The sequence below is a fragment of the Chiroxiphia lanceolata genome, chromosome 1 (assembly GCF_009829145.1).
Source record: "Chiroxiphia lanceolata isolate bChiLan1 chromosome 1, bChiLan1.pri, whole genome shotgun sequence".
NCBI classification, from domain to species: domain Eukaryota; kingdom Metazoa; phylum Chordata; class Aves; order Passeriformes; family Pipridae; genus Chiroxiphia; species Chiroxiphia lanceolata.
Window position 1 is genome coordinate 48,083,219 of NC_045637.1, and position 70,859 is coordinate 48,154,077.

Here is a 70,859-nt window from a genome sequence, read left to right on the forward strand (position 1 = left end):
AAATTCATTACTATGAGGCTGGTGAGGTACTGGCACAGGTTGCCCAGAGAAGTTGTGGATGCCCCATCCCTGGAATTGTTCAAGGCCCAGCTGGATGGGGCTTTGAACAACCTAGTCTAGTGGGAGGTCTCCTTGCCCAGGACACGGAGGTTGGGACTAGATAATCTTTAAGGTCCCCTCCCACCCAAACCATAGTATTGATGCTATGATTCTGTGACTCTATGGTCCCATGCCTTTCTCTGCTGCTAATAACTTCTACATAAGAAGAATAAAAAGACTAATCTAGCCCCTCATCTAAACCACCCAATTTTTCTTGCCCACTAGCTTCTTTCTTACTCCCCTACGCTACTAACAATAGCTCAGAAAAACTGACAGAGACAAGACAATTATATTTAAAATTTATTTCCCAGTACAGTTGCAAAGGGTGCCAGAAATGAGCCAGATTTATTCCTGAAATGTCTGCCCATGCCCCTAAAACCAAGTTTGCACCAAAAAGAACTGTCCGGTTAGAGTATTGATTCTGACAACTTTTAACACATCAAGTTAGCCCAAATGGAGAGAACGTTAGTTGTTTCACTGCCCTCAGACGACCTAGGCTTGTATCAACTAAACTCAACTTGCTTTTCCTTGCCTTTGCACAGGGCACTGTCACTGACTTCACAAGGCCTCAGGCAGCTTATAAATAAGTCCCTGTTGATACCAGCATCCAGCTGGTTTTCTGGCCTGTACCAAGGAGCTGTGGCAGAGAGCAGGCTGGTATGAGAAGCAAGCAAAAGACAGAATCACAGAATCAACTAGGTTAGAAAAGACCTCTGAGATCATTGAGTCCAGACTACAAGACATGAGCGAGGAAGAGCAAAAAAAATATAATGTCATAAATAGAAGAGTATGCGTCCTTAGCTACACATGGCAATGGCTAAATTTCAAAAGATATCATTTTAAAAACCTAACCAGAACTAGATATTTGAATCTTCAGAATGAGATATTTGAATCCCTATTGCTAACACTATCAAAAGTATGTCTCATAAACATTAAGGAGCCATTTGTTCTAAAAGCTGGCACAAAAGGATCTGTTTGCACACATTCATCATTACTGACTTTAAAAGCTGTATTTTAAAGGAATGACAATAGCTTTGCAGCGTAAAAGGCTGGTACACACTGCACTTAAGGAAAACAGATGGGTGTATTGGCATTTGTGTTTTATATTCTGATCTGCTTTGGATATATATATCTGCTCACTTTTAGCGGTTATTATAAGCCCAGCTTATTGGCCAAGATCTTAAAATGGGCAGTGCTGTTTAGGCATTCACTAAAAAGATGACATTTAGTCAAAATAACAAGAAAGAAGTCTATTCAAAGAATGCTGGAGAGGAGATAGAAAAACCAATATGCTTTTGTAAACTCAGTTACACCAGAGGCTTCATAAGTTTGCATTTTAGCCTCTGTTAGGTCAAACAGAAATGTAACAGGAAGGAAAAAATAATCAGAGGAAATTATAATAGGCCAAAGTCTTTAGAACTTTTCACCTCAACAGCTGAGTGTGACAGTGGAACAAGACCAGGCTGGGCTGAGTAATCACGTGGTCTGTTTGGAGATGATACCAACATCTTCTTATTGGATCCATCATAATGCAGCTTTTTTAATTAATTAGCGATTACACAGGCAAATAAGGGCTGTGTCTCTGGCTATCATTCTCCTGACATTGAACTCACATTCATGTTTTCACCTGCAGATGTAAGGATGACTCTTCTTCCTCAGCACTTCACGCCTGAATCTTGCACAAGTTTATTCCTAAAAGGCTGACCATCCATCAGTGTTTCCTAGTATTTTAAAAACTTTAAAAATATCAGAATTAAGATTCTTCCCTTTTGGTCTTTTTTTTTTTCAATTATATATTTCTTTCATGCATTCTTTACATTATGTTATTTTCATCTGTTGTATCCCATCTTCAGCTGAGGCCTAATGAACATTTCTCAGATCACAATGTTGCCCATGGGGAAGTGGGGATGCACCACCACACCTTCCTCAGCCAGCAGCAGTGGATTTTAGCCCTCAAGGAGTAAGAACAAATACTATGCTTTCCTATGATCTCTCAAAACTACAGCTGTAGAAGGCTTGTTTCTTGAAGAATAGCTGGACATTCACATAAATGCTTTACACACCTAAATTCTCTACTGCTGCATCTGAGCATATACACAGAGTAATGCTCTTCTACAGGGAACACATACACTCGAGTTTTTGAAAAATGGGCAAAAACCTTTAGTGAAACTAAATAATCCTGCTAGGTGTCTGGCAATAAAACTCATAACTTAACTGGATGTTTGATGTAGGGAAAAATTAGATTCTGAATGCAATACAAATTGTTCAAAAGAAGTAGAACAGAGAAGGTAGAAACTTTAAAATACTGCAGCAAATACCCAATTTCATTGTATTTTTAACTCATACCAAACGTAAACACAAATATAAGTTGTAGTGCAACTGAAGATAGTTATCTTCAGCAACCAGAATTAAGATAGCATGGATAGACTACAAGGCAAAGTCAAACAGAGGTAATAGCCTTGAAGTGGCCATTTGAAATAGCTGGGAAAAGGCCATAAAACTTGGCCATGCGTTTTTTTTCTGAAGGAGGACATTTCACATTTCACAGAAGGCTTATTTAGACTTTCCAACTAGACTAGTCTCTTGGAAAAGCCTAAATCTAATTTCAAACTGTGGCAATTTACATTCCTCATCCAGCTCTTCTTTTTCTTTTTTCCTTCTAAAAGGATCCTGATCTCAATGTGGCAAACTTTTTGGGACTTAATATTTTCAGAAAAGCCATTCGAAATTTAACATGACATAGAGGGTAGAGAAATGGATTCAGAGAGGAATTGATCCATAAAAGCCAAAAAGTTGCTTCATACAGGGCATTATGGACACAAGTTCCCTGGCAGGCCCCGCGAACAATCATCAGTAAAGAGTATGGGGCCCAGCAAATGGCAAACACACAGACAATTATGGCAAGTGACTTCGCGATTTTCTTGTCCTGCTGCAGTTTTGACCTAGTCTTTGAACAGAGGGAAACAGAAAATTCATTTTCTGGAATAACAGAATTCCCTCTTGATGGAGATGAGCAGTCGGTTACCAAAGACTCTTTCTTTGGTCTCATGGAAGAAGAAACACTGTCCTCTACTTCCGAGGAAGGAGAAGATGCCCCTGACCTTGGCAAAGGGCAAAATCTCCAGGACAGGCTGCTGCTCCTTGGAGGCTCACAGTCCTGCACACTGCCTTGCCGCTGGCGCCTCTGGATGCTGTGGAAGATGTGCATATTGAAGTAGATCACCAGGAGCAGTGGCACGAAGAACTCCAGGGTGGATGCACACAGGAGGAAGTACCAGTTGTCGTAGAACTCGGCGTAGCACTGATCTGCCGCTACTGTGCTGTGTCCAACCACGTGCTCCCAAAAGAGGATTGCTGGACAATAGAGGAGAAAGGCTAAGACCCATATGGCCACCATCTTGATGGTAGGGTTGGAGGTTATTCCCTGCTGAGCTCTGTAAGATACCTGCAAGGGAAAAAGAAAGAAAAAGGTCAGATTTTTGAGATACATTTTGGAACCAAGGGAAGTAGCAGAAGAAGTCATCAGAGTGCTTGGTAATTTAGAGCTGTGGCTCTGCTGATCAGCTGAAGCTCACCCAAGCATTTTTAATTCATTGATGTTCACATAGCATAGGGTTGTCTCTCTACAGGTTAGTGTAGCTGTACAAGGATCATGGTCCAGGGTATGAAACATGGTCATCCATCAGTACCTAGTAATTTGGTATGCCTTGTTTGAGACACCTGTGATCTGAAGTTCCAGAGTAATTAGCACCTTCTAGTTGTTCAGAGCATAACTCCCATTCACTGGCAATTGCAGTGCTTTTTGCAGTATTTTGCAAACAAATAATGCTGTATGCATCACAGAAGTCAACAGAAAATGTGGCATATAGATTTAACATCCACCTTTAAGAAAATTGCTTATTGGACACTTCATGAGAATGAAGGAATAAATTCCAGCTCTGCAATGCAGCCCTTATCTGATGAAACTACAAAATCACCCCTTTTCTTCCTTCTCCGACCACTCCAGGGCCAGTACCTATTTTCCACTATATGCTGTAGACAGAGAGGTATATTGCAGTTCACATCCTGTTCCACCCCTTTCCCAGGATGACAGAGTAAACAATTCTGGGAGCTTAGATATCCAAATGAAAACACAAGTTCGAGTTAATGTCATATTCATGCAGGTGCTCTGAATTTTGCATTTTGTAAATCCTGAGTCTTTGGCTTTCCAGTGTAACATTTCTTACATACTAGATGTTTTGGTGTTTGATTTCCCAGACTTTTTCCTTAAAATAAAATAAAATAATAAAACTTAATATAAAGGCAATTATAATAAGTGGAATTAATTACAATTGACAAAAATAAGACTGAAATTCTATTGTATGATGTTATGTTGACAGTCTCACACATCACAAAAGAACCTTTAGTTCTCCCTGACATTCCCTGCCACTTGAGCTAACAGCTAGCTGGTGACAAATGCTGGCCTCCATTTTTAACATTACCCGAGACATAAAGCACACACAAAGTGTGTAGGATGCTATGCAGAAAGCAGAGACAGACTGCATCTGAAGTTTGGGATTCTGCTCCAAGAGGACTTTATTACCACATTTCTACAGGCCATCATTGCAGTCTACCGCTTGCCCCATTCTCTACCTGTTTGCTCTTGCTCCCAGTCTTCTCCAGGATCATTTGTGGCCACATTTCAGGTCTAGACATCCTCCCTGATGTCCTTTATTTCACTGCCTTAGCTTCACTGCCTTTTCCTCCCATTCCTGATTTTACATCCAAAACCAAATCCAGTTTACTCTGAATTTCTTCTTTCCTTGCCTCTTTTTTACTAGTCTCGTGCCTTACCCTTTTTACCTCTGAGCCTGCTTTTCCTCAAGCAGTAGCACAACGTGAAGCAGATATTGTGAGAAAAGTCCTGGTTGACTAGCTCTGTGCTAGAGCATGCTCAATGAGGAATATTCATCCAATCTAGGTGCAAATATCTAATAGTCTCCACGTGTCAGTATATTTTTGAGAGCTATTATCTCAATTAAATTTTGGGCTTATACTCACGAACATAGCAAAGGTTGGTGAATATAATCCTCCAACAAAAAAATCAGAGAAGCTGTAAACAGGGTACTTACGGCTCGAGTAACTGACAGGAAACGGTCATAACTGATAAGAACGATGTTAAATACTGAAGCTGTACACAGGAGATAATCCATAACTAGCCAGAGCTTGCAGATGCCTCTTCCCAAGTGCCATTTTCCCATCAGGCTGTACGGGATGTAGAGAGGTATGCAGAACACACCTATGGAAAGCAACCACAAAGACACCATGCAGTTCATATGGACTGCAAACGGTACTCCTGGAAGCAGAGAGACACATTATTATGGAATTTGGGTAAAAGAAATTAACAAATCTATTAGGGTGGATATATGATTTATATACAGAAATTCATAAATTCTCATGAAATCTGGTGGTGACTTTCTGTGTATTAGATCTTAGTGTGATTTATGTATGCTGATTGTTGGAAACAAGCTCAAAGCAAATCAACAAAGAAGGATCTACTGAAGAAGAAAACTGCAATCTAACCAATTTACACTCTCTAAAGGTACATAATTAGTGCTGCAGCATATATGCGCTGTGGCTGCATTCTGACATGTAACCTCATCGCTGTATTTCCTCTAGTCTTTTGTCTTTTAGAGCTTTCCCTCAGGCATATCTACAGCTGTTGCCAATGGCAGTTTTTATTGTAAGATTGGTTAGCATTTGCAAGCAAAGACAATATATTGGACAGTCTGTGTGGTGTTTGGAAACGTCTTCTAGCAGAGATAGAACAGAGACAGCAGAAGAATGAAACTCCCATTTTTAAGGAGTGTTTTAATCTTGTCCTTGTTCTCCACCTGAGAATAACTCCAGAACCACTTTTTTTTCTGTTAAGTTTGGGGTATTTTGTCCAAAAGGCCTTCAACAGAAGTACTTAATTAAGAAAATCATGTTTGTCTTTCATTTTTAAGCCAGTAACTTCTTCATTTTACCTCTAATATTCTTTCAAAAGTGTGGTGCAACATCTGATACTACATTCCTGGAAATGCTGATCTACCAGAGACAAATAGAAAGTTATATGCAGCTTCAAGATTCATTTTAAACTCTCCAGCTTATTCTTTTCTTGATATGTCCATCAAGACCTTAGAAGCTACTGAACATTACCAGGCTATGTGGCCTACTGACTATAAACCTCTGGGCAATGAGCTGACAGACTGCTATCAACAGGGAAATGTGTACAGCTCTTTTGATAATGATGGCTTGTTTAACACATACCCTAGATACAAGCAGCAACACTTCTGTACAAAATACTAATTTTCCATAGTTCCTGATGACAGCTACTGTTCTCATCGACTTCTATGGGATCAATGTTTGCTTTCGTGTCAAAAAGAAATTACTGGTATTGGCTATAGATATAAATATAGAGGCAATAACCAGGTTTTAAGCATTTCTATTTCAAACTATTCTCACTTTTACTAATTAGTGGATGCAAAAGACATGAGCCACATCCCTGGAAAGATTCCAGACTTTTAATAAATTAAAAAACAAAAACAAAACAACAAACAAACAAACAAAAATGACAAAATGAAACAAAAAAAATTAAAATTAAAAAAAAAAAAAAACACAAAAAAACCACCAAAATAAAAAAAAATTAAAACAAAACAAAACAAACAAAAAACAGCTTCAGAAAATAAAGTATTTCCTGACCAATACCAGACATAAAATCTTAGATTTACATTGTCTATATAGGCTAGTGTAATACTGATACCAATCATTTCCTCTTGGCTGATTTAAGACTACGTGAGGCACCAGCCACAAAGCAAAACTGATGCAGAAGGAAGATGTTTGCATCTCTTGACTACACTATGAGATATGAGGAAAACCAGACTTTTGCAGAAGACCTGAGCTATGAAATAGCAGCTCCAGCTGCCTGGGCAGGAAAACAAAGGCTTCAGCAGATGCATCATTTGTTTTCTGCACCATAGGGCGAGTCCCAGAATAAGGCACCACCGGTTATAAATGGCAGAAATAAAGGAAAACCTTAAAGGCTAGACTAATACACTTCACTACAGAGCACTGACAAAGGAACAGCATTTAGGGAAGACTGTATTGCCAGATGTGCAGTGGGTCAGTGAGGGCTATTTCCTTTTTCATGATTCAGTGAATACTGGTCTCTGTGACTGTCCTGAAGACAAAGTACTTGTATGCAGAAATACCTCTTTGCTAGCCTCAAGTCAAGATGTTTGCTGGCACATCTGCCACAGGACCATGGTTTTGTCAGGCTTTCTCTGCTGCGTGGGCTGTTTCCCTGGCCTGAACCATGGAGGAGTACTGCACAAGACATTCACACCCCCACCTCCTCACTTGGCACCACCAGTCAGGACTGGATCCATGGCACCTCCCATGACCAATTCTTCTGGAGTTCTGCAATGTCACTATGGGAAGAGGGGACCAATAAGGAATACAGATGGGAGATGCCATCACGATATTACTGATATCAAACAACCCATTGGATCAATAGCCTGTGCTAAGTTGAAGCCAGTAAAAAGTCCCGGTGGTAAACTATTTTGTTGTAGTGCAACACATTCAAAAGTCATTAGTATTATGTAGAGAAGTAATTCATTTACCTGGATGTGTCACACATAGCTGTATAAGAAAACAATTACACTGTCAAAAATAAGGATATTCTGAAGTGTGTGATGAACAGTTTTACAGGAGGGGCAAGGGTAAATCACAAACTGTAGCAAAAAAAACATTTTTCCTTCAGTTAGTATTCACATGTAATATTTGGTTCTTTTTCCTGAAGAAACATTAAAATGAAAACATTTCTATGAAAAAGGATGCATTTCTCATTATAACATATTTTGAGGTATAGTTGCCTGCTAAAACACATTCCTTTCCCTTCCCCTACAAACATTTGAAAAATAGTTATCTTAGAAGAAACCACGCAGAAAATAAACCCCATTGCTTCTCCTGAGATTCCCAGGACACAATTAGCACAGGCCTCCACCACTGTCACTTACCCACTGCAAAGTCAGAAACAGCAAGATTGAGAAAGAAATAGTTACTCCGATGCCTGAGGTTTCTGTCCAGGATGAAAGCAAGGATCACCAGGATGTTTCCAAGGATGGTGACCAGACATAGCAACACCATGAGGAAAGCCAGCAGCACCAACACGCCCAGGGAAAACTCAGAGCTCGGTGACTGGGTGGGCAGAGTCTCATTACACACTGCAACCACATGCAGAGTTCCGGCAGTGCTGTTGTGCATGTTGTGTATCCCCGTCAGTTCAGCCTGGGAAGAAAGCTGTATTTGGCAGAGTTATTTAAAAGGTTGAGACAAGTCTATCAACAGGCTGGGCTGAATACTGACACATTCAAAAAAATTCACAATATCAAAATGATGGAACACAAGACTTCAAGACCTGGAGTCTCTAATATTTCTTGATCCAAATGCACCTACTGGTCTGAAAAAAGACACCTGATAAGCAGCAGTAAGTGCACACTTTGAAGTAGATTATCTGTTTCTTTCCTGAATACAGATCCTTATCTACTGAGGTCAAAAAAGCTAGTCTTTTCACAGTCAAGCAGTTTGCATATTAGCATTGTGTAAGCAATTCTGCAGAATTGAATTCTGCAGAAGCTAAAACCAGATCTCATTTTCACTTCCACAGTGGTCAACGGGATTTAAATTATTACAATTCTATTTCTGTTACAGTAAAATGTAGGCACTTTTACACTTGCTGCTACACACCTTATTAAATTTTACAGTTAAGAACAGGGAGATGTTAATGCTGCTGGTTACAGAGCAGTTAAAATGCAGTTATACACAACAGAAGCATCACCAATACCCTTTCAGCTCTTCCTAATCAGAAGCAAACCTAGCCCTGGGCAGGGCAAACCAAGTATCTGGACTTTGCAGGTCTTTAGAAATGTGGCCCACTTCTAAATCTAATCCTCCACTTCCAAGTAATTCCTGGTAAGCTTCCACTCCAAAAACCACCATGGACTTGACCTATAAGAGTCATAGAATCATAGAATCAGCTGGGTTGGAAGGGACCTCCAAGATCATCAAGTTCAACCCTTGATCCACTACCACCATAGTTACTAAACCATGGCACTAAGTGCCACATCCAGTCGCATCTTAAAACCTCCAGGGACAGAGAATCCACCACTTACCTGGGCAGCCCATTCCAATGCCTGATTACCCTTTCTGTAAAGATTTTTTTTGTAATATCCAACCTAAACCTCCCCTGGCACATCTTAAGACCATACCCCCTTGTCTCACTGATAACTGCCTGGGAGAAGAGACCAAACCCACCTGGCTACAACCTCCTTTCAGGGAGTTGTAGAGAGTGAGGAGGTCTCCCCTGAGCCTACCTTCTCCAGACTGAACAATCCCAGTTCCCTCAGCCTCTCCTCATAGGACTTGTGCTCAAGTCCCTTCATCAGCCTTGTTGTTCTTCTCTGGACCTGCTCCAGCACCTCAATATCCTTCCTGAACTGAGGGGCCTGGAACTGGACACAGTACTCCAGATGTGGCCTCACCAGTGCTGAGTACAGGGGGGAGAATCACTTCCCTGGTCCTGTTGGCCACACTATTCCTGATACAGGCCAGGATGCCATTGGCCTTCTTGGCCACCTGGGCACACTGCTGGCTCATGTTCATCTTCCTGTCAATCCAAACTCCCAGGTCCTTCTCTGTCTGACTGCTCTCCAGACACTGTGTGCCCAGCCTGTAGTGCTGCAGGGGGTTTGTTGTGACCAAAGTGCAGGACCCGTCACTTGGCCTTGTTGGACCTCATCCCACTGGAATCAGCTCAACTCTCCAGCCTGTCCAGGTCCCTCTGCAGAGCCCTCCTGCCTTCCAGCTGATCAACACTCCCCCCCAGCTTAGTGTCATCTGCAAATTTGCTGATGGTGGACTCAATCTCCTCACCTAAATCATCAGTAAAGATATTAAACAGGACTGGGCCCAACACTGATCCCTGGGGGACACCACTAGTGACCGGCCACCACCTGAATGCAGCACCATTCACCACCACTCTCTGGGCTCGGCCCTCCAGCCAGTTCCTAACCCAGCACAGAGTGCCCCTGTCCAAGCTGTGGGCTGCCAGCTTTTTCAGGAATATGCTGTGGGAGATGGTGTCAAAGGCTTTGCTGAAGTCCAGCTAGACCACATCCACAGCCTTCCCCTCATCCACCAGGCGGGTCACCTGGTCATAAAAGATCAGGTTGGTCAGACAGGACCTGCCCTTCCTAAATCTGTGCTGGCTGGGTCTGATCCCTTGTCCATCCTATAGGTGCTGTGTAATTGCACTTAGGATGATCTGCTCCATAACCTTGCCAGGCACTGAGGTCAGGCTGATGGGCCTGTAGTTTCCTGGGTCCTCCTTCCAGCCCCTTTTGTGGATGGGCGTGACATTCACCAACTTCCAATCATCTGGGACCTCCCCAGTGAGCCAGGACTGTTGGTAGATGATGGAGAGCGACTTGGTGAGCTCTTCTGCCAACTCCCTCATCACCCTTGGGTGGATCCCATCTGGTCCCATAGACTTGTGGGGATCCAAGTGGCTCAGCAGGTCGCAAAGTGTTTCCTCCTGGATTACAGGAGGGCTGTTCAGATTCTTATCTCTTTCTACAAGCTCCAAAAGCCAGCTGTCCTCAGGACAACCTGTCTTACTGTTGAAAACTGAGGTAAAGAAGGTGTTAAATACCTCAGCCTTTTCCTCATCTTTGATAACTATATTCCTGCCCATGTGCAATAAAGAATGGAGGTTTTCCTTGCTCCTTCTTTTGCTATTGATGTATCTGTAGAAGGACTTTTTGTTATCCTTCACAGAAGTGGTGAGATTAAGTTCAAGTTGTGCCTTCATCTCTCTAATTTTCTTTCTACATGACCTAACTATATTCCTAAACTCTTCCTGAGTAGCCAGCCCTTTTTTCCATAATCAGTAGGCTCTCTTTTTTTACCCTAATTTCCTTCAAAATCTCCCTGTTCAGCCAGGTTGGTCATCTTCCCCGCCGGCTCACCTTTTGGCACACTGGGACAGCCTGCTCCTGTGCTTTCAAGACTTCCTTATTAAAGCATGTCCATCCCTCCTGGACCCCTTTGTTTTCCAGGGCTGTTTCCCAAGATACTCTCTGAACTAGTCTTCTGAATAGACCGAAATCTGCCCTGTGGAAGTTCAGCATAGAGGTTTTATTGATGGCCCTCCTTGCATCCCTGAGTGTTGAAAACTGTATTATAATTCCATGGTCACTGTGCCCCAGATGGCCTCCAACCATCACATCTCCCACCAGCCCCTCTCTGTTTGTGAACAGCAGGTCTAGCGGGGCCCCATCCATGGTAGGCTCATTTACCAGCTGGAGCAGGAAATTATCTTCTATACACTCTAGGAATCTCCTAGACTGTCTCTTCTCCACTGTCTGAAGTTCCCAGCAGACATCCAACTGGTTAAGGTCACCCATGAGAACAAGGGCTGGCGATTTTGAGACATCTGCCAGCTGCTTGTAGAATAATTCATCACCCTCAGCATCCTGGTTGGGTGGTCTGTAACAGACTCCCACCAGGATGTCAGCCTTGTTGGCATTCCCCCTGATTTTGATCCACAGGCACTCAACCGTATTGTTACTGACTTCAAGTTCTACAGAGTCAAGAGACTCTAATGTATAGAGCCACCTCTCCACCTCTCCTACCTTGTCTGCCCCTTCTGAAGAGCTTGTAGCCACCCATGGTAGTACTCCAGTCATGCAAGTCATCCCACCACATTTCCATGATGGCAACTATATCATAGCTTTCCTGCTTCACAATTGCTTCCAGCTCCTCTTGTTTGTTACCCATGCTGCGTGCATTGGTGTACATGCACTTCAGCTGGGCTCCTGATTTCACTCTTAACTCGGGATTTCCACCCTTATACTCCTCTCTGGACCCAATGGGCTACACTCAAGGCTGACAAGAGAACCAGATACCACCCTTGCAAGGCCACTTTCTATCCCCTTTGAATGGTCATGGAGATGAAGGGAGATTCACAACAACTGAAGAAAGACAAATGTTGCAACCATCTTCAAATGCTGCCACAAGGACAAAAGGTCAGATTCTCTTTATTCCCTAGGAAAATAATGGAGCGAGTCCTCTTGGAAGGTGTTTCTGAGAACCTGGGAGTTGAAAAGATGACTGAAAACAGTCAGCATGGACTCACCAAGTGTAAATCATGCCTGAGCAACTTGGTGGTCTTCTTTGACGAAATTACTAGATTAGTGGACAAGGGGAGAGTAGTCGTTTGCTTTTTAAATTAGAGAATAAATCAAATGTTGAAGTTTTAATCATAGTCCTTCATGGGGCTGAGGGAGAAATCTATGTGGTCCTTCCTTTGGAACATAAAGGACATAGACATTAGGAGAATCCTTCAGATTCAATACCTGGTTCAAGAAAAAACCAACCAACTAAAAGATAACACAATTTCTTCCAACATGTATGTTTTATTTGTTGGATGTTTTTTAAAACCTGAGAGGGTTAACTTAGAAAAACAGTGGTGTATTTTGAGTTGAACCTCACAAAGTCATATACCGACTGTAACTATGTATTTACAAGGCCTATTGGACATCTGCAAAGACAGAAGAAAATTCAAGGATGTGAAATGGGTGACTGGATAGAGACTTGGCTCAGAAAACCCTTTGGCAAACAAAGCCCGTTTGAGTCAGGTTATAAGAACAGATGCTGAGTAAATATCATAACTCTGGAAAATGTCCAATAGGGAGAAGACTCACAATGCCACCTTGACTAAGACAGCTTTAATGATGTGAGCAAAACAAACAAGTGCTTGACCTACTCTGTGAGCACTAAGCAAAATTTTCAACAATTAGAAAAATAGAACAAATTCTTCTAGTATACAGGAATGGTGGGACAAAACAGTTTGAACACTGTGTGTAATACAGAAACTAAAGAACAGTGATCTCCAGTAGCTTCCCTACTTTATGTTGTTTCAAATTTGCTGCACATTGTTCTCCCTGGCAAACTCCCTGACAAACTAGTTTCCCAGCACTGCACAATGTGGATTCAATTTACCTAGTCAATAATTTTGTAGGTAATTTTTCCAGAACAAGCAACACATTCTTTAATCACAAAATGCAAACAGAATATTTATATTAAAAGCATAGGGGTAGAAAACCAGGCAACTCAAATACTTTCCCATTTGGGGCCTACCTTCAGTTTATCTGTTTAACAGATGCTTAGAGCACCAGCTATTCTATAAATGTTTTAACTCTGTGTGTGTGTTTGGATTTTTTAAGCCTCACAGAAAAGATTCTGTGATTCTGTGAAAAACTGCACAAAACGTATGCCAGCACCTTAGCTCATGACAGTAAAAACAGCTGGGCTGAATCAATGACCTCCTCCTGAAGCTGTATCTCTGTTAGAAATCAGGCTCACAATCCAGAACACTATCCATGTGAAGCAAGAAAGCATAAAGAGGAAGAATGTTGAAAGATAATCATCCACCAGTGTGAAAACTATCAAGAGAAGTCTTCAGTTCCAGACCTCTGAATAGAATGACATTTCAGCTCTTCAAAGCCATCAACTTTTGTGCTATGATTAAGCTGCTTATATGCATTTGAATTGTGCTTGCAAAGGAGTACTGTGCTGTTGCAATACTTCTACAGCCATTTTCAAATTAATTTAAAAACTATTTAAATGGATTACTGCTCTTCATTGTTCTGTGCATCAGATTTCTCTTCCCATATTTTATACATTTATATCTATGCATATACACACACAAAGAGGAAGAAAATTACATAAAAGGAGAGAAAAAAATTTAACTAGTGACTCTCACTTACCCATCCATGAAAGCCTTCTAGGTGAGTTGCAACACTCAACACAAGGTAAGAAGGTTTGGCACATGGAATGGGTTGTAATCAAGCTCCATTGCCTTCTCCAACACATCTACCCACTCCTTTCAGCACTGCACATTCAACTGCTTTATTTGTTAACAGCTGCTTAAGACACCTCTGTGTCAGCTTTCAGACCTCTGTAAATCCCATTCTCAAGCATTGAATACAGACCCCGCTCACTGATAAAAAAAATCCAGTTTGATACTTGTTCTGTGGCAGAGAAAATCCATTTAATGTCACAGTAATAGGGCACAAAGACTGATCTAGTATAAAAATCACTCTGTCGGATCAAATTTGTTCCAGACATTTTGATGGAATACCTTTGCACTTGCAAAGCTTCACACTGGAGAGGCTATTGTCTATTCTCGCACAGACAGCCAAAATGATAAATCCAGCATGAACTTAGCATTGCTTGCTCTGCTAATTCAACAGGAATGCGATCATGTGCCCAAGCCTGGCCTATCTTTCAGGCCATCAAATACTGCACAGATCTGGCACTAAATATCATTTAAGCATGACCAAAGAGAGTGTCAGGACAAAAGACAGTATGGGTGAAAAGACTAACAACCATTTATGTCTGCGACAATTTTGATAACCAATCTCAAAATTCCATTTCCACGGAAAATTTCATTCTCTGAAAATCATTCAGAATGACTAACTTACATGTACTGTGTCCTGCAACACCAGGCATGAACTATTTTAAATTTAGAAAAGGACAGATACGGTAGATTAGGCAGTCCACTCTCTTGCACATTGCTCACTGTGGGAATTCTAATAACTACAGGGCACTATCTTGTATTCATAACAGCTTATAAAATGAAATTATACTGCTTCTGTATTTATATACTTGCAAAAATGTAGCAGAACTGTTTCTTCTCTGAGAGCTTTAGGCTCACAAATAGGACATAAATTTTACTTCAACACATACAAAAGCTGATATTTCCCTCCAGTGAACTTCTACAGAGATATCTGTAAAGAGTTCTTTCACAGTGCCAGCACTATACATTAAACAAAGCGGAAAAAAAAGTGGAAAAAAAAAATTACCTCACACTCACAAACCAAGAGGACATCTGGAAAATTTTTTACTCTTTTCAGTGCACCAGATGGTGATTAATCTGGTGCCATTCTAGCAAAACCAAAAACAAGATTCTAAAAATTAGCAATATCAGGGCAAATATATAATTCTGCTGCAGTAAACAAATGGGTTTTTTCTCTGTTTATGCTGAAGATACATATAAAAAAATACCACTAAATAACAGAGGAACCTTATTGTTAACACATTTATTTTAACTCTCTAAAGAGAAGGTGTGTTACCTGATCTCAATGTTGCAAACTTTTTGGGACACAATATTTTTATGAAAGCCATTCGAAACTTCATATGACAGAGAGGGTAGAGAAATGGGTTCAAAGAGGAATTGATCCATAAAAGCCAAAAGGCTGCTTCATACAAGGAGTTATGGATGCACTTTCCTTGGCAGGCCCCACGAACAATCATTAATAAAGAGTATGGGGCCCAGCAAACGGCAAACACACAGACAATTATGGCAAGTGACTTTGCGATTTTTTTGTCCCGCTGCAGTTTTGACCCAGTCCTTGAATGGAAAGAAACAGAAAAGTTCCTTTTGAGAGCTGTAGGACTGGTTTCTGTTCTAGATGGACAGTTAGCCATCACTGCTGGTCTCCACGACCTCGTTAGCGATGAAACACTGTCCTCTGCTTCCGAGGAAGAAGATGCCCCTGACCTTGGCAAAGGGCAAAATCTCCAGGACAGGCTGCTGCTCCTTGGAGGCTCACAGTCCTGCACACTGCCTTGCCGCTGGCGCCTCTGGATGCTGTGGAAGATGTGCATATTGAAGTAGATCACCAGGAGCAGTGGCACAAAAAACTCCAGGGTGGATGCACACAGAAGGAAGTACCAGTTGTTGTAGAACTCGGCGTAGCACTGATCTGCCGCTACTGCGCTGTGTCCGGCCACGTGCTCCCAAAAGAGGATTGCTGGACAATAGAGGAGAAAGGCTAAGACCCATATGGCCACCATCTTGATGGCAGGGTTGGAGGTTATTCCCTGCTGGGCTCTGTAAGATATCTATGAGGGAAAAGGACATCACATATTCAGACGACATTTTGGAAAAACTGTCTCCAAGAAACCATAAGCAAGTCAAATATAATATTTGTTCTGTAATTTCCCCAGACACCTAGAACATCTTCATTATGTACAGTCCTGAAAAAACTCTTAGTCTTGTTCTTCATGCACTGTAGCTCTGTGACTTATTTTAACACTTGGGATTGGAGAGGAGCAGAAATTATGATGGCTAAAGTACAATTTGACTTCAAGGTGTGAAAGGACATAGCTTGTTGCCACTGCTCAGTAAAGGAATTAGTACGGAATCAGTTTATGATTCATTAGCCCAGGCTCAGCAGAGACCAAAAGCAGCTGTGGGAATTCCTTCCTGCACAGCAAAAGTAGAAGCTTCCCATATTAGATAGGTTGCCATGTGAGACTGCAAACACTAGATAACATCATTTTTAATACTGTTTCCTCCTGCCATAGCAGAAAAATCTATCCCACACATATGCTTTATTTAAATATTCTATTTTAACATTTGCTTTACCTATTAAAAGCTCATTGCATTACTGAAAATTTTGAGGTTTTCATGTTTACCTAGACAGCATATCAAGAATTAAAATCATGACATTCAAAGTTAGGAAATAGAGGAGTTAAAACCACCCTGTAGTAGCCCAGCCAGTATGTGCAATACATACTTCCAGGTCTCAGTCCCCTGCATCTTTCAGAGCACAAGAAGATTAGTTAATGAAAAGCTGGGCAATTTTATTTCCTCCATTCTGTTCAACATTTGACATCTCAGGCTTTCCTCAAAACTATTATCTTCCTCATCAGCTTCCTATGCCATTCATTAGTGTAGTACTTGCATGCTACACAAATATTAATGTACAGTATCTTCACAGCCTCATATGACACAAAGGGTATTGTCCCTTGATATGGTTTGAAGCTGGCTTCTTGCCAAGTCTCCAAACCTTACAACAAGAAGTCCGTCACCCCCCCCAAACCTCAGGGAGAAGAGGGAGAAGAAAACAACTAAGAAAACCCGAAACGAGAGAGAAACAGCAGCTGAGAGACAGAGTTTTGGGGGTAAGAACTGAACCAGAACCCCCACAAAGACTCCTTGGAAACCCCTCACGTCCTAGAAGGGAGGGATGAAGTGCAACATGCACTGCAGAGAAGAGCTAAGAAGCTCAGTCGTCCTGAGAGCTCAGCCAGGATGAAATGTGTGGGAGGTGGACCTTGGGCCCCCCCTTGCTGCAGCTATAGAGAAGCTAGCAGCTTGGAATCAGAGCCAGAAGTTCTACAAGGGGCTTGAAATCCCCTGAAGATACCAGACTGTCACGGAGACTCCTGTGCTTCGTTGATATGACCGTGGTGGAGCGACCTTTGTCTGGGGTGACCGGAGCCCACGGAAGACCCCTCGCTTGGAAGACAAGTGGCCGAGGGGCTTGGATATCTCCTTGTGTGTGCTGGCAGAGATCCAGCAACAGCTGCTGCATGAGAGAGAGATAGACTACTACTCTGAAGAAGCTGCTGCCCTGAGAGTTGGAAGGGATCTTTCCTTCTTCCCTCCTGGACTTTTATTTGGAGAGGAGATTTGATCCATTATAAATACTTATGTCATGGTAGAGATAATTAATATTGTATATCATGTATTGTAGTATTTATTCATGTGTACGGTCATTGTAATATAACCCTTCCCCCCACTTTGAGTCTGGTGTGATTGTCTGGAAAAACACATCTTAAACTGAGTTGAGATGTGGGAGGGGGGGCTTAGACTAAGGAATTAGATTTTGGGGATCTCAAACCATGACATCCCTATTTCACCAGCAAGTAACAGAGCAGTAGTGTGGTGTTATACACATTATTTTAGATATTTTATTCTACTGTAGCCTGAAGATTCAGTCTCCTCTACATCTCAAAGCAGCATATTGGCTCAGTGAGCAGCTCCAGTTCTGCAGTAATGAATTTGCAAGACCCAAGCATCTCAATTCAGAGGCAGAAAATAGGAAGCTCAGCACAACTTCACAAACTGTTAAGTCTAAAATGACTGGCACCTGGCCATGAGCCAGGTTTGCAGCATAGTCAGAAGTGGATCCCAAGTCTATGAAGAAGCATAGTATCTTTTCTTTGGATAACAGTCCTATGTTACACATTCCTGGACTCACTCCATTCTAATTACCTAAAAGAGAAAACCAGAACGTGATCATGTAAACAAAGACCATCACTAGCTGCATAAGAACATGGATCTCAGTTGGGTTGCAGAGGCCCTTTTAATTTACATTTTTCACATTTTGAGCTCTGCAACTTCATTAATATCTTAAATATAGGTATTTTCATACTTTACTGTTCAACTTTAAAACAAAAAAAAAGAAAGATGGAGAAGGACTTTGTACAAGGGCAAGTAGTGACAGAACAAGAAGGAACTGAAAGAGGGTAGGTTTATGTTAGATATTAGGAAGAAATTCCTTGCTGTCAGGGTGGTGAGGCACTGGAACAGGTTGCCCAAAGAAATTGTGGATGCCCCATCCCTGGAAGTGTCCAAGGCTAGGCCAGATAGGGCTTTGAGCAACCTGGTCTAGTGGGAGGTACACCTGCCCAGGGCAGGAGCATTGGAATAGATTATCTTTAAGGTCCCCTCCAATCCAAACCATTCTAAGATTCTATGACCAAACACCAAATAGAGCTTAGAAATGGTGAATGATAATATTTATTACTGAATACCTTGGGTATCTTCTGTAGCAGAAGAATGACAACACTCAAGAAACACCTCTTACCTCTCCACATATTGTGATTCATTCTTCTTTCTGCTTCAAGGGCTTAGTTTCCACTCAACTGCTTGTTGGCAGCGCATGCCAATCATCCCCTGCGGTAATTCAGATCTTCACCTGATCTTCACCCAGTCCATCCCACATCTCCCTCCATACCTCTTCTTATAAAGCCCAAGCATATCCTTGACTCAATCCAGTTTTCATCACACCTCTTCTAACAGCCAAAGCCCAAGTTTTCCACATGTCTGCTGTCCCTTTCCTACCTTGGCCTTCCCACCTTCTCTGCAGTGTTATTAAATAAACTCTAATGCAAATGGCAGGAGGGTAACATCGAAATTACAGACCAGGCAATGGTCTCTAAGTGCCAATGCAACACTGAAGAATCATCATTTTTCAGAAAAAAATGCTACAATAATGAAGGACTATTTAGCTTCTAGTGTTAATAGTGAATACTCTGAGTTTTATAGAAATTCCAATATATATAAAGCTAAAATTAGAAATGTTATTCTTACAGCTTTTGTAACTGACAGGAAACGGTCGTAGCTGATAAGGACGATGCTAAACACTGAAGCTGTGCACACGAGATAGTCCATAACAAGCCAGACCTTGCACAGGCCTTGTCCCAAGTGCCACGTCCCTGTCAGGGCATAAGGGATGTACAAAGGCATACAGAACACACCTGTGAAAATAAAACAAGCACACATGTCAGTCAGCACTGTAGGGAGTGCTTGTCAAAGCATAGAAACATTTCTGTGGTATCTGATAAAAGTACAATCAATACCGACTGGAATTGCCACATGGAAGGCTTTGTATTATCATGCAACCAATGAAAACTTTACTACAAACTAGGCACTAGTAACATTCTTACAATTCATACCTCTCTGAAAGGTGTATTGTGTTTATTGTGTATCATTATTACTTCTGTTAATATCACCTGCTAAAGGAAGGAGCAGCTGACTTTTTTACCTGCTGAAGTAAACACTATTCTGTATTAATTGCTGAAATTAAAACAAACAAAAACACCTTTTCCCCCAATATAATTCACTAACTGCTTTCTACAATAAATTATCCAACTGCCATGCTTCTATCCTCTTAGAAGCATATGGTGTCCAAAAGTGTTCCAGAAGTAACTTTTTATAGAAATCTGAGTTTCAGATTAATTTTTAAAACTATACAATCAGAAGGCAGACAAAAACTGCACAGTTAATTAAACACACCCAGCCTAACATTTCATTTGATCATAATTCTTGATCATAACCACTTTTCAGTGGTGAGGTGATAGGGTATTATCTATGGGAACACATCAAGACATGGGAACATACATGAGTGACCCACCCGTACCCATGGCTATCTAAATTTAGGCTGTTAAATACAAATGTTGTGAAAGTGACAATATTACCTTATTTTAATGAATTTCGAGGTGATCACCCTCCACAGAGTCACAACGCAGCCTTGGGAGGCTGAAGAGCTAGTGGTGGAGTTTGCTCATAATATGAGAAACAAAAACTTATGGAAATTAGGTAATGCCAAGTAAGCTCTACTTCCTTCTTTGACAGAGTACATTATTTACTTCACACTTCCCAGCTAGATGCTAGTATTTGTACACTGTGGTGCTAGATTGTGAACCAGATGACAGAACACCACTTTATCCACTGAGAGTTTGGGGTTTTTTTCTGCTGACTGTGGTGGTTTTTTCCTGTATAATGCAACTGGACAGCAGGCAACAAGAGCTCTGTGGCACAAGGCAGATGTAAGCTGGAAGAAGAAATCAAGCATATGGGGGAAGCATATGAGATCTGGACATCACAAGGACAGGACTATTAGAATCTGTGCCCCTAACAGAACTTCTGATACTAGCAATAAATTTTAAGTAGAGTTTTTTCTTTTCTTTCAGCATTCTTTTTAAATGTGTGGCTAAAAAATAGTAGAATAAAAACAGTTTAAAAATATTTTTTGTGATATGACAAGTCAGAATATGGATTTCATGAATTACCAAAACCATTCAAAACCATCCTTCTACACACCCAATAATCTAATAAGACTTTTAGCAAAGACACTCAACACTTCACAGAATATTGTAATACATCAATCTTCAACTACACATCATGTTTTAATTGTACTTTTTCTCAGTACATGTTCAAAATTAAATGTGTCCCTATTTACAAATATATACGTGTAAAATCAAACTTCTTAGAGACTGTTATTTTTATTTACCAATACAAACACATTCCTAAGGTATTGCTCTAGACAGAGCATGTATAGAAAAATGTTTAAAAATACTATTCAACACAATTTAATCACAGACTTCAGGTGATTATCTGTATTGTGTGACATCAGACTGAAATAGAAGATATCGACCAGTTATGGAATATCTGCCAGGCAATACATGCTGTAATTGGACTATCTAAACTTCCACCAAAACTCTTCATACACAACTTCCATTATTTGTTATTCCGTAAAATTCACACACAGTAGTATTTTATCCTGAAGTAACATTAAACATTACCTGTTTACCTGACAAAGCATCCATTTTTTTCTGAAAAATCATAGGCTAAAATACACCATGCAACTTCCACCAATTCTTTCCCTTCCCCTACAAACATTTGGGAAATAATTCTCTCAGAAGAAACCACAGAGAAAATAAAACCCACTGCTTCTCCTAAGATTCCCAGGACACAATTAGCACAGGCCTCCACCACTGTCACTTACCCACTGCAAAGTCAGAAACAGCAAGATTGAGAAAGAAATAGTTACTCCGATGCCTGAGGTTTCTGTCCAGGATGAAAGCAAGGATCACCAGGATGTTTCCAAGGATGGTGACCAGACATAGCAACACCATGAGGAAAGCCAGCAGCACCAACACGCCCAGGGAAAACTCAGAGCTCGGTGACTGGGTGGGCAGAGTCTCATTACACACTGCAGCCACATGCAGAGTTCTGGCAGTGCTGTTGTGCATGTTGTGTATCCCCGTCAGTTCAGCCTGGGAAGAAAGTTGTATCTGGCAGAGTTATCCAAAAAGTTGGGATTCACAAGGAGTTAAAACAAGATGGGTCAAAAATCCAATAAACATCAAAACCAAAATTGTCTCAGGACAGGAAAAAAGTAAAAGCTTTTGATGCTAGATAAATCTAATTTTCTTAAGATATTTTAAACCATATAATTCTGGAAGAGTAACTGTTTCAGAAAGATGGGTTTTCTTCAAGCTCGTATTTTAAAATGCAAGTTCTTCTTTAAGCAACCTGATTCTTATCTGTGGAGGTCAGGATGGCTGATTTGAAGTTCTCTCTTGCTTTCCTCCCTCCCTCCCTTCCTCCCTCCCCCCAAGAAGTGTTTTGCTTGCTAGCATTATGGACAATTTTTTCTGAATTTTTTTCTCAATCCTGTGTACATATCTAATGAGAATTTAAGCTATTTTCTAATTTCATCCTTGCTTATCTGGTGTCATTGCAATTCAGCAAGTCTGTGGTTCGTCTCTGTTGTATCTTTTTGTTGACCAAAGACATGCTTGACTTCATTGTTGTTCTTCTTTTTGTGGACTCTAGGGCTGAAAACTGATATGATGTAAATAACCATATACAGAATTACTTACCAGTTAACCAGTAATGGTCCAACCCTCAGAGATCACCTGCAAAACTTCCACTGAATCACTTTCAAAACTCTGAGCATCAACCCCAGCAACACAATATCAGCTGCTGCTGCACCAGAACCCAGGAACTAAATATCAATGCCCTGAATATGAATGAGAGCTTGCAAATTAACAGGATGAGGCTTTTTTTCCCCACACTGGTGGGAAAAATCATGTGTCTTCCACAAATGCTTATAGTTTGTATGAGTAATGAAGCTACTTGCAGAGAGCTGTGAGTATTCCACAGTTGTAAAAATTCAATCACTTTTATTACGGGTTCTAAAAACACTTTGGTGCCTAATTTTAGACACTTAAATTTGAAAAATGCTGGCTGTCATGTCTTTGCTTCTGTTGTGGGAACAAATTCATTAGCATTTGCCAAGTGCTTTTACTAAATGTTTGGACGGCTGTAGTACAAAAAATGCAGAACTTTATTATCCATACAAATATCTTCCCAGCATGCAAGTCCATTATTTCTTTAAGCTTTATTTCATTTCCAGGTAATGCAGAAAACACACCATGGCGTGACTACTAAGTAATACCACTAGCCTTTCTTCTGCTAGCCATACTGAAGCCTCAAGAGTAAACTCAGCAGCTTCACTGTTTTTCATGAGAACCAACTGACCTTGCCAAATGGCTTAAATCTTGAGGTGCTTTCTAAGCGTATATAGCTACCTAATTCTTTTCCATCTCCATCCCTCAACATTTCTTCTTGGAGTTAACTTAGATTTAACTTGGTTTCTTGAAATCTTAAATATCCAGTTCTTCCACACCATGCTTGGAAAGCCTCTGTGTAGCAAGTAATCTACAAATATGCTTAACAGTGGATCCATTAAATGAGCTTTTGGAAGAATTATTGTGTGGCTATAACTATGATTAAATCAGTATAGAACACAGCTCTACACAGAAAAGTATCTAAAGTAGCTAATTAACAGCTGATTTTCATTTTATATTCAAACAGACGTGTTAGGCAATAAATGCATACCACGGGTGAACACACGAAAAGGATCCACAGTAAATGTTCTTTTTCTCTTTTCTTCTTTCCCCCACATTAAAAAAGAACACATATAAAACAGTAGAAGCACCACTCTGAATTACCTGCAATATCAAGAAATTACAAACAGTCCAGAATTGCTATGCTGCACTAAGACAATTATCTTCACTTTTAAAAGTTAAGGGTAGTAGATTTTAGAAACCTCACCTTTTCATATTTCAGCATGGAAGATCTCCAGATACATGTAGAACATTTGTAAGAACTGTTAAGTCTCAGAACCACTTGTAAGCTTGTAAGAATAACAGTTCTGCTCCACTGCTCAACTGTCTTGAATTAATTAAGGCTCTTCTACCTACAGTCTCTGTTTGAAAGAGAAACCACCTACCAGTTCTTCAGAAGGTACTTGGCTAACAAAATAGCCCAATCAGAGAGCAGACACAAAGTCTTGGTCTGGTCACTGAGGTTTGAGACACAAAGAAAAACAAATCATTCTGATACTGCCTTGTCGGAGACTGTGGTACTGTAATGGCTAATCTGTTTTCATCCATATTCCCAATTCACTTCCAGAATAGCAAAGCAAAAACAGTAACATAAAGAGATTAGACAACAGAGTGGCCAAAAAGACAAAATAAGAGCCACAATCCACCTTTTCCTGCTAGTGTTTGATATTTCATTGACATATTTTTATGACAGGCAACTGTACTTTAGGTATAAATTAATTCCATACTCCTTTTCTTCTTTTTTTTTGACAATAATGAAATTTGTTACTCTTCCACAAGTAGGAACTATTTCTTAAACAAATTCACAATATTTGATAACAAAACCAGTTAAAACTGCTGCTTTGGTTTAACATTATTTTTAATTTTCGAACAGAATTTATAAAGTTAAGACTTGTTGCCAGCCATTTTTGTAACCAACCCTTGATGGATCTTCCTCTTAGAATGAAGGAAGTTTAAACTTATGAAATGCTTGCAAACAGAAATACAAAGAGAATTGCTACAATCTCAAAACTCTCAGAAAAGCAATAGAAACTTTGCAATACTTAGGTCAATAAAGTACTTGAAGTGAATGTCAAAATTTTTACTTTAAAAGAGTCCATCTATAAGACAAACTATGAACAAGAAATACTTGTATGACCAAAAAAGTACAAGACATACACAGTGTGGATCTCCTTTTGTGAAAGACATTTTTAGTATCACAAGTACAAATGCTAAGGTTGAACTCAAAAGACCTTTGCTATGCAGACAAGTTAGTGTAACTTCGTAAAACTGTTTTAATAAATCAATGCAGGAATCAGCATGTTTGTTTTGGTTTTTAATCATGTATTTTTGTGGCATTTTTTAAGTTACTGGAATTGCTAAGAAGTATCTCTGTTGTTCTATCAAACTCTGAAAGAGTTACTTTGATTAGATGAAGTCTGCTTTGAGAGAAAGGTTTTCTGGGGTACCTGTGCTGGAGAACTATAATGAACAATCCAGTGTAAGAAGCTATCAGCAAAAAGTTACTTACCAAACTGGTGGTCGAGTAAGACAGTCTTACAATTACACCTTTAAACTATGTAAGTGCCACTGGAGAAAAGTCATGAAAAATAGTCATGGACCTGACATATGAGCAAAATACATAAGGTGCACCTAACCTAAGAAAGTACCTCTGACTAAGAGGTCAGAAAGTTTAGGAAATAACTTGAGAAAACAAAAACAAAAACCAAGTGGAAGATATCAAGGGTACATTAAAAAAAAAATTTCATCTCATCTAAATAGAAATATGACAATTAACTGACAAAACATCCTGGCAGGTTTGTTTTGTTTTGCTATTTTAAAAAGGCATTAAAGCCTGAAAGCCATTAATAAAAGACTAGAAAATTCAAGTCTTTGTGATCATATCAATAACACTTGCTTTTTTTTCCCCACTCTACACCAACAGAAGTCTTCAAAATGTTTATATCTTCATTACTAGATGTAACAGTCCTATTTCAAAATCCCCATGTACTTTGTTGAAACCACTGGTTCCTTTAATTATGCAGCACTTAATTCTCAGCTTTTCAACAGGCTCTCAAAGTCCCGATTGTCTCAGAACAATCCTCAAAGAAATTTTGAGTAATTTCATCACATTTATTAGTTTATTGTCCATGTTTAGCCTTTCAAATGTCATCAAACAGGGCCTATCTAGCATCTGACTGAGAACTGCACAGGCAGGACCAGGCTCTCCAAGGCCATATAGCACTTGGCCACATGCATTCCTTTTACAGAAGAAAATCTGAAACTCAGAAAGTAACCTGGTGTACAAACGACTCTAGTCTCAGCCTTAATACAAAAAACTAGAGAATTCAATTACTAATACAAGACAGATATTTGAATTTGAATCCAGGAATGGAGATGGTGAGAAATCCACATTAGTAATTAGTCTGCTGTTGTTTGTTGGGAGGGGGTGGGATGGGGTAATGGTTCCAGATGCTGTAATGTCCTCATAACAAGGAGCTGAAATGTATAAGAAACAGAGCGGTTGTGTCTTAGCTCTACTTCAGAACAGCAGAAAAAAAATCACAAAACAAGATGAAAATATGAGGAGGAACACCAGAGTGAGTGGGAACGATTTAAAGCCTAGAGGGACTTATATGGAGCCTAAAAGAAGCCAACAATTTGTGGACTTTCATGTTATTCCATAGTCCACCCCATGTTTCATGTATCCTTATACATATATTTTTGTATTAACCCCCTTGGTTTCTATTGTTCAGGGCTTGTCTGGACTTGCCCTCATGTTTTCCCGCTCAAAGTTGTTTACCACCTTGTTCTCCCCTGCTTTCCCGCTCATCCCACACTGATTGGCTGAAAAGTGCCACAGTGCGGAGTGAGCTCTCATTGGTCCCCGCTGCTTAACTCCTCACAAGTTCCTCCCACTTTTCCTCATTCCTCAGTCCTGTGATACTCTGAGATGTCAATCCCATGCTCCACTCTGGTTACCAGACCTCCCCTTACTCGAACCCTATATAAGTCCTTGTTCCAAGTGGCCATTGCACCTTGATCTTCTACCGTGTCAGAACCCTCTGCGCAGTGTCGCGTCCCTATTCCTCTTCCCCATCGGGTCGTGGCAAAAATATATCTATATCTTCACTGAATTCTCTTCTGAATACAACATATCTGTTGTACCAGATAAGGCAATAAGGTCCAGGTTTTCTTTGTATAAATATGTGCAAAGTAATATTTTAAAGTTTTTAAAAAATAAATTAGTGTTCTGTTCTCTTCTTGTTGTCCTTCTTTATCTTTTTGTTCTTTCCTGCTTGTCTAGATGATTCTTCCTGAAATGAAAAACAAGCATTTCAAAATTTAAACAATATTTTTGTAAACCACAACTATTCTCTCAAGGTAATCATTGAGAATTATTTTTATTATGAACAGTGTTCGTAGTTCACTAGGATTTATGAAAATTTTGAGTTGTATAATATTTATCCATTCAGTCTTGCTATTTAGAAATTTCTGCCTTCAGCAATGATAAAATTATAGACGTAGCTATGCCAACAGAATATAACATAAAAATAATCTCAGCCATTTCCACTCAGGGAAGAAGTTACCAGTATAGGAATAATTCTATAGCACTATACTGCAGAACTCCTCTTAGTGCGGATGTGGCCTCATCACAAGATACACCAGGACATTAAAACTGCTTTGCTTCCCTAAGTGAAATAAACCTCCAGCGGGAAAAACAAAATTTGGCCAATCTTGCTGGATCAACACTGTAATGTACAATTTACTCTGACTGCCAATTCTGAAAAACAAGACTTTTCTTTGGTAGGCATTCATTGCAAGCACTCCCCAAAATGGTGAAGGAATCTGACACTACATCTGACAAGAACACAAGACATTTTAATCTATTCCTTTCTATTGCTCACACACAGGAAATGGACTCAAATAGGTTGTTTGAACTCTGATATTTTGAAGAGAGTTAGGTAAAAGAATACTTTCTCCAAGAGCCACATGCATGGCACTAGAATAATCATTAGCCTAAGTTCCATCTGTTATTTTTCTAATGGACACTGGTAACCAAATATGTTTGTTAATACACAGTAAAAAAAACCCCAGTCTGTTTTAAGTTGTTAAAAATAGAAAAATTAGGTATTTTTTGTCAAGAACATGAATCACCAAGTATATATAAGCACGTTTAAAATGGAAAAAGCAAATAACTGAAAAGTGGAGGGGGGGAAATGCCAAAGAATGCTCAGCCTTCAGCCATAGCTACCTGAAATACTTTCATATACAAAAAAACCCCTGACAGCTGCATACTTTTTCAATTATCCATTAGTAATTATTTCCTACTATCTGAAACTCTCTGTCGTTAGCAATTACATACTATAATGCACATAGATATATGTAATATGGTTTTCTGAGGATGAAGAAGTGTTGATTCTGAGGATGAAAAAATGTTGAGAAACAAGAATGTGAGATTACTAAACGACCTGAGTCCTTTAACAAGTAAAATGCCATTCAAAGTCATTTGGAACTTTGTATCCTGAGTTATTTAAGCTCCCTTGGAACATTTTACCATAATCTTTTCTGTACCAGTAATGTTACTTCGCTTGAATTCTTCTAGTCTGGATGTTTTTTTAATTATGTCTGTCATCTATAATTCTGAAAACTTCTTTGAGTCTAACAAAGCTTTCCATTTTGAAAATGCCTACTAGTTACAGATATTCTCAAGCTCAGTCTGCCTGCAGACTAGAACTGGTGGCACGGGGAAGCATCAGAAGTGGCCAGCTTCCAGTTTTCTGAACACAGAAAGAGGCATTTCCTTTTATCATCCTCCCCCAGCTCTCAAATTCGTGTTTTGATCAATGTTCTCTACTGCTTCTACCCTTCTGCTGCACACCTCACCCTTACAAAACAGGTCACTAGCTTCCTTGGAAGTTCTCTGCACTGATCCTGTTAGCGCATCAAAGCAACCCAAGGATGACACAGGTTGTACTACTTTTCTTCTGGCTTCACCTAGCAGGGAAAATTCACACAAGTTCACATGCAAATGCCCTTCTAAGGGGCAGAAACTTACCACTGAAGGCACATAGTCATATTCCACAAGTACGTTTCTTGCACAATTGTTTATATGTTTGAAACGATCTGGTCCCAAGAGAATACCTCCATACCAGCGGGATACCACAACTAACACGTTGTGGACATTCAAAATCTGTGAATAACAGAAAGAAATAGAAGTTGTTTTTTTTTAGTCGAACTAGTTTTACTGTTGGCACCAATTTTAAACATAGAAAAAGTTTACTATCTTGCATTTTTATGAAGGCCTTACAGTCAGGTCTGTGGCCCACATAGGTTATCAGAGAGTAACAAAGAATGACTAGTCAGCAGTTGTGCTTAAGTTTCCCTCTCCAAGCTCCTATCCAAAGTTAAATGCAAAAGTAAAATGAGTCCATGTATCCCTCAGAAAGGGCACAAAGCTATCTCATGCACTACCATTGCTCATCTATGTGCCAAAAGCTTCAGGCATTACTTAAAGGGAAAATTACTGAAAATTACGTTTCTTATTGTTTGATACGACCAATTATTATTTCCAGAGAACCACTGTTATTAAGTAAATTGTCTATCCACATTTTTAGAAGTGTTGATGGATGAGGCTCATAACAGTCAGGGCACAGGCATTATTCATATGGATACCAAAATGTAGCTAGTACTGTTAGCATGTGCATGTTAACAACCATTAATCGTCTTCATTAAGGAGAAAAAAAATAGATATTTCACTAATTTGAACAATACTATTACAAGAGTCTATCATTGTTTGTGAAAAGAGAAATATTCTTAGAATTTTAAAATGAAAAGGATAATGAAAAAAAAAAGAAAAAAGGACTGGGGCATGTGCTGTGACAGGCATTTTCTACTCTTCCTTTAGTATCAGCCACAAAGTCTATATATAGCAACTGTTCAAAGTGAACAGGATGGTATTAATCTAAAATACAGTTTTTTGTAATCAAAAAGAGCTGTCTTAAGTGCTAGGTTTATCTGAAATAGGATTAGATTTCTATTGCAAAAAAAAAAGAGCTACAAGTATAGAAACAATAAATGTTTTAAATCACCTAATCTTCATACCCATATCATATATCATAAGAGCTCATAACAAAAAAACTACAAGATCTATGAACATCTAGAAAACAGCCCATAAACTATTTCAATCTTTTTCTATGGCTGAAAATTGCTCTTTTCTGATCCCTACCTTAGAATTCTACCAAAACTAAAATATTCCCAGTAACTAGGACTACAGATGGAGAGAGATCATCCATATAATTTAGATACATTCACATTTGAAAGGAGATACTTCACATCACTTTCTAAACTGCATTTTTATGGAATATTAAGTGCTTAGAAACTCTAAATCTGACGGCTTTCAAAAGTATATATAACCAAGCTGAGAACAAGCTGATAAGATCAGAACAAACTGAGGTACAGTAACTGCCAAATTCTTTCTTTACATAATTTTCATAACAATAATGTTTTCACTCTTAGCACATATACTTGCATATATCGCGCAACCAAAGTTTTCCTTCCCAAGTCTGGGTTGAGGTTGAAAAAGTTCTAAATTAAAAATGTCAAAATACTTCCATCAATTGTATTTTTTTCAGAAAAAAAAAAATTTTGTGGGGAAAAAAAGCCTCCAGAAATAAGAGCATAACACACTAAGCAACAAAATATTCAAGCAAGAAAAGCATGGGAAAACAAAACTGTTGTGAAGGTGACATCAATCGAAAAATAAAAATCAAAACCAATATTTTATCTGCTCATACTGCTAAGTGTCTTGAGGCACATCATTAAGATGTACCCAGACAAACTCTGTAGTTTATGATATTTTATTTATAGTTCTACTAGGGCTGGCATCATGAACCAAAATTTATCAATCTCAAGTCACATTTAGTAGCACCTTTGGTGAGGGAATATTATTTCAACAGATGAAAACAAGTATGAGAGTTAAGGACACAGAACCGGAAACAGCATAACAAAACAGACTAAATTAGCAAAACAATTTAACTGCTTCACTCCCACTACCTTTTGTTCTTGAAGTTCTACTGTGCAAGTTCATATATATGTTTTTCTATTATGCATACTCGAGGAAACAGCATCAGCTTCTTCCAGTCTTCATTTTCTATATACCTTACACCACACGGTATGTATAGGAATCAAAACTTTATTATCTCTTAAGGCATTCAAACTATTACTACCACCTATGAAACACCACTCGTTCTATAATCTGAGACTTGAAAAAATACTCCAGTCTGTGTTTTTCCCTTCACCTTTAAGAAAGCAAACATCTGTTTGACTGCAGCAGAGCAAGAATTAAAATAATTTTCTATTATTATTATAATTATTTACAATTATTTACAATTATATTACTACAATTATTTACATTGTAGTGATTTTTAAAATCTGTTCAAGATTTCTAGAAGTCAAAGATTAATTTCTAGAACCTGCATGAGATGAAGAAGACGTCCACCTGCTGCTGTCTCTCCATCATCTTCACAATCCTGTAAGAAAGTCTGCTTATCTTCACAGTATATTCTTGGAAAAAAACCCAAACAAAATAGATTAAAAAAAAGTCAATCAACTAACATCTTTACATGATTAATAAAGTCTCAGAGATCTTTCATACATATATGTATCAATTATAATTCTCTACTAACGACATTTACATGAAAACAGGATGAGGCTTAAGGTAAACCACAAATATTTATCTGTACTGTAGAACAAGTTTTGAGAAGCTTTTACACAGACTTTAGCTACTTCAGGTTAACTCCAGAGTCATTACCAGCATAAAGTCCCTAAACAGGAAAATCCTCAGGTTTTTAGACTAATAATTACACCTAGCTGAAGCCAACTATATCAGATACAGGTTCAAATTATGGTACAAACCCATAAGTAGTAACAACTTGGACAAAAACATCACTAATAATTAGTTAGGTCTGTATTTCAGCAGCAACATGAAACTGTTCCTGAAATTCATCTTCAGATTCTCCACATCATCTCCTTTCTCAGGGAGCACTCCAGGAAACTTTTAGATATATTGCTTCATATAAAGGACAGCTGCACAGGTCTAATTTTCCAGAAGTAATGCACAGAGGTCTACTGTTTGTTACCAACTGATTTTATAACTTCTGAACTTACTAATACACAGGTGACACAATGAGAAAGAGGCTTCCAGTACTAGATGACAAATACGAAGCAGTAAGTATATGTCTGTTGCTTTTTTGAAGTGTATGTGTATGAGTGAAAGAAGCCAGATCATCATCTGCAACAACAGAAACCCCCTCTTTACAGAAACCCTTTACTTACTTTTACTTTTTGGTAAAATAAGCTTTCACTTGCTCTCATTTCATGTTTCATTAGGATCACACCAGGACTGGCATGAATGGATCAGCATCTATACTGCTTTTTCAGATGACTGGTTCCTCCAGGAAGGAAAGGGCTCCCTTTTACTGTCACTTACATTCCTCAGAAAACCTGCATCGCTATCTGGACTGAGACCGATTGATTTCACATAAGCTGTGTTCACAAAAGTTGCCAGAGGCAGACTACTGCCAAATTAATTTTTACCTGTTTCTCATTTTCCCTGAAGTTCCTTGTATTTCAGCTGAAACTTCATATGCCAGATGTCTGCATCAGGCTTTCTGTTTCGAGTCTTATTTCAACTGAACATTTTCACCTATTTCTAAATATAAGGTTAGGGGGAAAAAAAAGTTACTTCACCCGAGTAAAAACACATTTAGTTCACGATGATGCAGCATTTCCATGCTTACACATACTATACAAAGTATACCAACGCATGTTCAAATCCACTTTTTTTCTTCTATTTCTAATGCTGCTTTACTATCTTATTTCCTACCGTATGTTCCACTTTCTTGACCTCAAAGTAAAGCCTGCACTACCATTTAAGTAAGAAACCTATTCCCTTAAGGATTTAACAGGAATGAATTTCTTTTTCGTGCCCTGCACTCATTTGTCAAAGAATGCTAAAAAAAAAAAAAAAAAATTAAAAAAAAATCACCATTTGCATCTCACCGGTATGCATATATGTTGTGAGTAGCACTTGCAATCTTCTTGTTCTCATATAATTTTTCAAGAACTCTTTTTACCTTTAAAAAAACAGAAAAACCCTTCCTTTAGTAACACGGATTTCATATACACATCTCAATATTACTGCAAAACAAACATCTCCTTCTTAGTACATATATGAAAAAATTTTACGTTTTGACATAAAATGAATTATATGTTTAGTGTGTTAACTCAAGAAGCTGCTTCTCAGTACCCTCATGTTTGTTTCCAAACGTTTTTCTGGGATGCTGAAAACAGATGCTCCTTGAATTTGTACATTGTATACATTCACGTTATTGATGAAGATATAGAAGTGTCAAACTGATTTACTAAACAGGAAAGACAGTAAATTTCAGAAAATATTTTTAATCAGTATTACGTATAAGTAATTAACCTGATTATTTTTCCAACTATAAGATTAAGCTGGAATAGAACATAACTCGAATATACCACTACACACTGCTTTTACTTATTTTACCAAAAATGTGATGTTTAGAAAACCTTACTATATTTCACTTTGAGTTTTTCCCCAAACATGGGTTTTTTTCAGAGTTTCCATTTCACGGAAAGAATAACAAAAAAAGAAAAGGTTCTATTAGGGGTCTGGAAGTGTCAGTATTTCCCAGGAAATATTTCCATCATGTCCATTTTTCTGCTCTTAAGAAGTACCAAATTCAAAACATTAATCAATATAAGTCCATCTTACGCTTCTAATTAAACAAGCTAGCAATTGTTTCAAGCCTTTCCAACGGTCTAGCAAAAAGGAGAGCTTATGATTAAGGCATCGTTTTAGTACATAATGCAAAACATTACTGAAGTTGAGGAAGTTTGGGAAAACACGTCTAGCAAGTAAATTGCCTTTCATTGCACGGAAAAATGTCTCTGAGGTGGAATCAACAGCCATATTTAATATCTGTCTTAGCTGTACTGTGCTATTTCCAATTTTGCTTGAAGAAATTCAACCAACAAACATCACCTCAAATATAAGATAACTCAATGAAAAAATTGCTATTATTAGCTAAGAACATTTTTTCAGACACCTGTCTTCTCCTTATTTTGAATATTTAAGAAAGACAACTTAATACACTCTCATAAATGTGGACAATACACGGACTAAGGGTACAAATCATATGAAATGATCATCACCTCTGACATTACTTATTTGCCAGCTACCAGGTTCCTAAAAACATATTTTAAAGATTCATTATGTGTCTGTATTAGCAATGAACCTCGAAGACAGACATCTTAAGCCTAAGCAACAATTTATCCTTTTCCATGATGTAGCTCCTGAGTATTTCTTTTCCTCCTGTTCCACTCTCTACTATTCCTGCTTTAGAGAAATAAGGGATGTGATTCTCTACATCAGAATGTGTCAGTGAGGCACATGTTCATAAAAGACACAAGATGTTTAAACAGCAACTCAGTTCTTAGTCCCATTCAATGAAGGAGTTCACACTGTACTCTGGACACTGTCTCAAAATATTGATGAGTATCACTGCATCACACAGATTATGCAGATAAAGTTGATGAAGTCAGCTTTCACTACAGCTGTAGCGGTTACTCCATTCCTCATCAATTTTTACTTTCTTTCAGAAAAATTAGTCCATACCACAGTAAAGCTTCCCTGCAATCTGAAGACCAATCACCTCACACAGCAAGACTTGTGAAACAAGACGGATTTGACACTTTGGGGAATTGCTCTATCTTTATACTAACTATATATCAAAAAGCCTTGACTGGAAATTCCTGGGTTTATTGAGTATTTGTTGTCTTCAAAAAAAAAAAAAAGTCATGAAAGAAGAATGTCAATTAAGAACATCTTTGTATGCAAAAGGCAACTCACTAATCTGCTTTAAGAGAGTCCTACTCCTTGACACAGATCTATCCTTCTGCAAACCGCTGTCCATGGGTACAGACTTCCTCATGTGTAGGAACAATTTTACTCTTAAATCATGATAAAAGAGCAAGAGTATTTTAAATTGAAAAAATTACATTAACCCACTTATTCTGATTTCCTCCTTTTCTAAAGCAACTCTTTGAGTTCAAACATATATTACATATAAAATAACCACTTAAAGCAGATACAGCTGTAGTACAAAAATCTAAATGAATGTACAGTGTATGTGAACTTGAAAGGTCAAAGTGCTCCAGGAAGATACAGGGATTTAAAGACCCAATCTTATATCCATACTGGGCAAATTAATGAAAGAATTAAAAACAACAAAAAACCACCACAGACAGATTAAAAAGCTACACCTTTTGTATAGAGAAATATAACTCAATACCCTGTCACCATTCTTTCACAGTCACTGACCATGTAGTAGACTTAGCTTACCTGGAATTTCCAAAAAGCATTTGACAATATCTCTTACCAAAAATCCTTAAAATAAAACATAAAATTGGATAAAAAGGAAGAGAAAAATCTTCTCAAGGTTTAACTCTCAGTTCATAATAAGAAAAGATAAGTAGCTTCCCCACTGAACAGGGATGATCAAAGGAGGGTGATGACAATAGATGCAAAGTGATGTACAAAGTAACTCAAAACCCCTCTCAAGTAGGTCTCGATGAAGATTGACTTATGCATTATCCAAGCGTGTTTTTGAATAGAATTGCTTTCTGAGGGATGGAAAACATTTATAAATTCACATTAATTAATCTTCCAATTAACACATGATAGACTCGGGAGCTTCCAAATATTTTACGATAAACTTGCCATCACCCAGAAGTCAAATTACAATGTTCTTATTCTCTTACATCTAATGAATGTAATGGTAAAGAATAGCAGGAAGCACTGCAGAGCTGTTATTTAGAGATATTCAGCTGAAAGCAAGAAACTGGTGACTACTCAGACAATGTTAGCACACAAAGATGCAGAGACAGACAGATAGACAGAAAAACATACCTGGCAAATTCAAAGTATTCCAGTAATATTTTGTCAAGCTCAAAATACAGGCAAAAGGAGAAGAACTGATTTCTACTAACTTGTCTGGTTGTCACCACTGGAGCCAGATGTGCCTGGAAAGTACTCCTTCGATCTGTGATTGGGTTTCCGTGATGTATGGGTGGCGGTTCTTCATCTATTGATCACAAACAAGGAAGTGTTTGTTTTCTTTCAGGAGTACAAAACCAATGTATACAGTTATGTAAGTAAAAAATGTCTCGAGTTTTAGAAAGGGATTTGTTAAAATGACGTACATGACACGACAAACAGAACAAGTAAAAATATGTTGGGTTATTTAATGACTGTTATCAAATTTATTACGATTTTATTGTTACTAATTTTTCTCTAAAACTGGGTAGAATAGCAAAATCTTCAAGCCTCTCCTAGATTATTTCAACAGAATTAACATGAGCATACTTTTTACCTTCCTGACTTTCAGATGTCATGTAATTTAACATTTTAATTGGATCTTCCTGAATGGGCTCATAGTCTAGGAGAAAATCTTCTCCATCATCTTCATCAACTTCTTGACTGGTTTTCTTGATATCCGGTTCTATTACAATATAAGTAGTAGAATTTATTACACATTCTTTTGCAAGAAAAGCAAAACAAGGTTTCAAACTCTTTGAGATCTAGAGTTCTGGCATTTAGATTTAGAGACAAGTTAATACATCAAAGTCTGATTCCTATTGAGGGCCTATGATGTGGTGATAATGCAGTTTTTATAATAGGTATTTTCCATAAAAAAGCAGAGGGGTGATAAAGCATGTTCAAAAGGTCTAGAAAATCATTAGATATAATAAGTAGAACCTATAAAGTTGCAGTCAAAATACCAAACTTCCAACACTGTCAGTAAAATTTTCACTTCTCAGTATCCACTCCTTCAGTCACCTCAATGAAAACTAACCTCTTAAATGTCCGTGATGCAGCAACAAAATGCTCAGTTTATTGAAAGACTAAAACCAGACCTTACTGTGAAGCAACACTGAGAACAGAATTTATTTTCCTCTTCAGTCTTTTATTCCTCACAGGACTAAGCTAACATCCATGACACAGAAAAGTACTTCTCTTACTTTTTGCCACATGTGCATGCACACATGTCACTCACACATTTCATAGCAGTTTAGCATTTTAATGCACAAAAACCCCTCCATCATTTTTTGAAAGAACTGTGAATTTACACAAACTAGGTAAGAGTAACAATAGAAAAATCACTGCAATTCTAGTGATCATGTACTTCTCATCCCTATACAGTAAAATACAATTAAGAAGGAATATTTGGTCATTTGTCTGCATATTCCAGTGAAGTTTATCTTCTCCTGAATTCCAATCCTCCAACAGTGCACTCAATACCAGAAATTAATTACTGACATGAATAATTCCTTTGCAAAACAGAGGACAATGCATAATGTACTGTGTGCAGCACTGTCCTTTCATTCCAGGGAACTGAGGACTGTGTTCTAGATCAAAGGCCACATCCTTTTCTCTACTGCTTTTTAAAAAGGGAAGCTATCACTATAAAACAGTAAGCCATGACACTTCAGACTGTTTTCTGATATGTAGATCCAATACAAAATTGGACATAAACTTTAACTTGGACTGAAATTTACTTTGCAGTAGAACACAAAATAAACTGAAAACCCCGATGTTTTCTGAAGTACCTGGCTCTGAAGATTGTGCCTTTTCTATCAGAACTTCTCGTATCTTCTCCACCCATAAATACAGTATACTTTCACCAAGGTTCTGTCTGGAAGTAAAAACCCACAGAAAATGAAGAATCATTTTTGCAGATTTCATTTGGAAAGCACACCAAATAACATACAGATTTCAGACCCACAGAAATAGAACATAATAAGCTAGTGAGACAAACAGCTTAGGCAGGCTTGTGGAAAGTTCTGTTTCAGTACTTCACTGAGCAAAACACAGTATCTGGGTTGTTACATACTCTTTGTGGCTTGTTTTACTTATTTATTAACATTAAAAGCACAAACGATGGAGGGAAACAGGAAAGTGACAGAAACTTTCTGACCACTAAGCAAAGGGAAAGCAACTGTGGGAAGAGCAAGTCAGACAGACCTCAGTATTTTCAAAAGAACACTAAGCTACAATGTCCAGACTTAGAGCTCGCCTTGGATCAGTTTTCTCTACAAAAAGCACTGTACTGCCAGTGGTGAGCTCCTTCAGCTGCTCTGCAGCTGTAGGGGACTCTCTCCTCATCAGTACGGCTGAGGTTGACCTCAGTGGACTGTGATAGGAGGTCAGTGGCAGCAGACACAATGGAACATTGGACTGATATACTACATTTTGGGTAACAAGCAGACCTACAGGACAGAGAGGTAAAGATTTAGGTCTAGGAGTCTTCAATCAGGGGATACAGATATGTATTAAGGTACTGGGGGAGGATGGAACGAACATGTTCTATAAATGCATATTTGGAAGTAAGAAATGCTTCCTTTATGTACAGCAAACAACCCAAAATACATTTCAAATGGTGTCCTGCAAAGCTGTCTTCACAATTTTAGTTTAGTATGTTTATGAATGATGCAGGTTTGTCTCCGAACCAAAATTAAAGATTTAGGGCCATATGTAACTCAAGGTTTCTCATTAATTTTATTCTTACTGCCACCACCTGGGCACCATGTAAATGACAAAATAACATCTTTAAACTCTCACTCAGCTTAACGCATACAGCACTACTGCTGGAAACAATCAAATTCAAATAAACATATTTTAAGAAAAAATATTCAAGCAAAAATAAGGAATTTATAAACTTGTAGCTCTGTCTTCAAAATCTGGACAGACTCCAGAATAATTCAACACCTTGATCTCACACTGCTTATCATAAAGAAGCACTGCCTTAAAACCTGAAGACCTAGATTTTATTTTTTTTTTAGTGATGGAATAAGAGAGATTAGACAACAAAATTTTTCAGTTTTGTAAAGTAAATAGCAATTTCTCCAGCTACAATCCAATTTCAGATTCTGAAGCTGTAAATTACACTTACTCTAAAAAGTTACCTTTCTATGCTGCTATTTTTTTTGTCACTTGTGTCTAAGCCACTAAACAAAGCTTTCTGTTGGATAAAAATCTTACCAGAAGAATATCTGGTTAAACACAGTTATTTGCTATGTTTTTAAGAACTTTTTGTCTCCCAAAACAAACTTGTGATCTATAATTACCCACTCTTTACACATCCTTAAGAAGACGCAGCGATCAATAGTATAGTTCATACTGGTTTAGATTGCAGAACTCTACAACTTAGATCATGAGGGACTAGAGACATGGTCAAACACACAATGCAAATGATGCAGAGTATGTTTATCCAACAACCACTCAGACATTGAATAGATAAAAGGCTTTCACAAATACTGTGAAAGTCAGTGACTACTCCAGGTTTTTAAACAGTCTAAAATGACATATATGGCCTAAAGTACAAACATTCACTTCCTGCTGAACAAACAAAAGTGAGACACCAGCAAGGGCTCTGAAGAGCAGCTGATATAGACAGAAGGGAACCACAAGGGACTGACCTAGCACACTCTAACAGCCTACAAGACTGCAGAGGTGGGGAACAAAAAAAAACAAAGAAAAAAAACTCTTTCACAGCCATGCTCACAGTTCTCAAATGCCAACTTGTGCCAGATGCTCAGGACATTTAAAGAACCACCTACAGCAGCTCTACCTGTGGTACAGACTTCATCAAATCCTTTGAATCTGGATAGCATTAAGGACAATCTCTGTCCTTTTTCCTCCACTGAAAAACTGTGGTGAATATGATCCCATAGAATTTTTGCCTAAAATCCTTGTGCATTTTTAACACTTCAAATTCAATTTTACTTGCTTAAATTATCTGTTGCTTAATTAGCTAAGAAACACAGTTAATCAAAGTAACTGAGTAATTAGATAAAAACCCATTATGCAAGCTAAGTGCTCCCTTCCTTATGGCATTAAAAAAACATTTCTTATGCAAGATGCTCAGATTTCACTATCTGGGGCATGACTGTGCTTCCTTATGATGCATTTTCATTTAATTTATTTTACATTATATTTGGGATCTGAAAGAAATAAATAAACCATAAAAAATAACAACATTTATTACCCCAATTTCACAGCAATTTAAAAATACATAATTTGAGTATTTCTAAATGTTCTGTTTATTCTCATGCATTCACTGTGCCTTGCTGTAAGCTGCACACTGTGATAATAAACAGTCCATGATGATCCAGATTCCAGTTAATAGATTCGGCGTGTGTTTGTTTTAAAACCTAATTATCCCTTAGCTTTTAAGAAAAAATGTGCTCTAAGACACAAACGTTTTCACATCCTGTGCTTTAACATTCAAATGCAGAATAGATGCAGAAATCTCATACTTGATAGCAATAAACAATCTCACAGATTCCAAAGGGCATCTATTCTATTAGGTTTCAAAATGAAAGCTTCTATCCTTATAGAAAATCAGGTCTAAACAACATAAAAGAGATTTCTCAGAGTTTAACACAATTTGTTATTGTAAAATGATTACTAAATACACTGCAAACTGTTAGACTGATAAAAAACTTGCTCTGTCTATTGCAAGCAATCACTTCACAACTACTAGTTAATGCAGGTACTTCAAAAGCATACACTGAGCAGGGCATGGAACTCAAAATACAATGTATCCTTTTACTATATTCCACAGTCTCGAACTTACAGATATATTTCTTCCAAGCTATTTGCTAGTTCCGTATAATCTTGTCCTCGAAGCCAAGGGGCACTAAAATGAAAAGAAATACAATAAAAATTGTGCCATATGCTGCTTCCAACATTCTAAAATAAAAGTGATAAACACCCTGAAAATATAAAACATCAAGATTTCAGCTGTAAACATTTTGGGAATAGCACAATCACTCAGTTCCTCAAGACACCTAACCTGGGCTGCCTTTTCTTACCTTAGTTAAAAAAGCTGGACTCATTGTTCATGGAAGACCATTGTCACTCCAGAGTCACCCTAAGTATTATTAGTTGACCCTTCCAAGTCCTTCAGCACCATAGTATCTACTCTATCTAGAATGACCTTTCAGTTTTGTACCATTGTCCTCCTGGTCTCATGTTAAACTTCAAACTCTGCCTGAAGTTTATTAGCACTACTTTGTATTGCCTTGTCAATACTCCTGACCAAAACTCAGTAGATATGTGTGTGCCACACCCTGCAGGTCCTTCTATCATCCAAATCGGGAACCTGGCTGACACATTCCATTCCCATCTTGTTTACCTGCCAGAAGACAAAGGGAGAGCAGGGAAGGAAAAAAAACCAGGAAGATGGCACATGCCAGGGCTCCATCCTCTGAAAAGCATTCCTTACAATCTGAAACAAGGATCCAGACAAGAGGGGTACACCCAATGACACATCACTGTCTAACACAACAGACAGCTGGCACCTTAACTCTACAATCTCACTGCTGTCTAACCACAAAATAATGCTGCAAGAATTAGAGTTGAGGGAAGAGAGAAAACTTTCATAGGGAGCTCTGTAATTTTAACTTAGGAGAAAGAACAGAATATTCTTGCTGGAAACATCCCTCATCCCCTGTATACTTTAATTCAAAGAGTCATCTTAACTAAACTTCCACTTACATGGTAAACAGCAACAGTGGTAATTCAGAAAATACAAATGTTTGCAAGAAAATTTCACCTACTTGAGTTGATAAATGGGTGGCTCTTCAGTCGGATATCCTGGTGGCAAAATCACCTGAAAGAAATACAGAAAAAGTATTCATTGGACTACTCCTCTCAGCTAGCTGAGCTTTACTGAAGGACTCTGATGTCGAGCACTAGAACTACAACTAGTGTTACAAATGAAGCAAACAGTTGGGTATGTTGATATAGAATTACAAGAACATCTGAATATCTGTATTTAGAATTCCGGAAATGGTAACGCATACAATTATATTTCATGGTGCCATTTTTAAGGATGCAAAATAAAGTATGGAAAAAATTTGAAAGAAGCTGCACACATGGCTACCGGACTTAAAAAAGTGGCACCACATTTCCATAAGTAGACATGTCAGTGTTTCTTGCACTAAGAAACTTATTGCTTTCCGTGCTGAAGACATAAAGTAACGAGTTATTCAATTAAGTTGATCCAAATTTTGTTTTGTGAAGCAACTGCAGCAGATTCGCTGAGGTGCGCTACACGAAGTCAATGTTAAACATTTTTCAGAAATTAGTCTTTGGAGAAGCACACTGAAATGCTTTTGCCAGGTGTGGAATTAGGATATGTAACTACTGCATATATCACAAGCACATCGATGTGTTACAGGAAAACAACCACTGAGAAGTCTTATCACAGATTCCAATTTAAGCTTCTTAATCCACCTTAGTAAATAATGAACCGTATTTAGAATGGTTTCATGCAGCACACATTTTCACCTGCCTCAGTCCAACTGCAAATTTTGTGCTAAACTCTTTACCACTATACCTGCAAACAGAGGGTCCATTTTGGTTGATCCAGACAATCACTAATCTTAATGCAGTAGATTTTTTCATCTTCATCAACAGCACACCAATCTTCACCATAGATGGATGAAAGGGCTTCAATTTCATCAATCTAGAAGAAAAAAACCCAGACCATTATGCAAAAATAAATAACTCCCCCACAAAGCCCACAACTCTGTGTTGCACTCCCAGTATTTTTTAAATCTTGCTCTTCTACAGCTTACTGACAGATGTGACAAGATTCACTTTACTGGAATGCTGTAAGTACTGGGGATTCAGTCCTGATTCACAGTTGCACCTGGGGAGGTTTAGGTTGGATATCAGCAAGAATTTCTTCCCAAAAAGGGTGATCAGACACTGCAATGGACTGCCCAGGGAGGTGGTGGCATCACCGTCCCTGGCTGGAGGTGTTTAAGAAAAGACTGGACATGGCACTCAGTGCCATGGTCTAGCTGACAAGGTGGTGTTGGGTCACAGGTTGGACGATGATCTCGATGATCTCAGAGGTCTTTTACAAACCAGGTGATTCTGTGATTCTCTACGTAACTTCTGCTCAGCTCTCCCAAGCACACACCAGCTTTTGCATTTCAATGGATAATCATTTTCAGCAGTGACAAGGTGAGCAAAGTGACACGGAGCAGCGACAACACATTCCCGCAGCTCCCTATCCGTGCAGCTCCCGGCTGGGTCGGACCCCTGCAGGGGAAAGAACCCCCGAGGGCTCGGCACTAAGCTCTTCCTGAGGAAGAGCGGGTACTCGGCAAATTCCCATAAAAAAACCGGAGAGCCTCCTTCCACACAGAAACCAAACAGCTGGAACGCGTCCTTGGTGCGAACGCGCCACCGCGGGCGCGGAGCCGCTCATGGGGCCGGGGCTCACCAGAATCCCCCAAATCACCGCTCTCCTCGCAGCCCCCTCGCCCCCACCCCGGCTCACCTGCTGCTGGGCCCTTCCCGTGTCACTGGCCGCCATCGGGACACAAGGGAAGGGAGACGAGTAGGAGGGAAAGGGGGAGGGAGCCGCCCGGCGCCGGGCCGTGTGCGCAGCTGTGACCGTGACGCCGCCCGCCCGCCCTTCCGCCGGAGTACTGAGGGCGCGGGTAGGCGGTCGTCTGCCGTCACGGAGCGCCACAGAACCCGCGTTCTACTTCTCTGGTAGACTTTCGCCTTATTCCTTACGCCCCGTTTTGAAAATATACTGTGTGATCGGTTATGTTTCAGTGGCGATTTTACTGATGCAGCCGTTTTCACCTTGCATTTATGAGACTCGGAATGAGCGATTGACAAAACTACGTAATTTCTTCTAAAAATTATTTTAAAAGGATCATAGGTGTTCCAAGCAGTTTTCGTTACAGGTCTGGAAATTAATTTCTTTTATTTAACATTGACAAGTTTAAGACATCTCTTTAGAGAGAGCACTGATCAGTAAAGATACCTTTTGGCTTGTGTGCAAAGCATGTCACCTTTTTCTGTGTTTTTGTAGTTCATGTTTTCTTCCAGTGTGATTTTATGCTGACACAGTCATGAACAATTCAAGTTAATCTTTGTTTTCCCCTTTCTCAAAAGCTTGAAGAATTCCTGGAGAACAGGATTAGAGTTCAGAAGGATTGTGACAATCAGGACAGGCGTTATAAAGACAAAATCAAAACAAACAACTCATTAAAAAACCCCACCCAAAACAAAACAAAAAACCAAACAAAAACACCTAAAAAAAACCAACAGAAAAAAAATCCAAAAAAACCCCCAGAAGCAAAACAACAACAACAAAAGGCAAAAAAACCACCCAAACAAACAAAAATAAAAACAACCAAAAAACCAACCAACCAAAAAAAAAACCAACACACCACCGAAACCCAGGATGCAACTGAGTAGGGACAAACCTAGCTCCATATTATCAACTGCATATATTCCGGATGGAGATGGAGAACAACTGGTTGCACAGGAGTTCTGTAGAAATTATTTCAGAGTTAAAATGAATCCAGGACCTTCTTTGTCTCCACTGTCACAGACAGAGTTGGTTTAATTATCTTTGAAACAATAATAAAAAGAATATATCCAGTCTCAGAACATGACAAAAATGCACATTTTATCAGGCAAAGTCATTTTAAAAGAGAGCCAGGCAGGGAGAGAGAGAGGGAGCAACCTTATTGTTCAAACAGTTGTCTTCTGACCAAAACAGAACAGAAAGCTTCAATTTACAAGGACCTAGAAAAGATAGTGCTCCATCTGTTCATCCTAATATTAAATTGCCTTATAAATTTAAAGAAAGAGCTATGACATTTTTAAACTTTCTGACAGCAATCTCTGTATAGTGCTTGTGCTTTATAAGTTGCTAGTTTTGACTTAGCTGAACAAGTGAGTTTGCATTACTATACACATGATTTGTTATTAAATAATTCAGAAATGTTATTGACGTTTTTTATGGCTGTTGTCTATAATCCATAGCAAAGCATTTATATGAAAGAATTGAGCAATCTAGTATTGGACCAGGAAGAAAATGTACCAGATAAGAAGACAGAAAGAATAAATCACAAAGCCCGTATGAACTGTAGACATCTCTGATAGATTTCTGAGGACTCTATATTTCCTTTCACTGTTATTTGTATTTGTGATAAGTCTTAATAAATAGAAAGGAATGTAAATTTGGCTAATGAATCTCCAGCATGCTTATACATACTAAATTAATAACAGAGGAACTGAATTGATATGGTACACAGGAGTATTTAACAGCTAATTAATTTCTTTGTCCATCTGAAATAAACATTCCATTAAAGCTGGTATGAAATACATATTCACAGCTTTCAAACTAAAAAAATGACCTAGTGGAGTTTACTGAAATATTTGGGGTCTTCTTTTAGTACATAACTGAACTTCAGTGTTTTTTATGGTGAGACATCTCCCAAACTGATACTCTTCACAGCAATGCATTAACTTCAGTATTTAAAATGGTTACTAAATCTAACTTTTGGTCCATTGGTTCTGTCTTTGTAAACTGTAGTTAGCAAACAAAAACATTTAAAGCTCAAATCAAATCAATTAAACAAAACGAGTCCCTGAGGTCAGGAAGCGGCCCAAATTACCACCTTGGATCCAAATTCTTCGTTCTGTTTTCTCAGGGCAAGAAAATACACTGGGTAATTACTGGTGCTTTTCTGGATCTAGATTTTAATCCTAGAGCACAAAAAGCTTAAACCAGATACAAATAATATTTATTCAGTCAGGATTGAATCACAAATAAGTGAAAAATATAGAACTTAAAAATACAGAAGAATTAAAGTTTGAGTAAAATATCAATAACTCTGCTTTATTTTGTATACAATAGCTCAAGCAACATGATGCATTTGCAACTTCTCTTTTATAATAAAAAAAGAGGAAGATTAAGAACAAATAAGAGCAATGTCATGTCATGTTCTAGTAATTAATGCCCTCAGTTCTGTATTCTTGTTTTGGGCAGGATTTGCTTATACTAAGATTCTGCCAGTACTGTAGCTTTTTCCTATAGTAACTTACCAACAAAACACTACATTTTCTCAAATGCTTCAATTATACTCTACATTTAATAGAAATCTCATTCTGTAATAGAAATCTCAATTGGCCCATCAAATAATGAGCATATATACCTTTAAGCACAGAGTAATTCAGCTGATTTCAGTTTCACAATGATGCGTTTCTCTAGATCGTGGTCAAAAGTGACATAAATTAGCTGTAAGTTTCCTAACTATAAGCTCTCTGTACACAGCTGATTTATCATTTTGGAACTAAAACCATACACAACTGATTCAATCACAGGAACAAGAAAGTGCATTAACCAAGCCTAATTCTTGGTCAAAAACTACATGTCTGGTAAGACTAAGGAGAAATATATGTATAGGTGACTTAGCACCTTGGTTATAAATGTTTCTTCTCATTTAGATACAATCCATTTTTTGTGCTGGCTATAGCAGTGTATACAGTTAGTTGCCTTCTGTAGAGCTACAAAAATACAAAAGTTTTTCTATGAAGTAGTAACTGCTAGCAGGTTTTAGGAGCCTCCTGAGTGAATTCTCACATTTTCTCCTGCCATACCTGCACTCAGATAAAAAGGGGCATATTAAAAGGAACTCTTCTCTGTTTAGGATTTTTTTTCTGCTTGAAAATACCTCCAGAAACTGCTTGAGCTTGTTTCAGTGCTGCTTTTAGCAGCAAAAAGCATTTTTCATTTCAGAAGGCAAGCCAGCTCACACCATCTATAAATTAACTACATTATATGGTTATTTCCCAAAAAGTATGAAAGAAACTTCAGCAACAGACTTGCATCTGCAAGAATTCCTTTTGCAGGGAGTTCAGAACAACATGAACATTTGTTTTGATCACTCGCTGGCAGTTGCTCTTGGTAATCCAAGACATCCACAAGAATCATGTCTGAGAGTGTCAGCACATTAGTTAACTCTCCCGTGCTTGTCTTTTGCCAGCTTAGTAAATAAAATCAGTATGGAAATGTGACAAGGACATGTGCTTACTGCACTACTTTCCAGATGGAGTTGAGGAGCAACTTCCTTTAAAATTGCACCAGGGCTGCCTGAAAGCTGCTAAGGAAGAAAATTTTTAGCTTCTGTCCAAGGACTGTTGGTCAGCTAATGAATACTCAGTCATTAAACATGTTACTGCATGAAAACAAACATACAACCTGTCATGTATCATTTATTACTTCCACTTATCATTTCTCTGTGTGCACTCCCTTGCACAGCTGTGTATCTCAAAGCTGATGAGTATGCTCTAGTCTGAAGAGGAACAAAATAAAGTGTCAGTGCAATAAGGAGTTGCTGTATCAGAACTAAAATTGTGAAGTTTCATGCGGGGTAGCAATATAAATGCCCAGAAATTCTTATCCCTTTCCAAGTCTGAAATGTTTTCCAAAAGTTTTTCTTTAATTCAGCCCTGGATAAACCATTAGCAACCTAGGTGAGCTGTGCAGAGGCAGAAAGGTGGATATAGAAGCACTGCTTGTCTTCTCTCCACTGCAAATGGCATCTTGCAAAATGAGAAATGATTGGCATCTTGGCTTGTATAGTTTCTAGTAATGACATCAGTCACAATAGTGTGGTTACTTTTTTCAATAAAGAGTGGTATTATTTCATTCCAGCTGAAATACTTCTTAGTCAAAGGGTTCGGTTGCCTGCAGCAATGAATTCAACTAATTGATGAAGCACTTCACCCAGCAAAAGCTCTCTCCCTAAAGAAGTTTCTCTTCAGGAAGCACTATGGCCTTACAGCTTTGACTTCTGTCATCAGGTTGCCCCATCATAGAATTTGAGAGGATGTAAAAACTACTGTGAAAATCAGTGACAAAACAGTTCAGTGAGTTCTGTGCAAGGCTGTTTGCCAGCACATTCAGCCCTACGATGGGACATGTTTCATGCTTTCTGCAGCGCTAATTTCAGCAGGTTATCTGAAAAAGGAAAGACATGAGAAAAACAGAGAAAAGAGATGCTTAAAACAAAAAACCTTGATATCAGCAACACTTTTTTTCTCATTTCCACGCTTCAAAGTCTGAAATGCACTGGATCATTATTACTCTGGGATGTGCAAGGAGGTAAAACACACTATTTGAACATGACACTATTTGAAGATGATGGAGGCAGGGGAAGTGTAGTGATCCTGTCCAGGAGAGCGCTGTACATACAGGAGACAGTGATCCACAGTACAGTTAACTGGAGCAGGCTCAAGTCTGTCCTATGCTGCCTTCAGGCCTGTGTCACAGTGCACAAACCCCTTAGAAGCCAGATAAACTCTGCCAGGTCCTTGACACAGAGGAGCCTGAAGGCAGCTCCTGTGTAATGCAGGCAATTACACCATCGGCATGGCCTTGCCTTTATCTACAAGCATAGCAAGGAGTGAACCTCTCCTGTGAACATCCTTTATGAATAGCTGTTTTCTTGTAAGAAAACTAAAACAGCTTGACCAAAGAAGAACTTCTGTCCACAGATGCAATCTGTGTAGCCTGCCATGGGAGAAGTCCATCCAGGGTCAGTCTAATGCTGCAGGAATGCTGCAGTCTAATGCTGCAGATATCATGGCATCTAAAAGGATGCAAGATTTACCTGCTATCTCTGTTGCTCTTTACTATGTCTTTTTAAAACATTAAATTTATTAAGTGATTTGTTTTCAGGTCTTCCTTACTCAGATTCAGAGAAAAAACCTGCACTGACTGACTGAAGGGTAAAACTCTGAACTATAAATTTTGTGCTGCATTGCAATGGGTTATAGAGTAGGGGGGTGACAATACCTCCATTATATTACAAAATTTATAAGAAATATGAGGTAATAATATACATATTTTATATTGTATTCATGTATGTAAAATATAATACAAAATAGGAAAGAAAAAGGATGCTTGAGTTTATTGTGACGTTGCTTAAAGCAGTTATGGCATTGTGAAAGATGGCTCAAAGTCAGAAGCAAGAGGAAGAAATAAAGGAAAAGGTATGTGGGGATGACATAGCTGATGTTCTGAAAGTAAGGACAGCAACTTGAAGACCTGCTCCTAAGAAAAGAAAGTCAGTGTGATCCTTCCCTGAAGCCTCTCAGATGTCATATACTTCTTGCTGAAGCATCCCTGGAAGCAAATGTCTTATCTAAGATAAACTAATTTAAAGTAACAAAAAACAGCAGGAGTCCAAACATAGTAAATTTGTGTTATCTCTGCAGGTTTGGAACTGTTCCTTTTCTTCTTTTTGGTATGTCATTCTTCAAACATTGAAAATATATATGTAGCTATAGACAATACAGAAAAGTGAAGCTTGCCTCATCACTTGCCTCAAACTCTGAAGAGTTTCGCAAGAATTGCTCAGTTTAAACTTGCCCACTTTTGGAACAGAAGTTTCATCCTAGTCTTTTGTCATAGTTTCTCGTGGCACCTGTGGATCCTGCCCTGCCTTTTCAGTGCTCCCTCTGCATATGACACAGACTTGGTCATGCCGCAATAGTGCAAAGCTTCCCTGCTCCCTTTATAAATTCCTGCAGGATTTCCAAGGCACTGTGCAAGTTTTCAAAAAGTAGAACTCCACTTATGTGCTAAAGGCAGAAAAACAAGGTACCAGCTTTTAGATTCAGATGAAAGGTATAGTGGAGAATAAATAAGGGCAGGACAAAGCAGAGGGGAGGGAGTGGTGGACCAAAGGGCCTTGAACAAAGGAAGCACTTCACTTTTTGTCCCTGGTAGCATCCAATCTCTCACTCTTCTGGGTTCCTTTTGGCTGCACTGTTCTTAGAAGCAGTGCGTATATTCAGTTTCCTTTCACTTGCACCACGGTTGTATAGCAACTGAAACAAGTTCCAAGAAGAGCCTTTTTCCCCTCTGGTGATGCACCATTCTTGTACTGTTACCGTCCTCCTTTGAGGCCTTTTTTTGCACTCTCCCTATCTCTCTGAACACCTGTCAGTGCCTCTCTCCCCCCCCCACGCCGTTCTGCCCCTACTGAGGGTGCTGGGGTGCTCCCCGGTCAGAGGGGAGCCAAGGCCACGCACCTGGCAGCTTGGGCAGTCACAGAATCACAGAATTGTTAGGGTTAGAAGGGATCTCTGGAGATCATCCACTCCAACCCCCCTGCCAAGGCAGGTCAACGAGAGCACGTGACAGAAGACCGTGTCCACGTGGGTTTTGAATGTCTCCAGAGAGGGAGACTCCACGACGTCCCTGGGCAGCCTCTTCTAGTGCTCTGCCACTCACTGTGTAAAGAAGTTCTTCCTTATGTTGAGGTGGAATTTCTTGTGTTTTAATTTATGGCCGTTGCTCCTCAACCTGTCGCTGGGCACCACTGAAAAGAGTCTGAAACCAATCCGCAGCGGGCACAGGACAGTACCTGCGGGGCAGCCCCGGGGTCGCAGGGAGATCGCTGTCCCTGCCTGGAAAGAGCGGCCGCCGCCGGCTGCGCCCGGCGCGGACTCGTTTCTCTCACAGGAGGGCGGGCGGGGGCAGCGCCCTCGGCGAGGCCTTGCCTCACCCTGCCCCGCTTTTCGGGAGGGCTGCGGCGACCTCCGACCGTCTGCGACAGGCTCTGTGGGAAGCCCGCCTGTCCGGTGCCGGGGGCGGTGCCGCGGCCAGGCGGGCGGAGCCCTGTCCCGCCCCGCCCCGCCCCGCCGGGAGCCCGCACCGCCCGCCCTGCGCGGCGCGGGGGGAGCGGCCCGGCTGCCGAGGCGCTGCTGCCGGTCACATGTAACCGGGCTCGGTGCCCGTAACACAGCGCGGGGCAGCGGCGGCGAGAGCTGCGCGGAGCGGGGCGGCGAGGCCGGCGGTGGGTCAGCCCGCCCGCCCGGGGCGGGTTTCCTTCCGCGGCGGGGGATGCGCCGCCCTCCCGCGGCGGCGTTGGCTTTGTTGCTGCTGTGGCGGCGTCTTTGGCTGTCCCGTGTCGCCGTGGCCGCCTCTCCTCCGCAGCCGCCGGGAGCGTGTGGTGGGGTGTCGCTGCTTCCCCCGCTCGGGGGTGCGCGGTGCGGGGCGAGGGGGCGGCCCAAGGCGAGGCGCGGCTCGGGGCACGAAGCAGAGGCGGCCTTGGTAGGCGGGGGCCGGGGGTGGTCTCTGGCCCTTTGGAAGCGGTGTGCTCACCCCTTCTGTGCGCGGGTGCCCCTTCCAGCTCCTCCTTCTCCTCCTCCTCCTCGTTCTCCTCCTCCCTGGAACAGCCTTGGCGGTGGCTGGTGCTCCCAGGTCTGAGCGCGCCTTTCCCCATAGGTAAGGAGCGCAGCTGCTGCGACGCGTGAGCCTGTCTCCCCGTAAAAAGTGTTTTAATTACCGCTACCGAAACGAGCTGCACGATTCCAGGTGGACGTAGGGAACTCCGGGCGTTCTGCTGAAGTTCCTGACTGCTTGGGGCTGTGCCTGCCTGCTGATCCGGGTGAGATCACTCACGAGCTGTGGGTAAGCTTATTCGTAGTTCCTGGGCCGAAAGAAAGTCTTTGATGTGACAGATCTAAAAATATATGTAGAAAACAGCCGATAGATGCCCAAGAATGAGGATTAGTTTAAATAACTGTTGCCTTGGCAGTGGTATTGAATAGATGCTGTGTTAATTGCTATTAAGCAAACAATAGTTGACTTTAGAGAGGTGGTACTTTCATAGGAAGACTGTCATGGATGCATGTTGAAGTTCTAGAACTCTTTACGTGAAGATTAAAACTACTTTTAGATAACATCACACATGCTTCTAGTACAGCTACTCTTTCTTCTTGGAGCAACTTCTGTCAGTACAGTGTGTTGTGTGGGTTTGTAGACAGGTTCTGTCTGTTTGTGCGGTTTGGTGAATTTTGTCCTCCTCCTTTACAAGCATCACATCATAATTGTTTGCGTGCTGGGACACGTAAGAAATCTTCCTGAGCAAGTATCATCCTTTCCCTACAGGAATCTAATTTTCATGGCTAGAGGGGAATCTCTTGAAATACTAAGTAATGTGCATTTTACCAGCCTCACTGTTTTTGTCACGAGTAGAAAACTTCCTATGCAATCAGTGGCTACTGCCTCAGAGCCTTAATGTTAAGTTGGCTGATGCCAGTACTGGTTCTCCTGCTTTTCTAGCCATAGCAGAGTGAAACCCACCCATGTTCTGCTTAGTGAGTATTGTTGCTGTTCTGGGCTGTGTACATGGAAATCAAAGTAAAAGAAAGTGGGTCTTACTAATAGTGCTGCCCCATGGTGAGGGACGGCACTTTAGATCTTTGTAGACCACTTTGAGAAAAACAGCTTCTTTTGCTTGGACTGTATCCTAGCAGTTGGGTAAAGTTGGTAGTTTGTATGTCGGTAGTTTGGTGGCCTTCTGTGTTGAAGTATTCAGCAAAACTCCCTTAAGCAGGCATGCAGGCAGAACGGTAACCTGGGCACTCTGTGTTGGAAACAACTCCTTTGTGAAGACAGATGCTGAAATAGCGTGAGAAGATCGCTCTGGCATAGGTCTCATAGAAGAAGATAAAAGCAGAGCATCTCAATGCTATTTTTTATACCTTCTTAAAGGATAAGATTCAATTAACAGTCAAGTACTGCTCTAGTAGTCCTAATGAGTTCAATAGAAGTGCCTTGCAGTCACATCTCAGCTGTAGAGGAGATGCTAAATAATGTTCTAAGGTGTTTTGTTATAGTATAGCAGTGACTGTGGAGACTACGATGCCAGCCTTTCAATGGCACAAGGCATGAAGATGAGCTGAAAAATAGGTTAAATTGCTTATCATCTGATTAATGGAATAAGGTAATATGGCAGCATCACTGACTGAAGAAATGTGTGCTCTCATAAGTGGCTAGTAGATTTTATATAGAGGCAGCACAGTTCACATAGATTAAACTGCTAGTAGTATCTTAAGGCTAATAGTTCCAAACTAAACTATTCAGTTTCTCCCTCAGTGCTGATGATCTGGCTCAGTGCCTCAAAACTGGTGGATGGGGATTTTGGAGCTCTGTTGGTGGTGGGTCATAGGACCAAATAAACTCAAGTCTGCAGGGGAATGTAGGTGTACAAAGTACAGTTGTAAGTGCACAGCATTCAAGTACCTGTGACTTGTTTCCATACTCTAAACATGTCGCTCAAACTTTTGTTGGTCATTGCTCATCTCCATTATACAGGAAATACTGTTGCTTAAAACAGTATTTTCAAGATTATGATAAAGTTCTGTTAAGAGCCTTTTTGCTGCCAGCTTCATTTAAGAACTTCATTTAGCTCTTTACCTAAAACTTTATGTTCTTTACCACTTTTCTGATGAGTAACTGCATGCAGATTCACTTTCCAGCCCCAATTGTAGAAACATTTTCATGTGAGTGATCCTTCTAACTATGACTAATAGCCAAATAGTCATTCTTCTGCATCACTGAATGCTTCAGGCTTACAAAGTGTATTTGAAATTGGAGGCTTGGCCTAAACAGCCAAGTCTTTGGGGAGTAAACCAGTGAAGCAGACAGACCTTTCTTAGCCGTGTTACTATGCATGTCACTCTCTTGCTAATGTTTGCTGTGAGAGTACAAATAAATCAGTGATTTTAACCTTAAGACTATCTGGCGGGAGAAGAACTGTGCAAGTAATTTTACATAATGATTCAGCTTTCCATGTATCTTAAGATACATGGAAGATAAGATATTTAAGATTCTACTCGTGTATATAACAGGCCTTGCTGCATACAAGGGTTATGTGTTTGAATCAGTGTCTTGGTTCCCTTCCCAAGCAGTCTTTTCTTCCATCTCATCAATATCAAATGGAAACAGCAGGTTCTTAATATGTCGAAAGTGCGTTACTGTTCATACCTGCTGAGTATGTGGGATGTTGACAAATGATACAGGGTAATGGTAGGAGTGTGTTTCTCTCATCTGAAAGAAATACTGTGTGGGAGGAGGTTGAAAATGAAGGATGAGCTTTTTTTTTTCTCTTCCTTAATGATTGTAGGCCAGCAAGATGAGCTCTATCTTCCTGGCTTTTGTCTGTACAGTTCTCAGAGCTGCATTCTGTGTCCCACTGAAACTGTGTCACTCAGCTTCAGAGATAGTATTAGAGGCTGATAATACATTAACATATTTGATTTTGATCTTTCTCTAGACAGTGTTAGAACTGATTCACTGAAGAAGATTATAGCTGTCCTGGTAACAATAAACCGTGCAGTGTTGCCTCGCGTGAGTGGACAGACTCCTGTTTAAAGGAGAAGGTAGCTTCAGGGCTCAAAGGATTACTGGAAGAATTAGTACTGTTTTGTTTTGTTTTCTAGAACTGGAAAGCATGCCCGAACAAGAGTGCTCTTTAACCACTTCTGGAGAAGGCATTTGTATCCTGTGTCTATTGTAGATTGCAGGTGACTGATCCAGTGTGTTCTGAAATATGCTAGAAAGGGCTTGTTTGGTCTCTCTGTCAAATCCTTGGAATACGGATTCTCTCTCTCCCTTTGCTGATTGAGCACAAGGTAGGGAAACTTCTCTCTGCTGTATTGTTAGCGCTTTGGCAGTCTGTCCTGTTCTAGGTTTCTGCCTAAGACTTGAGTATTACAGGATCTATCCCTGTTGCAGGCTTTTTGTTGCTTGTCCAGTGTTCTCACTGTGTCTTTTCTTGCTGAGTCGCTTCTTATCTTACAGTAGTCAAAGCGCTTCCTGCATCTGTTTAAGCTGTGAGTGTGTCTGGTGCAATCAAACCGTCTGTCTAGTACAGCAGAGTGTAAACAGTTTGTGGGACCAATCAAAACCTCTGCTAGGAGGAAAGTATAGTATAGGAAAGCTAACTATGTGAGGCCAGTAATCATTAACCAACGTCAGAAATGTAGATTCTATAGGACTTGGTAAACCTAGCATGTCAGGTGAACCCGCTAAAATACAGACACTAAATTTGGACAACAGCCTCTCATTTTTGTGTTGTATTTAACAGCAGTAAATTGTGTATAGCAGCACAGTCTTTTGAAGCTGTTTTTGAAATTTTGACAACTCTTAAAAGCAGTGCATTTAAACAAGGCATTGCTGCATCTGGGTCTAATTGAATCATAGAATCTTGGAATATGCTGAGCTGGAAGGGGGCCCATAAGGATCATCAGGTCTAACTTCTGGCCATTTGCAGGACACCCCAAGAATCACACCATGTACCTGAGAGTGTTGTCCAAATGCTTCTTGAACTCAGACAGACTTGGTGCTGTGACTACTTCCCTGGGGAGCCTGTTCCAGTGCCCAGCCACCTTCTGGGTGAAAAACTTTTTCCTGATATCTAACCTAAATCTTCCCTGACTCAACTTCATGCTGTTTCCTTGAGTCCTTCACGAGAGTGAAGAGATTGGTATCTGCCCTTCTGTTTCCAGTCGTAAGGATATGGAGGACCATAAGGAGGTCTCCCCTCAGTCTCCTCTTCTCCAGGCTGAACAAACCAAGTGACCTCTGCAGCTCCTCATAAGGCTCCAGACTGTTCACCATCCTCATGGCCCTCCTTTGGACACTCTCTAATAGCTTTGTATGTTTCTTGTATTTTGGTGCCCAAAACTGCACACACTACTCAAGGTGAGCCTGCACCAGTGCAGAGTAGAGTGGGACAATCACCTCCCTCAGCCGGCTGGCGATGCTGTGCCTGATGCACTCCCAGGACACAATTGGCCCTCCTGGCTGCCAGGGCACTGCTGACTCATGTTCAACTTGCCATCGACCAGGACCCCCAGGTCCCTTTCCACGGCACTTCTCTTCAGCCTGTCATTCCCCAGTCTATACACACAACCAGGGCTGCCCTGTCCCACGTGCAGAATCCAGCACTTTACCTTGTTAAACTTCATGCAGTTGGTAGTTGTTGTAATAGCATGGAAAAAAAAGGCAAACCAACCTCAGTTTGTGATTTCAGTGTGGGAAAAAGATTGGTTAAGACATCACGTAATAACTGTATTCTGCATGAGACATGTTAAGTAGCAGTATCACTTGCCCAAAGGTCTAAGGCTCTCTGTCTAGTAGAGAGCTGTAAAATTGTTATGCTAAAAGGTTTTGTTTTCTCCCTTCTTTGAAAGATGTAAATACTTTTTTTTTTTTTTGTAGTTCAAGAACAATGGTAAGATGAAAATTAGTTAGTGATGTTTTACAGTTATGTGTTAACTTCTTTATATTGTACTATTGTGTTTCGTAAAGAAAAGGTCAAATCTGCAAAGTTGTTTGAATACCTTACTCCAAGTTGAGATTGGAGGGGCTCAGGTATCCAAGCTGAAGAGGTGATAGTACCAATCACTGATGGGTATCTGTGACCTCTGTGCAAAGACGGAATCTGTTCCCCAGGGTTGGCAGATAAGTGTCAGTTAATTCTGAAGAAATACTTGGGCTAATAGCTGTGCATAATTATTTTTTTTATTTCCTTGTTGCTTCTGAAAACCGTAAGGAGTAAAGGTGGAAGCCTTATGAGGGAAAAGTAAATGCCTTGTTTGTGGCATGCAGTTCCAACTCCCAAGCCACACTTAGAACCTAGAAAACTGAGAAGCAAGAAAACTTGGGTAATTTGTTATTTAACTGCTTTGTATGAGGAATTTTAATGCTTCTTAGTAGCCTGAGTGCTGGACTGTTGAAAACAGCTTGCGCATTAAATGTGTTCCACAGGGAGAATAATTATCTTTTGCATACCAGAGTTAAATAAGGAGAAAAGTGATGTAATTTACAGCAGCATATAAGAGATTGCAAAATCGGTTCTTTCATATCTTTTATTAGAGATGAGTACTGAAGCAGAACAGCAGCTTCTCCATGATGCTAGAAATGGAAATGCTGAAGAAGTTAAGCAGCTGTTGGATACCATGGACAAAGGAGAAATAAGCTTTGATATCAACTGTAAAGGTTAGTAGCCTTCTTCAAATGTTTGTAATCTCACTGTTGAAGCCACACCTAGTGAAACTGGTAGTGATTAAGTATAATCTTGCTTTCTTTGGAGTGCTTAACAGAGTAATAAAAACCCACTTAAATGGCTGCATTTACCCCATGACTCAAGGCCATACTTGCATAGGGGAGAGATAATAGAAGCAGAGTATGGAGAGTAGTAATGTACAGAAAACCTCAGAGTAATTCACAGACATTAGAAGTGTCGACAAGATGAAGAGACGGTACCTCTCTTTGCTTGTGTTGGTGCTTATGCCAGCTTTGGAGCTTTGTAATACTAAACAAAACAGACCATGGTGCCAGGGGGTGGTTCAGGGAAGTAAATAGCCTTCATTGGAGCTGCAGAGATTAGATCAGGTCATTCATTTCTGCTCTGTAGGAGCATTACATTTCTTGCCACTTGCAGGAACGTTTGGGACAAATATATGCTTTTATTATTAGCATTATATTAGGTTACTTGGGAAAAGAAACTAAAACTGTTCTCCATCTATCTTTGACCAACACTAAAGATCGCTCATGTGTAGCTAACTTGGTTATGGCCAAGCAACTTGCTTGCTGAGCATTAAAACTTCAGACTGGGATGGGATTTGCAAGCTTGCTAGCAGTTTCAGGCTGCTTTATTTCTTTGTTAATTTAGTAGCTTTATATTTTTCTTTATTTACACAAGTGTGTTTCTGGTTGCTTCAAAGAAGTGGATGTATATCCCACTCTTTCTACACAGGCTAGTATTCTGTTATTCAGCATATGACTGTTAAGCAGCACTAAGAAGACAGTGATACAGAGGGAGAAGGGAGAGAGCAACTATGCTTCATCTTGCCCATGGCAGAGGGAACACTTTACCCTAAAGAGCAGGGATGCCTGTTATCTGACCAAGCTTAATCATTAGTTTACTCATCCTTTTGTTTGACTGCTCAGCTGTGTTTGTGTTTTCCCAACGGTTAGTGTACTCACTTAAGAAAAACAAGTTGTAAATCCAAACTCTTGCTACTTCATCTTTGGGTTGCTAGTTCATAATTTAAAGGGGAACTAAACAGACCTTGAGGAAGGTGAAATCCTCCACCCTCACAAGTATGTCCTTTACAGATATTCAAGACACTGTGTGTAGTGCCTAAACAGTTGGAATAAAAGTTCCATAAAATTCGTAAAACAGTACCCATAAAAAAGTTCCTGAAGTTTCTTGTGCTTAGAAGAGATTTCAGAGCATCTCTCATGTGTTCTTAAACATAATCTGAAGCTGAGAAATAATAATTAAATGGCATAGTCTGCAGTCCATATTATGTAAAACAAACAGGACTCTGGTCAGAAAGTCTGCAGGATAGAAGAGACTCAGGTAATGAGGGGAAAGATGGTGCTTAGCTGTTGTTCTTCTAGTTTAGCAATACATGCCAGCCAGTTAATCCTTGCTTGCTAATGGGAGCTCTAGGAAGCTAGGTGGAATATGCTTGTGGTAGTTCAGGTTAAAAAAATTAATTCTGAATATGGAATCGGTCCACAGTGAAGTCTCTAGGTTCTGATTCTTCTAAATGTTGGAGGACACAGAAGTGTAATTAAAGTGTGCTCTGGGGGAACTGTTCTCTAACTCCAGAGTTAACTCTCTGCTCTTCCACAGTCACTTTTCAGAGACTAACTTGTTTCACTCTGCTCCCATAGAGTACTCCTTTGGAAATAGTTGAAGACAAATTCAGACCAAACAGCCTCTGCAGTATAACTGTCCCTGCTGTTTTGCCTCTTTGCTAGCATAACCACTATGTCTTGCTACAAGTTCTGATCTGTTGGGCACTACCAGACAGTAATTGCATAACCACTTGATGATTAACTAAAATACACGCTTTATACTGTAACTGTCTGTTTGCAACCCTCAGTCTTCCTTCTCTTCCTGACAGCCTCTTGTGCTTCTGTCATTACCTTCTTGCATAATCAGATGTCCCTAGAAAGTCAGGGTATGGGGAATGTCTTCAGTGCTGTGGCAGTTCCTTCAGTACTTGAATCTGATGTGGCAGTGACACTTGGCCTGGAATAAAGTGCTTCTAGAGCAGGTGGGAGGCTGAACTGGAGGTAGTGTGAACTTCCTCCAGTGTGTGCCTTAGGAGATATAAGTCTGACAAGTCAATGTCCCTGCATGTCAAAGCCTGTCTTTGACACCTTGTACTTGTCTTTCCAGGGGGGAGCCTATATCTGAGGCTGTGCGTGCTATAGATTCATAAGTGTAAAGTCGGACAACAGTGATCCTAAACACCCCAATTTCAGCCAAAGTGAAGGAAGAGAAAGTAAATTCAGGCTTCTTCTACTTGCTCTGTTGTGGCTGTATTCTACCCAGTCAGTGCTTGCAGATAATCAGGACTTGCTTGAGGAGAATCCAGCCAAATGATCTGAACTGCTTTTGGTTTTCTCAGTTCACCATTTTGTAAAGAAGGTATCTGCATTAAAACAGTACTAAACCCAGGTTTCACCTAAAGTGATCATGTTTTCTAAGGCCATCTATTGTTAGCTCATTCTCCTTAAATACAAGAAAACAGAATATCTAGGAATTTGCAAAGTAAGAAATCTATAAAGGTCAATGGTCAATGGTGTGTTATGGCAAAATACACATTTGAATGACTGCACAGTGGCCTAGCAGGCCACAGCTGGGAAATGACTGTCTGGTTTGTCTCCATTAAACAAATGGTAACACTTGAGACTTAAAGTTAACTGGCATTAAAGCAAAGAGCTGTGTGGGAGGGGTAGAGAACTTTATATTTTTGTTGAGATTATAATATTTCTACTTTCCTATCCTTGCATTCTCCCCTGTGTAATGATTTTCTAGTTTAAAATAAAAAAAAGGTGCAAACACTTGTGGTCACTTGAAGAGAAGTAACAAACACCTTAAGGGCTTGAGAAATAACTGGCCAGCGAACATCAGAAATCCAGACATTCAGAGTGGATGCAGAACAAGGGCCTGTGGCACTTTATCCAATAAGAACTATACAAATCTGGATGGGTTTCTGTTTTGTTTTGGGTTTTTTTTCATGACGAAATTCCTTGGCAGCAGCACAGTCTTGTCAGTGCTGTAACTAATGACTGTCTTGGGCTAATTTTGTGAATACAGTGCAGCTCAGACCTCTTTTGTGTTCTTTGAAAGAACCTTATTCCCTACTAGACTGAGGCATGAATGATGTCTGTTTAGTATGTTATCCAGTACAAATAGCCGCAGAGTTAGTGATCCACACAGTGTTTGTCTTCTGTGGTACCTTAGCCCATCAGTCACGTAGAGTAGGAGCTCTGTTGTAGACCTGACTGTGATGAGGGAAAAATCTAAATCTAGGGTTGGAAACAAGAGTTGAGAAGAAAGAAAATCAAAAACCAAATTACCAATAAAGGGCAGAAATGTTAGCTGGAAGCAGTTCTAAGAAATGGGAAAGTATTTCAGCTGTGAACCACATTCTAATGTTAATTTTTATTATGAAAGCATAATAAAGAATGATGAACTTTCAAGACCAAGAGTTTGTTTTTCCTCATGCTAGTGGCTTGTTTCCTTAGGGTGAACTTATGCTGTGCATGTTTCATACCTCACTACTTGAGGTTACATGACAGGGGAAAATTTAATGGTGTCAGTAATTTCAAAACAATTTCTAATGCCTCATTTTCATTTTGCTTCCAAATACAAAATGATTGCTTTTAGGTGACACTCAGAATGCTTTGGGTCTGTTGCTTAGTAAAAAGCACAAATCAGCTTTGCTTAATGCAGTTGAGTGTTGCTGTTGGAAAGTGATGTGGATTGTTAACTTTAGTAATCTCTAATGCTTTAATATCTTGCTTTTAAAGAAGTGATTGTAGGACAGTTGTTGAATTTTATTCTTACAGACAGTCCTCCAGGGCATGTTTTAAATGCTCTTTAAAGCATAAATCATATTTTCCTTTGCAAGGTCACTTATGTGCCTGCTTCCTGTCTGTGCTTTGTCATTCTGCAGTTTAGAGCTATAGGTGATACGTGAGTTCTACTGTGCACAAAGATTTCAACTCATATTACTTAGCAAGGCTGTCTTTATTAAAATTGAATGCAAGCACAAGACAACAAAGAACCCCAACATTAGATCATTCCACCTGTTTTGTTTTTAATCCTTTGTTTGAAAAATGAGTTGTCCTACCTCTCCTTTGAGTAAAGGAAATAAAATTGGGTAAACCAAAGAGTTTTTTGATAAACAAGAGAAATATGTACCTGCATGTGCCGTTTTCGTAGTGAATGAAAGTTACTGAAGCTTCTTGCTAGTGTTAAAGGATGAGGCATTACATGCAAACGAAAGTTTTATTCTCAGTCAGGCTACATGACCTTTTCCTCTCAGAAAGATTTTATAGGTTTGACTCTAGCATTTTCGAACTGCATCCTGATTTTTCAAATAACATGAGTGGTATTGGTGCTTCCAGCCTTCTTGCTCCTCTGTTACTGTGAAGAATGGTCACCCATGCCAGCCTTGAATTGTATTGTGAGACCAAAACTTAATTTACCTGTTTTGTCTTTCAGGCAGAAGTAAATCTAATATGGGTTGGACACCTCTTCACCTTGCTTGCTACTTTGGACATGCCGTTGTGGTAGAGGATTTGCTGAAGGTATGTTTCTACTTTCCTCTGCATCTAAGGCAGAAAATTCGTTGTTATTCTAGAAGCAGTTAGTGGTTATTCAGGTTTTTGTGATAGAAGAATGGAGGCTTTGCAGGGAGGCAGAGCCACTCGTACAGTTTATCTATATGTAACATTGAGGTAACTGGTCATTAAAACTAAGGAGTGAGATAGTTGTGGTAGGTAGAGGATGGCACAGTTTACAGGGATCCAAAATAGTGACACAGGAAATCTTCACAGTAGAAATTGAAGACAAGTAGTGTATGCACTCATGAAAGCTCAGCTTTTTTCAAGCTTAGTGGATATCTGTATATAGGAAGCCAGCATGTGATACTAGTAATGCAGTTACTTCAAGGGTTTGATCTTGGCTAGTGCAGTACATAGAGTACATAAATTTAGGCAATTTAACTTTCGGAGTTGTAGGAAAAGCTAAAGTGTCTCAAATGCAAAAACGTGCGTTATCTAATTCTATGTTGTGCATAAAAGTATACCCAGAATTCTGCACAAAGTGTTTCTTTCAGGAACAGGCTAATATAGTTTGACTCATTATTGCTTTCTAACATCTTTGAAATAATGCACTGCGTGACAAACTTTGAAACAACAAACCTCTGCCATGAAAGCTGACCTGTTTATATGTGCATAACAACTGCAAATGCAGTGAATATGTGGCTTATGACTTACTTTTTTTTTTTGCTCTTGGTAGCTTCAACCAACCCTAATTGTATTAGACCCTATTCATATTGGATGGATTTTTCTGTAGATGGCAGGAGTGTGATAAACAGCCTCAAGTACAAAGGTAGCTAATCTAAACTTGAATTTCCTTCAGAATAAGGGCTGCTGGCCATAATCCAGATTCTAAAGGAAGAAACAAATTTGAGATTTCTTTAAGAAATTCTTCTCTAGCCTCCATACTTCCTCAGTAAATAATGCTGTTTTCAATTTAAGAGGGCTATTTAAAGCAGAAGGTAAAGTTTTATTACTTAGTGCGTTTTTCAAGCATCCAAGTTCAAAAGTTGCAAGAGTATATGTAACTTTGTGCTTTCTTTGTTAGGGCTCTTGAAAGAGTATTATTTAAAGAATAAGGTGAGAAATAAGGGAGGCTGTGCAACTCTGAAAGCTGGGCATGTGTGTGTCTGTGTATTTGTGCCTAGATTTTGCGTTCAAAGAGCAAGTGAAGGAGATACCAGAAACAGAGCTCTAGAATCTGTCAGGTTCATCAGTTACCTTTAGGGAGGCAGCAGTGACCTGGCTAAGTCATGTAATCTAAACTTATGTGCTGAAGTTAAATATGTCCTGCCCTCTTTCTGACCCTTTGAGAGGTTAGGTAAGGTGGTGTAGAAGGCATACTCAGTGTGCAGTGTGGCAAACAGTCCTCCTTTCAGATAAAAGGTGTGGGATAGGGAAAGAGTGTGACAAAAGGAAGGGAGATTCAAGACAAAGACTGAAGAAGAGGAAAGGGAGAAGAAAGGTTAAGTTTCAGATGGTACTATCATGTTCACAGGGAAGTTTGCACTTTGAGTGAAAGAACAGCAATAGTTGCCTAGAGAGAAGACTTGTTATATCAGGAGCTCCAGGAGGCTGGTGGTACTTTGTACATCTGTAACAAATGTATGTATGTTACACAGTACCACTATAGTTCTTTCATTAAGTTGTTTGTTGTGTTTTTTTTCCTAGCACCTCCCTGCCAAAAAACGCCAAACAAATAAATAAACCAAAAACCTACAAAACTCCCAACAGCCCAAATCAAAGAAAAACCAAGCCAACAACATCCCCCACCCCCTGTGGGGTACTTATTTCCCATATACCATGTTCTTAAATGTGTGAGAGATACCTGGAAAGATGCAGGACACTTTTCATTTTTGAAACAATTTGCAGAATATGGGTTATGAATCTTATATATGTACTTTATCTTTGTTTCCAGGATGTGTTACAATTCTGATCTGATTTGCCATGAGGCCTGTATTGGTTCCTGTCCTCCCCTTCCCCCCAAGTCAGAGGGAATAGCTATGTAGTTCTTGTTGGAAGGACATTCAGATGTCTTTTGGTCTTGCTGTTTAGGCTGGTGCAGATGTGAATGTGCTGAATGACATGGGGGACACTCCACTCCATCGGGCAGCTTTCACAGGACGCAAGGTAAAGTATGTTGGCTTTTTTAAGCCTCAGTTGTAGAATTATTAAGAAAGTGCTAGCAATAAGATCACTTCTAGAAGACGTTTTTACAGTGTCTAAAAATGACTTATTGTCTGTTTTGGTACAGTGTGTTCAGAAGGACTAGGCACATTGCCTAGCTTGTATAACTGTATCCAAAAAAAAACCCAAACCACACACACAGAGAAATCACATTGTTTTAATCTTAGTGCCTTCTAGAGGGGAAAAAACCCTCAAGGGTTAGGACACACAGGCCCATTTTGGATCTGGAAGTGCTGTTTCTTCACAGATAGCTAGAACTAAAGAGCTTTTTATAGGCCTGTGTAATGTGAGACTAGTTTGATTTGTTCCCCACATGCCACCATCATTCCAAAACTAGTACTACCGCTATGGATAGCCTCTTAGGCCTTCTGAAGGAGTGACTACTTACTGTGTTATGAAAAGAGCCAATTGCAGTATTTTTATCTGTCAGATTTAGCATTTGCACCAGGTACGCCAGCTTTTCAGAGTGAATCTGTTCAGCTGTAACTCCTGTTAGTTCCTTCAGCCTGACTGATGTGAGAGAGAAGATTGCAGTCTGCCTCACTCTTCAGTCCCTCTAAAACATGCCTTCCTGTTTTCATAAAAAATCAGCAGTGGTGAGAAACTGTTAGTTACACAGCTCATCTTACAGGATGTCAGCAGCTGGAAAGCCCGATTGTGGCCTTACTGTTACAGAGACAGATAAGGAGTGTTTTTCAAATTGTTTTTCAGGAGGTGGTGATGTTACTCTTGCAGCATAATGCTGATACTTCCATTGTTAATGGGAGTGGAGAGACTGCAAAAGAAGTTACTCATGACAAAGACATAAGGAATATGTTGGAAGGTAACTTTAATAGGTCATGGCCTGTTTTATTTGTTTTTTTCAACGTATGTACACTCTGAAAGCTGATCTTTCTACTTCAAGTTACAGAATCTCAGTTGAATTTTCTCTTTAAATTTTGTCATTAGAAAGAAAAATGTCACAGTTTTTGGTTCTCATCTGTGGTACTGTCAGGTGGGGTTTTTTTGTGACTTGGAGAGTTAAATGTCATGAATGCCAATAGCATTATTCAAGTAACTATTTCAGTCCTGCTGGGTTAGTCCTTGCTACAGCTCTGAATAGTATATGGTAGTCAAAGTCTTGGCTCACTGGAAGAGGAAAAGCTCAAGTCAAGAATATTAAGCGACTTTATGTCAACTGAATCATTAAAGGAAAAAAATGCTGAACAGTTTGCAAAGGTGCCTCATTTTCGAATCAAGTACAGGACTTGCTATTGCAGTCATAAATGTTAAGTAAAAAGGGGAAAAAAAAAAGTAAAACCTCTTCCCCTCATTTTCCTGCATTGCTTCACAGGGGTCAAAAGTGAGGCAGATGGTACTTAAGTTCACTGCTTATAGTTTTGGAGAGTTCTAAGAACTGTGTTGCTTCCTGGCAGTATTATGTGATAATCATAAATACAGCTGAAGCTCTGCGTCCGCTAACATAGACTGTACATGTGAAGTGATCTCACTTCTAATTCTGCATGCAAATGCACAGATAACAGTCCTTTCAACTGCTCATCTGCTGAATTTTTAGAGAGGAATAAAATTCTTGTAGTGTGATAGGAAGAGTAGAAGAGAAGCCGAAAAGAGCGCAGGGAAGATCTAATAAGGGTGTCACAGAGTCCCCATTTTCCCTCCCACAGGGAACAGGGTGGGTTATAAGTGAAAAAATTATAATATGTATGTTTATATAAACTCACACATTTTGTCAAATTTTACATGCTTTGAACATATTTTTGCTCTGACACAGACTTTTCTGAATAAATATTCTATTTATACCTGTTCCAAAGGAATAACACTGGAACTCTTTTTTCTCTAGGCCTGTTTTGATATAGTTTTTCAATGCTTTATTTCATGTGTACTTGCTACTTTATTGACTGACCTTAATTTTTTTTTTTTTAAACAGCAGTGGAAAGGACACAAGAAAGGAAACTGGAAGAACTCCTCTTAGGAGCAGCAAGAGAGGGGGAAGTGGGGAAACTGACTGCCTTGGTAAGAATTCAAGTGCTTGTAATACTTTTGTGTCAAGTGGTTCAAGCCATAATGCTAATGTAACAAAATATGACATTGTACCTTGCATTGCAAAGTGCTCTGATGTTAGAATATCAGTGCTGTGCACCAGATTATGTAAGGTGCTGAACCCTGAAGGGTTTTCCAGTCTCTCTGTTAGAGATTGCAAAACAATGGTTTTCAGCTTTTTCTGTGTTTTTAAATTCTTTTCAGTTAGTTGTAAATAGCAGTGTAATGGTCCTAGGTCTGCTGACGTGAGCTTATTATGTTATTGTGGATGCCTTAATGTCATGGGTGCGTAGGTTTTCATCACGATATGGTCTTAAATCTTGAAAGTAAGTTTTTTGTCATTAGCATCCATTGCAGCTGAAGTCTCTGTAATTTTCAGTGGACAGTTGTCTGCACAACACAAGCAGAAATTGAAAACTGTATATGTGTGCCGATGCACACCCATAGAAATTCCAGCTGACCAATACAGTGGCATGGTAAGACTATTGGAGGAGCAGATCACAGAAGAATTGAGACTAGAGGGTTCCTCTGGAGATAAACTAGTTCAGTTCCTGTTTGCAGAGCAGAATGAACTAGAGCAGGTTGCACAGGACTGTATCCAGTTGGGTTTTGAAGCCAGTTTTGAAGTTAGGTCCCAGTGCTTGAACTCAAGCTTTTCAGCGTCCTGAAGAGTGTCCCTGGAGGTAAGACATGCAGTATGTAACATTTTCTAGCTAGTTGGCACCTTTAGTGTTTTAGTTTCTAAGTAATTTTTTTTAGGCATATATGTCGTATCTTTGAGCTCTGTATATGTGATATGTTGATCTCTAACTTTTCGAAATATTTACACATTTTTGACCCCAAGACAGTTTTTAAGTCAAGTCTTAAGAGGTGTTCCTTGGAATCCTTTGGTGTGAGTACTTGGACCTGTGGCCATTGAATTACAATTTTGAAACTCCTGATGACTCTTGAGAAGTCCCAAGAACTTTCTCAGTTTCCAGCTCTATAGTGTAATCCTCTTTGACTTTCCTACCCTTAGGTTAATACCTCTGCAGAGAATTTGTGTAGCTCTTCAGAACTGCCCTATACCTTGAGAATTGCTCATAATTTGCCTACTGGTTGTTCAGGCCTTTCTGCTCCTACTGTATGTTTTTTTTTATTAGCAGACTGTTATGCTTATGGAACTTTAGCTGCTTAAATGTACTTTTATTGTGAGACCAAGCACCAGAATGTGTTATTTACTTCACTGCCTTTGGAACAGAGTGCCGCTTGCTTGAAAGATACCCTTTTGTTATTAATTCTCTTTTATCTTGAGTATCTTTACAAAAAAAGGCTGTACTGCGTATTGTAACACAGTTGTCTGGAACAGATAATTTAATGGTGCAGTTTCTCTAAACCTTCTAACTGGACTTCAGACCCTTTTTTCTCCTTTACCTGCATATGCTTAACTTTATAACTGCTTTCTATTGAAGTTTCTTGAAGTCAAGTGGAAGTGGAGGCTTTTGTGCTTCTCTTTTGTCAAGATTCTCGCTAGATCACAATCTGTTTTGCTACTAGGAGCTAGATCTTCAGCAACTAACCCAGGCTTTTTAGTCTACTTGAGGCAAAACCAGTGTGTTCTTCCTCTGAATTTTCAAAAATGTACTGTACATTTCCTGAGGTGATTGGAGAGATTTTTATCTCAATGAGCTGATGCATCAAACTTTCTTCCAAATAATGCTTTGTAATATGGTGTAAGGTGTTGAAAGCACAGGCATGCAGCTTAAGAGGTGTGGAGGGAAGAAGTCAAGAGACAGAGATAAGGTAGATGTAAAACAGCTGGTTGGAGATAGCTAAAACTTAGGAATCCTCAGGAATGCAAGTATTTGACCATAGTATTAATGAGGCTATACTTTTACAAGCTCCCACTTTTTGACTTTTGTTCTCTTATCTGTTGATCTGTAAATAACATCTGTAGCAGTTTATCCTTTACAGGACTATTTCTGAAGCATGTTTTAGGTGGTTGCTGTTGATGTTAACTTAAATTGTTGCCATGGGAATTCTGTTATTATGGAGTAATTTCTCAATGGCTAATGAGAATGCTTCAACTGAGTTTCTCTAAAAGTGTTGTCATGCACTTGTGACTCTGGTCTCCTAAGGCTGCATATCAGTAACTTAGCCTTTCTGTTCAGGCAGTCCCATTTGGGTCATGAGCCTAACTGTATGGCTGATATTGCATTAAACGGTTTGGGTTGGAAGGGACTCTAAAGATGATCTAGTCCAACGCCCGTGTACACATCCAACGGCCACATAATTTGAGTAGACGTGTAGTGGTATTTTCTGGTAGTTAGTAGTTTCACGCTTAATGACCCTTCTCTTTGATGGGATCAGTTTCTCAAACCATTTATCTTGTGTGCAAGTTAAACCCGGGTGATTTTTTTTTTCTCAGTTACATAGTTCCTCCAATCTTAATAGTTAGACTTCAGACTGCAGCTTTGCTGTGTGGCAGACTGCCTATCCTAGGAGCCTCTAAATGACCCAGGCTGGCTGGCTGTGTCACTGACATAGTGAAGGTCTGCCACACTTCAGTAAAAGTTCTTACTCCTGAAACAGGGTGGCCACACCATTTTTTTCTGGATTTAGCGCTGGCCTATGCTAACTTTCACACTGTGCCTGGGAGCCTTTCATGGCAAACAGTAGATTTTTGACAGTAGAATCATACAGGGCCATTCTAGCAATATAAATGACTGAACTGCAATGCTGGGCAACTTTCCCTGGCACTGTGCAACTGAGCAGGATAAATGTGTCCATGCTGTGCAGTAGAAGGGGAACAGCAAGCAAAAAAAGTGAAGTTCCCTTGCTTTAGCTGAACATCTTATGTGATTGTTGTAGTCCTTGCCCTTGTCTAACACTTGCTACGTGCCCTCTTTGTTGCCAGATCTACACTGAAGTTATCTTATTTAGGAACCTCTAACTTTAAAAAGAGAGAACATGGCATCTGGAAAGGGAGGAAAACTGATAAGTAAGCAGAACTTTGTTTCTTTCCAGTTGAATAAGCCCAAACCACCTGATATCAACTGTACAGATCAGATGGGGAACACACCATTGCATTGTGCAGCGTACCGTGCTCATAAGCATTGTGCATTGAAACTTCTAAAAAATGGAGCAGACCCTAAAATAAGAAATAAAAATGGTGAGTACCAAAGGAAAAGTACATTAAACGTCAAATGGAGACAAATTCAGCTGCTTCTATAATCTATGTTACCATGCAGTGCTCAGGGAGAATCTTATGATGCTTTATAAGCTTTGTATCCCTAATAAAGGAAGCTCAAAACTGACTAAATTGCACAAGACTGAAGAACTGTAGCAAAATACTTATATATATGTTTTTATTTTCCAAACATAACCATTTCTAGAAACTTTACCTACTGTCTGAACAGTGAAATGTGCCTGGCTTTTGTTTTCTTGATGCTAAACACTGAACACAAATAACAAAAAAATAAGATTGAAGATCTGGCTCCTCAGAAGAAATCTTATAACGAAACCAAACAGAGGAAAACTTTATGCAGATGTTATGCAAACTGTGTACTTGTCCTCTGGTTAAAGATGCCTCTATCTTGGTGTTTGTGAATGTTCTGAACTGTTTTGTATAGCTGAGAAGCTAAAAACAAACTTACACCAGTAAGGGCAAAGGGCTGTCTGTAATTGGTAGAACTCTGATGGACAGTTCAGTGCATCAAAACCTTTATAGTCTTCTGCCCCTGAGGAGTTTATGTTCCCCAATTCCAAGTAAATGTAGATGCTTGTGGGACCAAACTTTAGTGGGTAAACATTATCAAATTATTTTGAAGTTAAGTACATCTAAGTTTATTTGCATCAAATTCTCATGCTTTGTCTTGGTTGCTAAACAGATCAGACGCCCCTTGATCTAGCCCAAGGTGCAGAAATGAAACTGATACTGTCAGGTAAAACTGGAAAGGTAGGAACTTCTGTATGAATTTAAAATACCTAGGCTGTCTAGTGGAAGCTATTCCTACATGAGCTTTAATTTCTGTGCAGGTTATCAACAAACCCCTGAGACGATACGAAGGTCTCCTATGGAAGGTATGTCTTACTTCCTTTTCTAAAATAGCTTATAAGATCTCAAAGTATGTCAGTATGTCCTTTTTCTGTACTTTAATGATAATTGCTGAATGAGGGAATTTTTCAGTAATAAATTTTCTAAATGACTTAATTTAGTCTAATGTATGTACAGATAGGCTGTCTGAGGGGGGAGTCACTAGTTTCATGGTACTCTGATCTTATTCTCAGTCCCTAAAATCTCTTTTTATTTCTTGGTGTATTTTGTGGAAAAGCTTCACTGTGGTAAGGTTTTGTTCCTTATCTGTGTGGTGGGCAAAATGGTTTTTTGTTTTTTCTCTCCTTAATAGATTACTTTGATAATCTATGACTAATATAATATCTTTAAGAATCTGTGACTAATATTTTGCAACAAATTCACCATCTTCTGAAAACTTTAAAACATGAAGATGTTTAAACTCTCTGAAGGTGTCAGAGAGTTTAACGCTTGTTTTGCTGTGTTGCTCAAGTGAATCTATTTTCCCTTTTTAAAAAAAGAGTCTACATGAATGCTTAATTCTATGTTCCTCAATGAAATCTTTAAAGTTTTCTTCAGTGTAAGGTTTTCCCTAACAGAGTCTCAGATATGTAGATTCTTTAAAATAATTTAGTAATGGTGCAAGAACAAAATAGCAGCTCGAACTGGTGTCCCCGAGGCGGAACCCAGAAAAAAGGAGCCCCATGGCTTTTATATCCCTTCAGTCTAGTAGGAAAGTCTGGCGTCTTCCTTCTGAGCTGCTGAGTCTTTGGCTCCTGGCACCACAGGTCACTGTGCCCTTTGCTAACCAAAGGCTTATCACCAGTTCATGGCCTCTTGCCTCGAGCTCCCGCCACCCAGAGCCCAACCTGCAGCTCTTACTGCAGCTGCACACCGAGCTGCCTGTTAACAGAACACTAAATGTATTCTGTTAACCTTACCTGACCCTTTTCTTTTTTTTCTTCTTTTTCTTTAAATTCTTTTCTTAGAGCTCACGATTTTTTGGGTGGAAACTCTACTGGATAGTTCTAGAACATGGAGTCCTTTCCTGGTATCGGAGACAGTAAGTTCTGTGTTTAAATTTCTGAAAAGCGATTTTAAATAATTCTTATCCTCACTTTATTAAATCTCTTCTTCTTTCAAAGAGCTGATGCAGTGAACAATGATCATCGCCAGGGATGCAAGCATCTAACACAAGCTGTCTGCACGGTAGGAAGTGAAATGCTTTGTAATACTGAGTTGTACCTGGATAATGAAAACTTCAGCTAGATCAGTAACCTGATCTTTGTTATAAAATAGGGAAAAAGCTTGTGCTGTTGAAAGAAACACTTGTTCTTGTCGAGCAAAGTATTCTTATATGTAAAGTGGCCATAAAGCTCGTTCATTACTTTTCTAAAGTCCTGAAGATTTAAGCAAATGTAACATATCCTGAAACCTTGGTTTGTCAGTTGTGCAAAGCGACTGTTTGGAGCATGTGATACAGAATAGCAAAGCTCTAGTTCCTCCTTAGCTGTTATTGGCTACTTGTGACTGATTGTGTAACTGAGGCTGATCTCAGTTGAACTGATCAATTCTGAAGGCGACTTTTGGAAAACTTCCCTACATTCCATTATGCTTGTGGGAACCCAATTCACCCATTTTGGAATGGGTGAATAGAGGAAAAACAGGCCAAGTGTTGTTTATAATACACAGGAAGATGCATTTAGAATCATTTCAGTATTTTTGTA

At 39.6% G+C, this 70,859-nt stretch overlaps 4 protein-coding genes and 1 long non-coding RNA gene across 8 annotated transcripts in view; 1 reads left to right on the forward strand and 4 right to left on the reverse strand.

Moving 5' to 3' along the window:
* Positions 1–2,719: 2,719 nt before the first annotated feature.
* On the reverse strand, positions 2,720–25,160 carry LOC116791438 (histamine H3 receptor-like). The gene is made up of 4 exons (XM_032697392.1): positions 21,851–25,160; positions 8,139–8,440; positions 5,211–5,377; positions 2,720–3,544 (listed from the first exon to the last, which is right to left on the reverse strand). Exons 2-4 carry the CDS (start codon positions 8,383–8,385, stop codon positions 2,759–2,761), a joined length of 1,200 nt encoding a protein of 399 aa, XP_032553283.1. The 5' UTR covers positions 8,386–8,440; positions 21,851–25,160; the 3' UTR covers positions 2,720–2,758.
* Positions 12,569–21,858, reverse strand: LOC116791432 (histamine H3 receptor-like). The gene is made up of 3 exons (XM_032697379.1): positions 21,549–21,858; positions 19,352–19,518; positions 12,569–16,089 (listed from the first exon to the last, which is right to left on the reverse strand). The coding sequence occupies exons 1-3, from the start codon at positions 21,793–21,795 to the stop codon at positions 15,298–15,300; spliced, it is 1,206 nt and encodes a 401-aa protein (XP_032553270.1). The 5' UTR covers positions 21,796–21,858; the 3' UTR covers positions 12,569–15,297.
* A 1,390-nt stretch (positions 25,161–26,550) lies between the features above and the next one.
* IMPACT (impact RWD domain protein) lies at positions 26,551–43,008 on the reverse strand. Of its 2 annotated transcripts, XM_032697406.1 has the most exons (11): positions 42,885–43,007; positions 41,931–42,059; positions 41,149–41,201; positions 40,164–40,226; positions 37,135–37,220; positions 35,898–36,026; positions 35,515–35,609; positions 32,500–32,573; positions 30,912–31,002; positions 28,496–28,630; positions 26,551–26,753 (listed from the first exon to the last, which is right to left on the reverse strand). In XM_032697406.1, exons 1-11 carry the CDS (start codon positions 42,918–42,920, stop codon positions 26,682–26,684), a joined length of 963 nt encoding a protein of 320 aa, XP_032553297.1. In that variant the 5' UTR covers positions 42,921–43,007; the 3' UTR covers positions 26,551–26,681. The 2 variants fall into 2 exon arrangements, 1 of the variants encoding a protein (XP_032553297.1); XR_004358750.1 differs by lacking the exons at positions 26,551–26,753; positions 28,496–28,630 and adding an exon at positions 28,642–30,796 and having other exon boundaries at positions 30,840–31,002; positions 42,885–43,008.
* A 7,628-nt stretch (positions 43,009–50,636) lies between these two features.
* Positions 50,637–70,859, forward strand: part of OSBPL1A (oxysterol binding protein like 1A) — a 76,133-nt gene continuing 55,910 nt past the window's right edge. The window contains exons 1-11 of one of the 3 annotated variants that reach the window (XM_032697321.1): positions 50,637–50,651; positions 56,094–56,216; positions 60,754–60,839; positions 62,907–62,981; positions 63,750–63,861; positions 64,966–65,051; positions 68,085–68,229; positions 68,948–69,015; positions 69,096–69,140; positions 70,122–70,195; positions 70,278–70,341. In XM_032697321.1, coding sequence (XP_032553212.1) covers positions 56,096–56,216; positions 60,754–60,839; positions 62,907–62,981; positions 63,750–63,861; positions 64,966–65,051; positions 68,085–68,229; positions 68,948–69,015; positions 69,096–69,140; positions 70,122–70,195; positions 70,278–70,341 — 876 coding nt within the window. In that variant the 5' untranslated portion in view covers positions 50,637–50,651; positions 56,094–56,095. The other 2 variants (XM_032697305.1, XM_032697314.1) reach the window with 2 other exon arrangements.
* Positions 50,674–52,014, reverse strand: LOC116791451. Its single transcript, XR_004358751.1, has 3 exons — positions 51,914–52,014; positions 51,591–51,830; positions 50,674–50,889 (listed from the first exon to the last, which is right to left on the reverse strand). It is a non-coding gene; the product is annotated as an uncharacterized LOC116791451 (long non-coding RNA).

Excerpts from the sequence above, each read along its gene's own strand:
- LOC116791432 (XM_032697379.1), bottom strand. The coding sequence starts at position 21,795 with ATGCACAACAGCACTGCCAGAACTCTGCATGTGGCTGCAGTGTGTAAT. Across the intron at positions 19,519-21,548 it reads TGTTTCTGACTTTGCAGTGG|GTGTGTTCTGTATGCCTTTG; the intron begins GTAAGTGACAGT and ends TTATTTTCACAG. Across the intron at positions 16,090-19,351 it reads TCCTGTCAGTTACAAAAGCT|ATATCTTACAGAGCCCAGCA; the intron begins GTAAGAATAACA and ends TTTCCCTCATAG.
- IMPACT (XM_032697406.1), bottom strand. The coding sequence starts at position 42,920 with ATGGCGGCCAGTGACACGGGAAGGGCCCAGCAGCAG. Across the intron at positions 28,631-30,911 it reads GTCTTCTTCATCTCATGCAG|ATTTTGAATGTCCACAACGT; the intron begins GTTCTAGAAATT and ends TGTTATTCACAG. Across the intron at positions 26,754-28,495 it reads ATGACTATGTGCCTTCAGTG|GAAGAATCATCTAGACAAGC; the intron begins GTAAGTTTCTGC and ends TTTTCATTTCAG.
- LOC116791438 (XM_032697392.1), bottom strand. The coding sequence starts at position 8,385 with ATGCACAACAGCACTGCCGGAACTCTGCATGTGGTTGCAGTGTGTAAT. Across the intron at positions 5,378-8,138 it reads TGTTTCTGACTTTGCAGTGG|GTGTGTTCTGCATACCTCTC; the intron begins GTAAGTGACAGT and ends TGCTTTCCATAG. Across the intron at positions 3,545-5,210 it reads TCCTGTCAGTTACTCGAGCC|GTATCTTACAGAGCTCAGCA; the intron begins GTAAGTACCCTG and ends TTTCCCTTGCAG.